At 40.2% G+C, this 71,062-nt stretch overlaps 5 protein-coding genes across 10 annotated transcripts in view; 1 reads left to right on the forward strand and 4 right to left on the reverse strand.

The window, feature by feature from the left end:
* Positions 1-11,995: 11,995 nt before the first annotated feature.
* On the reverse strand, positions 11,996-40,973 carry pnpla7a (patatin-like phospholipase domain containing 7a). 3 transcript variants are annotated; one of them, XM_074617569.1, is made up of 36 exons: positions 40,830-40,973; positions 39,227-39,284; positions 39,003-39,077; positions 38,611-38,698; positions 38,351-38,433; positions 37,827-37,927; positions 37,590-37,730; positions 37,335-37,494; positions 34,696-34,776; positions 33,873-34,001; positions 33,608-33,688; positions 32,730-32,868; positions 32,555-32,626; positions 32,341-32,417; positions 31,374-31,529; positions 31,036-31,113; positions 29,887-30,092; positions 29,308-29,439; positions 29,011-29,134; positions 27,043-27,156; positions 26,587-26,653; positions 26,328-26,477; positions 25,267-25,330; positions 24,862-25,030; positions 23,503-23,685; positions 22,742-22,860; positions 22,308-22,464; positions 20,943-21,059; positions 20,203-20,272; positions 19,812-19,928; positions 19,501-19,649; positions 19,214-19,366; positions 18,976-19,092; positions 17,537-17,621; positions 16,258-16,373; positions 11,996-14,495 (listed from the first exon to the last, which is right to left on the reverse strand). In XM_074617569.1, the coding sequence occupies exons 2-36, from the start codon at positions 39,281-39,283 to the stop codon at positions 14,370-14,372; spliced, it is 4,053 nt and encodes a 1,350-aa protein (XP_074473670.1). In that variant the 5' UTR covers position 39,284; positions 40,830-40,973; the 3' UTR covers positions 11,996-14,369. The 3 variants fall into 3 exon arrangements, with proteins under 3 accessions (XP_074473670.1, XP_074473671.1, XP_074473672.1); XM_074617570.1 differs by having other exon boundaries at positions 16,206-16,373; XM_074617571.1 differs by lacking the exon at positions 16,258-16,373 and having other exon boundaries at positions 14,359-14,495.
* Positions 40,974-42,158: 1,185 nt separating this feature from the next.
* clic3 (chloride intracellular channel 3) lies at positions 42,159-47,316 on the reverse strand. 2 transcript variants are annotated; one of them, XM_074618065.1, is made up of 7 exons: positions 47,164-47,316; positions 46,890-46,979; positions 46,039-46,148; positions 44,570-44,695; positions 44,332-44,438; positions 43,214-43,389; positions 42,159-43,061 (listed from the first exon to the last, which is right to left on the reverse strand). In XM_074618065.1, the coding sequence occupies exons 2-7, from the start codon at positions 46,971-46,973 to the stop codon at positions 42,861-42,863; spliced, it is 804 nt and encodes a 267-aa protein (XP_074474166.1). In that variant the 5' UTR covers positions 46,974-46,979; positions 47,164-47,316; the 3' UTR covers positions 42,159-42,860. The 2 variants fall into 2 exon arrangements, with proteins under 2 accessions (XP_074474166.1, XP_074474165.1); XM_074618064.1 differs by having other exon boundaries at positions 42,724-43,061; positions 46,890-47,011; positions 47,164-47,298.
* Positions 47,317-52,549: 5,233 nt separating this feature from the next.
* On the forward strand, positions 52,550-58,340 carry fut7 (fucosyltransferase 7 (alpha (1,3) fucosyltransferase)). 3 transcript variants are annotated; one of them, XM_074617595.1, is made up of 3 exons: positions 52,550-52,847; positions 54,579-54,689; positions 56,197-58,340. In XM_074617595.1, exons 2-3 carry the CDS (start codon positions 54,687-54,689, stop codon positions 57,274-57,276), a joined length of 1,083 nt encoding a protein of 360 aa, XP_074473696.1. In that variant the 5' UTR covers positions 52,550-52,847; positions 54,579-54,686; the 3' UTR covers positions 57,277-58,340. The 3 variants fall into 3 exon arrangements, with proteins under 3 accessions (XP_074473696.1, XP_074473697.1, XP_074473698.1); XM_074617596.1 differs by having other exon boundaries at positions 54,627-54,689; XM_074617597.1 differs by lacking the exon at positions 54,579-54,689.
* A 251-nt stretch (positions 58,341-58,591) lies between these two features.
* pou5f3 (POU domain, class 5, transcription factor 3) lies at positions 58,592-63,407 on the reverse strand. The gene is given in 9 exon segments (XM_074617593.1): positions 58,592-60,341; positions 60,435-60,599; positions 61,327-61,457; positions 61,845-61,934; positions 61,937-61,956; positions 62,269-62,346; positions 62,348-63,036; positions 63,128-63,199; positions 63,357-63,407. Coding segments are annotated over 7 exon segments (1,428 nt in total). The 5' UTR covers positions 63,028-63,036; positions 63,128-63,199; positions 63,357-63,407; the 3' UTR covers positions 58,592-60,077.
* A 5,934-nt stretch (positions 63,408-69,341) lies between these two features.
* npdc1a (neural proliferation, differentiation and control, 1a) overlaps positions 69,342-71,062 on the reverse strand; it is a 26,529-nt gene continuing 24,808 nt past the window's right edge. The window contains exons 6-9 of the mRNA XM_074617192.1: positions 71,028-71,062; positions 70,823-70,902; positions 70,570-70,669; positions 69,342-70,435 (exon numbers count right to left, since the gene is read on the reverse strand). The exon at positions 71,028-71,062 is cut by the window's right edge and continues 56 nt beyond it. Coding sequence (XP_074473293.1) covers positions 70,364-70,435; positions 70,570-70,669; positions 70,823-70,902; positions 71,028-71,062 — 287 coding nt within the window. The 3' untranslated portion in view covers positions 69,342-70,363. The remainder of the gene's footprint in view (positions 70,436-70,569; positions 70,670-70,822; positions 70,903-71,027) is intronic.

Consider the following 71,062-nt stretch of genomic DNA (forward strand, 5'->3'; position numbering starts at 1 on the left):
TCATTCAGATAAATTGTCTGGGTGCCACAAATGTCAATGTGCAAAACATTGTGCCAATCCACATAGTAGATGTTGAAATATTTCACTGGATAAGTGAAAACTTTGACCTGCAGGTGCTGCTAGGTGAAAAGCCCAAGTACTACCAAAGTCATTAGGATTCATCCTCTGGGGACCATGAATATTTGTACAAAATGTCATGCCAATCCATTCTATAGTTGTTGAGATATTTCAGTCTGGACAAAAGTGGTGGACCAACCGACCAACACTGCCATTCCTAGAGCTAAAATCATGCATTGTTGCTGACCATTTTTCAGAGCGTAAGTTTTGAATAAGGCTGCCACTTATTAATATTTTCATGATTGATATTGTCAAATTGTCCTCAAATTGCTATTTATTTGTTTCTTGTTTGTTTCTTCACCAACAGTCCAAACCCCCCAAACTATTCAATTTACCATGATATAAAAGAAAGAAAAGCCGCAATTCCTCACATTCAAGAGGCTAAAATCAACATGTTTGGCATTTTGCTTTTATTGCAAATATTGTTGCAGATTAATTTTCTTTTAATTGGTTAAACAACTAATCATTCAGCTGTAGTTTTAGATTTGTCCCACCCTTCACGCACATTTTAGTCACATTTATTTTTTTAAAGAGGAGCTGTTATGCTCATTTTCAGGTATGATAAGCCCAGTCTGCTCTAATTGGTCAGCTGGCCCACACTGTTGTGATTGATCAACAGAACCATACTCTTCGGACTCTGCTCCAGCTCAGCTTTGTAACTAGCTTTGTTTGAGGGTGTGCCAAACTAGCCGCTAAGCAGGTATTATGCAAATGTGTTCCTTGGTGACATCACCACGTTATGGAAGAAAAGATGGGACTCCAAGCAAGGCGTTTCAGGCAGTTCAGGAGCAGTGTTTCTGTGGGGGAGAGTAACTTCCTTTGGCCTGGACTTTGGGCTCTGCAACTTTGCAGACCTTTTATATGCACAAAATAACTGTATAACACATTAAAGGAAAGGTAAAAAAAACACAAAAGCATAATAGGTCCTCTTTAACGAAGTAAGTTTTTAAAGTTTTGTTAATTAAGCAGGGACCATTTTGAAAACTATATAATTTAAGGACCCTTCAACGTCTGACATTTCAGAGTGAGCTGCCGAAAAGCATTGCCTTAATGAGCTAATGAGTTTTTTGGAAAATCAAACTCCAAAAACATGAACAAACACAGAGGCTGTGAAAAGGGTGATGCGAATTTTCGTTCAGTAAAAAAGGTTACTGCTTGGCAGCCAAATCTAAAATCTCTGATTTTGTCCTTGAATACACTGACAGGAACATTTTAAAAAATGGTCTCCGCGCTAGGGCATTACCTCAAGACAATAAAAGCACTTGAAGGGTACTTACAACTTCCATAAGCTGTAAAAAAAAAAAAAAAAAAAAAGGGGATAGGTAAACCTCTGCCAAGCTGTGATTATGATGATCTGGGTATGTTTGCATCATATAAAACTGCAAAACAATCTAAGACACTGTAAAAAGGCTCATTATTTTTTTCAATATTTATGACTACAACAGCATGAATGCGTTATTTGCAGATCCAGTGGGACTTTATCTCCTGCAGCGTTAGCAGGTATTAGAATGTAAACAAATTTGAGTGGTTCTTTGGGAAGTGTCCACTGGGTATATTTAAGCTTTGCCCGGAGTGAACGGAGCTCCACTAGCGGTGTTACGCTGTAGATGAATGAGAGGCTGAGGCAAGGACTGGCTGTCCTCCCAGAGGCTGAATGATGAATTATGGAAGCCTGTTTGTCTCTGTTTACTCAGACAAATGTACCCGTGCTTGCTTCATTCACTTCTAGTGTGCATGTGAAAAAGAAAAAGAGAAGGAAACGCTAAGGGTGTACAAATGAAAGCTCATTGATATCACCAGACATCAGCTGACAATAGATTTCCCTTCTCACTCTCACAGACGCACCACCCATATTTGGAGAACTCTGTTTGCGCATAACCAAAAACCATCTGGAACAATGTGTCCTTCGCAGGGAGGCTGGTGATTTACTGTAGCTCCAGGGACATCATGATGAATCTGAATGTGATGCAGCTCTCTATACACTGCACAACCACGGCAGACAGAGGGCGAGACAGCTGGAGGTACAGGCAGGTATACAGGAATGTGTAGTGACAAAGAAGAGCTGACAGACAAAAAGAAAGAAAAGCAGAAACTGGGTGGAAACAAACAGGCACACATACAGACTGTGATGTGTGAAGGGACACATAGATGGAAAAACAGATAAAACACAAAAAAAAGCATGTAGCATGCATGTATAGTGGGACATCAAGAGCTCCCAGCAAGCATGCTGATGCTGCAGGAACCAATGCACGGGCATCGATCGCAGGGACGTCCCACACCAATACACATGGACGTACTGAGGAGAGATGCTGGACAGTGCTGGCTTTCCGATAGTTGTATTATCACTCTTTCCATCCACCACTATTGGTTTTGTGTTATCAGCCCTACTTGTATTAGTTATTACAGCTGCTAGACTGCTATTGTGGCTGCTTCTATATCTCTCTCTCTCTATCTCTCTCTCTCTCTCTCTCACTCTATCTATCTATCCCCCCAGCCGGTCTCGGCAGATGGCCGCCCGCCCTGCGCCCGGTTCTGCTCCAGATTTCTTCCCAGTAATCGGGGAGTTTTTCCTGGCCTCAGTGCGCTTGGTGGATCCTGTTGGGTCTCAAAACTATGGTGTACGGTCATAGACCTGCTCTACATATAAAGCGTCTTGAGATAACTTCTGTTGTGATTTGACGCTATACAAAAATAAATTGATTTGATTTGATTTGATTTGATGACACTGTATGCAGCAGCCCCTTAAAATCACTTCTTGCATAACTGGATACATTTGTCATACATCAAGTGTGAGACGAGCATTTGCACTAAGCCAAGAGAAAGTGTATATACAAAAATAATAGCTGCTCGATGCTTAAAGAAAAACTCTGAACGACAGTTTACCTCAATAAATGGATATTGCGCAACATGTTTCACCTTGCATAAAACAAAACTCAGAAAACTTTGAGTTTTTAAGCCATGCTAGCAGAATGGCTCTAGGGATGGTAATGTCAGTCCGTCGCTTGGTCAACGGTGATCCAGATCATCTGCGTATCCTCGTACAGTGGTTCGTATGATACCTTACGAAAAGTTATTCATCGTTTTTTAGTGCATTTTCTTACGAATGTCCAGCACGTGTCAATTTCTGCTTGTTACATGCATACAGTCTTTTCAAAATAATCATCCGTCTTCACAGGAAAACAACTTGGTTAGGTTTAGGCAACAAGACGACTTTATTGGGTTTAGGAAAAGACTGACTCGGTTATGTTTAGGCAACAAAACTGTTTAACTCCGGAAGTGCTGTAAATAAAGTATGGAAGTTACGTGACTGCAACAGAACAACTTGGTTAGGTTTAGGCAACAAAACTACTTAGCTACTTAGGAAATGTTTAGGAAATTTAGATTTAAAATAACTCCGAAAGTGTAAGTAATTACGGAAATTACGTGACAAACAAATAAATGTTCTCTTCTGGTTTCACATGGGGTACGACCACCGGTCTACTGGGTGTATGTCCAGTGTTTTTTGACCCACCCATCCATCCCGACCTCCTCCCTATGCGGTGTTTGTTGCTCTTTATACTTCCTGGTTCACGATTACGTAGATTACACACAAATTCGATTTTTTCCGGATAGACACAAATTATAGTGCACTACTTTTCGTAGGTATAGCTACAAATGGTGTATGAAAGCAGCCTGATCTAATAGTTATTTTTCAAATATTCATCACAGTCTCAGCGGATGAATCCTACTGACTTTGGTGATCCCCTGAGTTTTCCTCAAGCGCCACCAGCAGCAGATCAGTTTTCACTTATCGTGAAATATCTCAACGTCTACTAGATGTATTGGTACAACATTTGGTACAGACATTCATGGTTCACAGATGATGTATCCTGAATACTTTGGCGATCCCCTGACTTATTTTCTAGCGCCACCACGAGGTTGACATTTTTGCTTTTAAGTGAACGCATTCATGTCCCCCCTCAGGATTAATTGTAATAACTTTTGTGATTCCTTAACTCATCTAGCGCCATCATCAGGTCAAAAATATTCATTTGTTTATACTTTGCGTTTTACTAATACGCAAATGTTAGCATGCTAGCACCCTAAAATATAATGTTGCACCTACTCTACATCAGCATGCTGGCATTGTTATTTTGAGCATGTCAGCATACTAATGTTTGCATTTAGCTCAAAGCATCAGTCTACCTAAGTACAGCCTTGCAGACCTGCTAGTGTTGACTCTTAAAATCCTTAATTTGGACAATAGAATAAAGATTTTTGAGATAACAAAATATTTTTAAGTTAATATATAAATAGTAATGTAAAAAAAAAAAAGGAAATATAAGAATATCAGCCAATTTATTGTTATATTGATATCGGGCACTTTTATGTAAACTTGCTCAGACAGGCAAAACAGATTGAAATACAGGCAGAAAGATAGCCAGACAGATAGACAGACAAATGACACACAGAAAATAGATACTGGCGAACAAACAGACAACAAATGGGCAGATAGATACACAGACTGACAGGGCCGACAGCGAGATGACAAAGGGCACATTGATCTGATTTCAACCCCTTTGCTTCCCAGCTCTCTGCTCTGTCTCGCTGCTCAGCTGGGGAAAGGTCATTTCTCTCTGACTTGGGTTTCTCACTCACTGTGGCCTAATGCCTCTGAGGGCAGCCCTGCCAAAATGCCTCAGATCTCTGTGGGTTGGCAAACAATGAGAGGGAGAGACAATTTCTACTGTAGGAAGCCGGGTTTTCCTGCAACGTAAACAGAAATCGGAGAAAGCCGGGGGCAGTGAGAGTATAATGGAAAAGGGGAGAGAGGAAAATGTTAAAGGACAGGATTAGTAAGCTATGAATGAACCCCATGAATGAGATGGTGGCTGAATGTGGAGTTGTTGGACAGCAGAGAGGGGACAAAAAAAAAAAGGAGAGGGAGAGTGAATACATACAGCGATGAAACATGGAGGGAAGGAAGCAGGCGCTGACAGCCCATCCAGCACACAGTCGAATGAACAGGCAGGCGGATCGTGAAAGGAGAGAGTGATAAACGAGCGGTCTCCGGGATGCTGGGTGGGTGAGCTATGGGAGACCCTGGTGCTGACAGACTGTCCACTCCCTTAGACCTTAACACTGGTACACACACTTAACACACACACACCAGTTTCAAGGGGAAGGACAATGCTACAGTCCATGTTGATGACAGCGCTAATAAAAAATGGAACAGTATTTACAGTATTGCTCTGACTAACAGGGTGTGAAGCACACATGTGAACCTGTGGTCATTCATAGACATTGAAACATATTTAAAGGTCCCATATTATAAAAAAAAAAGTGAGATTTTCATGTTTTTTTATTATAAAGCAGGCTTAAGTCCTATATAAATACTGTGAAAGTATCGAAACACTCAATCCACAGGGAAATACACGAAGCCCGTATTCAGAAACTCAGCATTTGAAACAAGCTGTCAGGATTTCTGTCCATTCGTGACGTCACGAATATACTAGTATAATAATATTTAGACCCTTGACACAATTTTAAATGTAAACATTCTGAATGTGTCCCAGTTTATTTCCTGGTTGCAGTGTATGTGAATGTCATCAGCTGACAGGAAGTACACATGGACCCAAGCTGTTGCCTAGCAACGTAATTCTATTGCAATTCCGTCAAAATGCGTTAAAACGGAGCGTTTCAGACAGAGGGTAAATTCAGGCATATTCAGGCTGACAGCATGAGGAAAATAAAGTTTTTTTTAACATTACAGCATGTAAACATGTTCTAGTAGAAACACAAAATACAAGTATGAACCTGAAAATGAGCACAATATGGGACCTTTAAAGGAACAGTGTGTAACATCTATTAGCAGAAATTAAATATAATATTCATAACTATATGTTTTCTTTAGTGTATAATCACCTGAGACTAAGAATCATTGTGTTTTTATTAGCTTAGAATGAACTCTTCAAATCTACATTAGGGAGCAGGTCCTCTTCACTGAGTCTGCCATGTTGCTCCGCCATGTTTCTACAGTATAGCCCAGAACGGACAAACCAAACACTGGCTCTAGAGAGAGCCTTGCACGCTTTTACATTATACCTGAAGGCCACTGTAGTTCTCCGACACGCTTGTGAAAACTGTGGTAACGTGAGCCGCAGAGTGCAAAACCGTGGTCCCGCCAGCCTCCGTCTGATATAGTCTTGGAAAGGGAGGAGTGAGCGGAGTTGGCTGCAATCTGCAACCACACCACTAGATGCCGCTCAAATCCAACGCACTGTACCTTTAACATAATTTGTAATAAACATGGATCTAATATTGGTGACATTTTGAATATTAGAGTAGTTATTTTTGCCTTTTATATTTGACCATAATACCCATTAGAAGAAGTGAGACTACAGCCTCTAATGGAGAAAAAAATCTTTGGTTGCTTTTCTTACCGACTTTAATAAAGCCAGAATGCTTCTATACTGAACTGCATCTCAAGGTATTTTTACATTACGAGTTCCTGCTTCTTTTCCAATATCCTCTTTTTTCAATCAGTAACTTTTCTCCTCCCTTCCACCGCGGTACATCTTTCCGTCGTGAGTGAAGATTTTCTTGTCGAAATCAGAGCTCTCATCTAGTTTTATGAGGTCTGGCTGCAGAAATGGATTCTGATGTTTCATATCCTGAAAATATCATGTCCCATGTTTCTGAGGGTTTCTTCTCAAATAGTAGCACGCCAGGTTTAATAGAGACTCTAAATTGATCTAAATTGGAGATGTTTGTTTGTCAAGTGATAGACATCTGTTGAAGGTTTTTATTTGCCTTCAGTGAGAGAATTCAGCTTCACATGGCCCAAAATATGTGGGAAAAGTAACTGAACTATCAGAAAACAAGAGACTTACTTTAACATCATTGCCAAATTGGCAATGATGTTAAAGTGTGTTTCCATAAACAGCATTTCCACCTCTTCATCTGTGTGCTGCTAAAATAAAAGTACCAACCCCAGAATACACAGGTCTGTGTGATCAAACCTGAAGAAGCGTGGTGTAAAAATACATTATTCACGTCATTGCAGTCATTATTTTCTCTTTTTGTGGCTCTATCAAGTACGTGGGAGTATTCCTGTTGTGCATATTCAAAAACCTGTGACCCTGTTTCTATCTGGGGAAAAGTTATTCGCTTTTAGCAGCTGCAAACCCCAGTGACGTACTTGGGCAGCGAGGTGCTCTCACCTCGTGTTCCCAATCTTCAGCGTTAGCAGGATATTATTAGCCTGGCAGGAAGCTGAAAGCCGCTCTGCCCAGACCTTATGCTGGATCAACCAGCAGCTGTGACTCCATCTTTGTTTTCATCCTGACCCCCGATGCTGTGCGTCTGTGAACGTATTACACAGTACACGAACCCGCACTCCCACACACAAATCTGTAGCCAGATTGTTTCTGGGTTTCTGCAGACTCATATCCCACACAGTACTTTTCTGTTGTACATCTCCAAACTTGTTTTAGCGAGGCTTTATAGCTCAAAAGAAAGGGGGCAGTTTGAGATGTGATGTGGAATGAAACAATATCAAATCAACTTAAAGTGCGCTGATGAGAGATTTTGAGTGTTTTTATCAGCTCACCATCCTGCTAATTATAAAGTTTGTTCTCTTCTGTGGATTGTAGTTGACCTTTACAACAGTAGAGATGACAGTTTTTTCCAGCTAGAAAAATGCGTGAATGTGTGTTTTTTTATTCTTGGATACCGGTGGTACAGGTTGTTGCTGCCGACATTATAGACATTATAGATAAAGTGACATTTCTGCGTTAAAATGTGGGCTGCATATTGTTTACTACTTAATTTGTTGACAGGCATTTGCACAAACACAACAGGCATAGTGATGAATTTATCTTAACACCCTCCTGCACAAATAAGTAAGGAGATTATACCTGACTTTATTAGATAGTACCTCCCACGACTGCAATGGAATTAGTTTCTACAGAAGAGGGAAAAAGCGAGGACTCATAGAATACGTTTTTCCATGACATAAACAGACAATAACTAAAATATGCATTTTGAGAAATGTTCTTGTATTTCAGTAAGGAGACCCAGAAAAGTGAAGAAACCCATAGAATACATCAGACAGAACAGAATTCACCTCGACAAAATATAAATGTGTTTTAGAGAAATTCTGTATTCCAAATAAGTGTTATATTGCAGAAACCTGTGTGGTGGGCGAACGCTTTTTCTTGTTATTCCTACGTCCTCGTGTCCTGTTTCCGTGGTTGCATATTAACTCATTTCCAGTCAGACAGTAGCACTCTAGAAAATATTCCCTCACTCACAACAATGAGGTGCTTACAGCTGGGCTGCAAATTCCACACCTCTTTCAGCATGTTGTCGTTGGAAATCAGGTAATCAGGTGGTAGTTGACTATATGAGTGTTTCAGTGATGTGAAGGTGTTTAAGTGGTGTATGAGAGTAGTTCAGTCGTGCACAGATTGAATTCTGTAATAGCGCTTCAGTCGTGTACACAGGGGGGTGTTACATTTATTGTAAATGTTTAAGCACCTCATTTACTGTTTGTCTGAGAGGTGTGTTATGTAACGTAAAAATATGAATCATCACCTCGGTGTCCTCACATACTATAAAAAAAACAACCTGGAGGCAACAGCTGCATGTTGATAGTGTCTCTACTGGAACAACAGACAATCTCATTTTTTTTCTTATCGCTCCATCTCGTACAGGCCCGAGGCGGCAGTGATCAACTGACTCACGCTGAGACAGATTGAAGCCGAGACGAAAAAAAGGGAAAAAATCTAGAGATAACGGACAACCTTAAATTACTGGACCCTACGGAGCCAGGAGCTGATGGAGCAAGCTGTTGGAAAGGTTTCTGTGAAAAATGACTACTGTCCTCTAGTGGATCTTGTATCTCTGACACAAATCAGATCTACTTGGCATTTAGTTTCTATGCATGACACAACAAAGTTAACAATGTGTGGTTATTTAAAATTCTGCTCTCTTGATATGCCACTCACAGTAAGATTCAAATTTCATTTGTTTTTTTCAACATGTACTGTATAAGAAGTTGATGTAGTCACCGTGACATCTCCCGTTAGTTTGTGGACCGCCGTTTTGAAGCCTCGATTTCGGCATTTTGGCCATCGCCATCTTGGTATTTTTGCAACCAGAAGGGACACGAGAGGGTGGAGCTAAGTACAACTGAATGATGAATACATATTAACGAAGACATATTATATATATATATACAAATTCTGAAGGTCTTCAATTTTTAGTGCTCTTTTCAATGTTCCCATTTGTTATTGCAGCAACTTTATTCAAGTGAATAGATATATCTTTTTTTCATGGAATGCAAATTCTTCTCTACTGTTCTACGCAGCACTAAAATGAACAGATTTACCTTAAATGACCCCCGGTGCCGTAGTTTGGAAAATCACATCTATCGAGAGCTTTTTCACTTAGAAGGGAGCATGTTGGGATGGGCTGCTGCTGCTGCTGCTGCCGCTGCCGCTGCCGCCGCTGCCGCTGCTGCTGCCGCTGTCCTGGAACAAAGTGTCACATGTTATGGATGTCAGAGGCATACTGAGAGGGAAAGGTTTACACAAGTGGTAGCTGCGGGCTGATGGAGCTCTGAACTCGAGGGTAGTGAAGAGAAGTGACTGCGGCAGAATGATTTCAGCTGCAAGGCCTAACAAATCAGTCCGAAATGGTTCCCGTGCTTCTGTGGAGAATCCCAAATCCAACCTAAACCCACATCCAAGTTATATTTTGTCAGGACTGCATCTGTAAATACTCTGACACAGCCTTCTCCCTCTGAATTCTTCTTTAATTTTCTTAGGTTAATTCCATTTTCAGTCAAAATGTTGGAATAAAAGAAGAATCGTAGCAGTGGGACACAGAAAATCAAGTGAATAGTTGATGGAGATAAATGATGTTTCGTGTTTTTCTGTATAGCTTTGGAGGATGACAAGTAATTACTATTTTTATTACTGAACAATTAGATTAGTTTGTAAAATGTGACAGGCTCCTTTGTTACATATTGTATCATATATTATATATATTACCTTCATGTAATGATTTTAAGTTCAGTAAGTGGTGCTAATACATTTTCATAAGGGGACCTTTCTGTGTGTTGACACTCTATTTTTGTGTTCACGCATCACACAGGTACTTTCACTACAGCAACAAAAAGTGTGACCCACTTACCTGTTTAAGTCCTTTTGTCCCCATTTTCCAAAAGCCTGTAGGCAGGGAAAGAAGAATGAGAGGCGATGAAACGAGAAGGAGGGAGGGAAAAGAGTGGCGCTGTATGGATGGAAAGATGGAAAGAGAGACGTAGACTGTATAGTTCCTGGACCGTTACATGACCTTCTATAAATCAAACTGTCCGTCTGTTTGAGGGCAGAAACTTCCCCTTGTCGCCCCTCTTCCCCTGCCTCATTTTCCCATAAATGGCTCTCCAAATCTCTTGCTGCCTGTCGTAGTAATTCAGTCCAGAGTGGGGTCATTGTTCGCCAACACACCAGCACTGTGGCACTTCTTGTTCACTGTCAACCTTGCCTTTCTGTCCAAAAGAGTCTAATATCCTGGGAGCCTGTACTCATTCATCCCGTTTTTTGGCTCTTTGCTTTCTTCCTTGTGATGTATTGATCGAGGCTGGTGCCACTTATTCCCCTCTCGTTCTCTTCTCGTGACCTAAATTCCCCCCTGCATGTTCATTAATTAGCTGATGCAAGTCTGCGTTCCCCAGGGAGGGTGGGGGATTGGAAAAGCTCATTATAGGACACATCAATAAGATGGGATTAATCATCCATTGGTATGTGTGCGTGCGTGCATACGTGCGTGCTTGCGTGCGTGTGTCAAACAGTCCCACAGGTGTGATGGCTCTTTTTTTTTATTCATGATTATCTGTTTTTTTTAACAGTCTTCGTTGAGCTCGATATAAAACAAATGAAATGTCTTCTTCAGTCTGTATCTCTGATTCTGAAAATCCTACATTTACTCATCTTACTGAACTGGTGGCATCCATCCATGGTGGTCTTTACCAGCTGCGACACTGTGTGGCTGATATTGTGAGTCTGTGTGTGTGTGTGTCATCATGGCAAAATGTGTCCCTGGAGACACCTAGCGGAAGCTACCACAGAGATGTTTTTGAGTACTTTGCCAGGTGTTTATTTATTTCTGTCTGTGGACAGATTTTGTCGATACGATAGAGTGCAAGATGCAGTCACCAAATTTCACGTTTGAAAGTTGACATCAAAATGAAGGTTAATTGGGCGTGGTCTAACCATGACATACTATTATACATACTATAGGCCTACTATGACTTATTTTTATGTCATACTATACTAATATGTCCTATGACTTTTGCCTTACATACCATACTATAACTTTTTTTCAACATAGTATACTGACTTTTTTTTCATAAAATTATAGACATACTATAATATGAAATTTTTTCATGAAAGTATCAACATACTATACTATGACGTTTTTTTCATAAAATTATCGACATACTATACAATGACATTTTTTTCATGAAGTTATCGACATAATATACTATGACTATTTTTTTTGACATACTATAATATGGCTTTTTTTCTCGACATACTATACTATGACTATTTTTTCGATATACTATACCATGACTTTTTTATGACAGTTTCCAACATACTATAGCTTTTCTATGACTTTTTTCGAAATACCGGTACTACATTATGACTTTTTATGACATAGGGTTCTCTGAGGCATTTTGATGTGTTTTCTTACTATTTTCCATCATTGTATAGACCAAACAATTCATTGAAAAAATGATCCGCACATTAATGAAAGATGGAAATAATCGTTCTTTTCTACCGCAAAATACAAAGCCAGATGTCAAATTGAAAATTGAAAGACACATAGAATACAACACAGTGGTTTATTAGTAACAATTGATTATCAAAAATGATATTTATCAAACAACATAAATATAAACAAGTAACTGATGTCATAGAGTACGGGCTTACTGGTAAACATTCATCATTGCACACTAATGCTAAATGAGGGCACGCATGGTTGTTTTTCCGTAAGGGTCATCTAAGGCTTTGTAACATTAACTTTATGGCACAGTTCCACACATTACATCAGCACTTCATCCATTACCATGTCCCATTTAATAAAGTAGTGAAACATTCATTCTGCCAGACAACATCAATTCATTGTGCTCGGTTTTTGGAAACCACCCAAAAGTACAAAAAAAACCCCACCAGTACAAACACCATTACCTCATAAGTAAACAACATTTTCCTATCTCCGCCTTACTCTAACATTCTGTGTAGAGACTCCATTTAACCAACACCATATAGGATTCCCATATTGTTTATCACAGGGTTTCTCCTACTGTCTATATGTGTAAGGCTGCAGGCACTGTAGCACCAGCATTAGCTGAGATCACAGCTTCATACGGTGAGGCTTACAGGGTGCTGTGGAAAATGAAATCATGAAAAGTTTCATTGATATTCTAATGATGAGAGCCTAACTGATAAATTGCGCGGCTGATGTTAGCTCAGTGCAGCTATATTTGAATTTTAACACGTGTAGGTAACATTAACAGAAAAAGTAACAATCACAAAATTTGTCGACCAGAGAACACAGACAAGTTTGTTTTTCAATTAAAAAATGTCCCACTTAGTATATATATTTTGATTTAATTATTTCAGAAACAAATCGAAGGAATCATCTTTAAAAATGTTTGTTATGTAGTATTGTTAGGGCTCTGGTAATAAGGCGATTAGGGCTGAAACTATTAGTCAATCAACACAAAACTACTAACTATGATAATCAATTAATTGTTTAAGTCATTCATCAAGCAAAAATGCCAAACATTTAATGATTTAATGAATGATCAGAAGCAAAATTTTGTTGCTTTTCCTGGAATTTCTTTATAGTAAACTAAATATCTTTGGGTTTTTGGACGGTTGGTCAGACAAAAACAATTTAACCTTGGGCTATAAGAAATTTTGAAACCCATTTTTGTTACTTTTCTGACATAAAGACTAAACGATCAATCTATTATTGAAAAAAATAAATATCACACCAATCAATCAATAATAATAATCGTTAGTTGCAGCCCCTAGGTGTGACTGAGGTTAAGTTAACTCTATAAAAATGGTAAAGTGTCATACAGATGCATGTTAAACAAGGCTATATAACAACTCATTAGTGTATTTGTTCATTTTGTGCATTGCATTTTCTGGAGTGATTGTCCAGCTGGTGTGGCTTGTGCATAAAAAAAATCATCTAGGGCTTAGGTTGTACACCTTATTGGCTTAAATATGAAAATATTTAGTTATTCAATTTTTTTTAATATATTATGTATGCAACAAACATCTGATCATCTTAATGGCAGTTTCAAAAGATCCAAATCACAAAAACAAAAAAAAAGCTAAAACATACAGTATCTTGTCAAGCCAAATAACTTGTGTTACACCATGTTCCTGTGAAGAACTGTCCTGCTGCTGCAAATAGCCCCTGTGCATAAACTGTACTGAGCTTCGGAGTTCACCCAACAGATCCAAACTGTCTGCTGCTCAGTCTGTGTCTGATATATTCAAGCCAGAAAACAGATGGTTGGGGGGGCTCTCTCACCAAGCTGAGAGGGAAACTAGTGCTTTGAAGTGGATTGCAATCATTACTTCCCTCCATGTCCCTGGCACACTGGGTTTGACAAAGCTGTGCTGACATCCATGGCCGCGGAGTGTGCTGCTTGTTTGACTCTCTTTTTTGCAAACTATATGTGTTTCTAAATAACGGAGAAGTGAGGAAAAAAGGTTATTTTGTAATTCAGGAGACCTGACTCCTTAACGCAAATCTCAAATCTAGTTGAAACTCCTTAAATCTAAGTGTAATCAACCGCGAGTGATGTAGGTGTGATAGGTGTTTTCACCTATGTTCATATAATAAATATTCCGTCCTTCTATCTTCTACTGGAGTGTTGTGATTCATGTAAAGTTACAGAAAGTACTTCTTGACTGTCTCAATATGAGAAATGATTAGACTTGCAGCTGCTGGAGTATAATAGGAATGCATAGAATCTGCAGCTGAGTGTATGTGATATTTGCTGCCTGTATTGCCATTTGTTATGTCAGCCACGCAGCTAACGAGGCCAGGGTTACAGAGGGCAAAATGGTAATCACAGTCATGCTGTCAGTCCCAAGGGCAGGGGACAGACTGGAGGGTAAAAGACAGGCAGGTTAAATTGTGACGACCTGATCAGGCAGCGCTCGTTAGACCGGTCTTCACTTAATGGACTGTTTGGAAAGGACTTCCCGGTTTGACGGACTGTCAGAGACGGCGGGAGTCTGGGCGTGGCTGCCGGTGAGTGAGGTAATGCGGCGTGCACCTCTCCCTTCCAGCTCTTCATCCTGAGAATCAGAAGTAAGGTTATGTATCAGTGAAGAGACGGGCTCAAATTACATTTCATCTGAATAATATTCTACAATTCTAATCAAATTCTCAAGAAAAAGTGGCTAGAAATGCATAATTAATTCTACTGAATGGGTCATTATCAAATAACATGGCTACTATGATACGTGGCCCTTGTCCAATGCAACTGCTTTCTATTGGTAATAGTATTTTGTTCTCTTTCGGGGTTTTTTAAAAACAATCAACGGGATCTCTGCTTGAAATTTAAAATTCAAGGTATCTTTGTTTGTTTGTGACCAGAAGGAATAATTAAGGTGACCAATAATGATATTGTATAAAGATAGATTTCAAGAAATGTAAATCTATCTTTTAACAATCTCCAATGTGATCTGATCACCTGATCATAGCAGTAACATACTCTAAAATGTCCAGTTAAAGGGACTGTTTGTAACTTTTTAAGCGTATAAATGTAACTGGTCGGGACACATGCGCGTTCGCGTGTGGCCGCTGCCACGTCTCCTCTGCTGCTTGCCTTCACTCAGACAGAGCGCGCGTTCTCGCTCCACCTATACACGTGAACGCGCGCTCACTACACACTGTAGAAGACTTCGTAGCTCTGAGAATATCTAGTGAATGTACAGTGGACGTTTGTGCAGAAATAAATGCTGCAGCTCCTCCAGACCAACAGAGGTTTCCCGTGTCTTGTGAAGTATCGGGGCTCCGCAGAGAGAAACTATATCGTCTCGTTACCGACCGGGTGCCGGCGGAGACGATAAGTTACTCGCTGCAGAGCCCCGCTCTGACCTTCGTCTGGTCAGCTAACATTACTGCCAAGCAGGTGAAATATAGATGATATTGTGGTTTATCTGACGTGTGTCGCCTCACTGTTCTGAGCGATGCTCGTTCATGTCTATTTAGAGCGAGCAAGCTGCGAGCTCGACGCTGACTTTCGTTGATTTCACGGCCACAGGTGTCGCTGTTAACAAGCATTTCTGAAAGTTACAAATAGTCCCTTTTAAAGGCATTTCTCTAGAGTCTAGACATTTCCACTCCATTCTCACTAATTATGTCTTTACTACACCATTGACATTTTTCTCCGTTGTTTTGTGTAATAATCCTTACACCTCAATTGGTTCCCCTTCTCTTTGGCGAAGTTTAGTTTTGTAGGTTTTATCCTGTTTTAGACGTAACACTTCTTTGTTAGACACACAATACAGCTGTACTTGCCAGTCAAACCCAGTGATTCTAGCAGACCTGAATCTTTTATGGAATGGAATACGCAATCATTTCTTTTTTTTGTCTGATTTGAAAAAACATTATTCAAGGCTTAACCGAGTCTTGGCCCTAATCCTCTTATTTTCAACTCAAAGTCATAGCCTTCCAAATTTCTCAGGCCCTGGCACTTAACAAGAACTAAAGCATATAATTTTAGTTTAATTAGGTGGCCCTGCAGTGTCTTCCAATTCATTTTAGGATATGTTTTATGGTATTATTGATCACCTTTTAAAGCATGAATTGGCCTGGCTCCAGGATGAACTATAATCTCTTTCTGTGCAATGGCCAACAGGACACTTTTGACTTTCCCAAAGTGTAGATTTCACAAAAAGTTATTGTGCCCAATAAAAGTGAAAGTGTGTGATGTAGGGAAAAAGAAAAAAGTATCAAATTCATTACAATGTGCAAATGCTATGGTTACTTAAGTGCTGTACTTGGTAGAATAGGAACCCCATAGTGTCTGCCCTTATGAGCTGTGGTTCACACCGTGTCAGCAGTCTCCTCCCCTTCAGTGTGCTCTCCGTAGCGATTGTATAGCTCCATGTCAGACAGAGCGCTCTCCATCGCCTCCTCTTCATAGTCAGTGTGGTAGTCTGACTCCTCTGATGAAGGGAAGGAGCGAAGGACAGGAAGCAAAAGAAGCACATTGTGGGTGAATAAGTGATGTGTAGAAAAGGTGACAATGAATGTGGGTGTGCAGGTGAATGAGTCAGAAAAGCAAAACTGTGAAACATTGTGATAGGTCAAATGGAGCAGTGTGACGAGTGATGGATGACAAATAGGTTATACATAGAAAGAAGAGCAAGAATGAGAAGGATGGAGGTATCTGAGAAAACACCATTGATTGCTTTATTACTTAAAGATGTTTTCTAAAAAAGATTTAAATATGTGAATTGTTTCTATTTGATTGCAAATGCTTATTTTGAACTATTAAGTTTGCACAGGTCCTACTTTCCATCGGCATGTTACAACAGGGTATATGCATGAATCCGGAGGTTCAATTTAAAACCATTTAAGACCCTTTCCAAACATTTTAAGACCTCATTAGAACTTCGGGTTCTAACAGGTTACATAAGAAATAGGAATGACCTAATGACAACTTGTAGACAGTGACTCATTGCATAGTATAGTATGTCGAAAAATAAAAAAGTCATAGTATGTCAAAACAAATTCGAAAGTCATAGTATAGTATGTAAAAAATAAAAGTCATAGTACGGTATGTCGGAAAATAAAAAACTCTCAAAAAAAGTCATTGTATAATTTGTCGAAAAAATAAGTCCTAGTATAGTATGTTGAAAAATAAAAAAATATCTTGAAAAAAAAGTCATTGTATAATATGTTGAAAAAAATTATAGTATAATATGTCGTTAAAATTAAAAAAGTAATTGTATAGTATGTTGAAAAAAATTATAAAATAGTATGTAATAAAAATAAAAAAGTCCTAGTATAGTATGTTGAAAAAATTAAGTCATAGTACAGTATGTAATAAAAGGTAAGAAAATGTCAAAAGAAAGTCATGAATAAGCCATAGTATGTCTAAAAAAGTAATTAAAAAAAACATTGTAAAGTACGTCAAATAAATCTAAAAAAAAAGTTAAATGTCTAAATAAAAAATCTAAAATAAAAGGTCAGAGTGTAGTACTGTATGTTGAAAAAAAGTTACAGTATAGTGAATGTACAATAACCTTTTTTGGACATACTATACTCTGAACAAAAAGTATGATCATAGGTGTGGCTGAAAGTAAGAGTGTGTCAGTAATTTTACCATCCACCAGAGCAGGTTTGACGGGCTCGATGCGGGACACGATTTCTGCCAGGTCAGTAAAGGAAGCATTGGGACACGTCACCACCTAAAAGACACAAATACACACATTAAAGAAATACTCAAAATAGACTGAGCCAACAAAGAGAGAGACTCTGATGTCATACATTAGGTCTATTTTAATAGACCTAGATAACTAACCAATTGTGCTCTAACGACACCAGGCGTCAACACCTTGTCTGTTAGAACGCTTGAATGTATTCCTCCTTACGTACACTGGTGATGAAAACATAAATAGCAGCCAGCAGTTTCACTGAGAAGGGAGCTGATTTGGATTTAGTCTTTTTGTCTTCCTTTTTTTCAGCTGATTAAGATGCCAAAAGGGAAAAATCTGTCCACACAACATTAAATGATCACTGCTTATTCTGGATGTTAACTACTGTATTTCTTTTAGCTTTAGCCGCAAACTTTTGTTTTAAAATCTTTTTTTTTTTTTCATCAGCATTTTTTGCAACATCACTGAACACGCTATGTAGAATCAATCACAGTAAGAGACGCATTATTTCCCCTGAGAGTTGCACCTGAAATAGAAAGGCACTCATTAACTGCCTATGTGGGATAGCTATTGTTTCAAAGAATGACAATTGGATTCATTTAGAAGACAGTTTTAAGCATTACAGTTTCAAATCAGCAACCATGACTGTAGCTCCATCCTTATCTTCACAATCATCCAGGTTAGTTTGTTGCTGTGGCGTTATTGTCGAAAAACTCCTTTCGATATCAACCCTGCTATTTTTCTCTTCATCCTCCTCATGTTGTTGTTCAGATTGGGGGTAAATATATCATCTTTCTTCATCATTCTGTCTCTTTCCTTGTTTAGTTGGTCCTTTATCTTTCTTTGCCATTGCTGGGGGACAAATCTGGTGCACGGAAAATCTGTTTCTCTGTACTTAAAGTGCAGACTGCTGCATAGTTTTAATGTCATTTCTTTAACAGCAGTGTAGCCCAAGGCCTAAAACATGAGGCTGTTGACGACAGAATGCGTCCGACAATGAGAGAAAACGGAACCAATGTAGTATACCCCATATGGTTGATTAAACATACATGGACTGCAAAATGAGATTACGGATACCAACCAAACTCGAGAGGATGTGAATTTTGCTTTGTTTTTGCACAGGTGGGTACTAATGCAGAGCAGCTACAGAGATAAGGTGCTGGTGAGCTAATCCGTTTGATTGCATTTAACGCTCACTATTTCATAACTCTGTAGTTGCTTGTTTTTAAATGGCTTTGATTAAACCATGAATGCAAGATATTTGGAGTTAGAAATGTCCCCTGCCAGCTATTTCACTGTAGACCAACTGAGAGGCTTCAGAGTTCTGATGAGAATCTATATTTATACTTCATACCACACGTAAAATTAGGTCCATTACATTACTTACATTGTTCTTGCTTTGGGTGTGGAACTCCTCCTGGTGTCGGTCTTTCATCATTTTCTCCACCACTCCACTGCGAATCCACACGTCAAACACAGTCTTCCCGTGCTGGTATCCCACCTCCTACATAACACAAATGTTCACATATAAAAATATTATTTTCTCTGCTGATCGGGCAAAATCATTAAAAAGATACGACTTTTTGGGAATCTATTTAGTTCTGTTATTCTTTAGTCAAACTTACAGCAATCTCGTCAAACTTGCCGAACTCCAGTGTTCGGTATCTGTCAATTGGAGGTCTGATGTACTCGCAGTAGTCGCTGCTCTTCACAGACTCCAGCTGCCTAACGCAGCACACGTAGGCCAGCCGAGTCTGAATCTCTGCCATGTTTAACACCTAAGACCGCCAAAGTGTAGAAGAACATATGCATCAAAGAATACCCTCATTATTATTCATAGGACTCATTTACTTTTAAAACATATCCTCGCACAGTCTGTTGTCTGTGCCTTTATTTTTAATCAATCCATTACCTTTACTTTCTCAGCAAGGGGGTTGAGGCGTTTCCATAGCAGCCACCAGCCGGAGAGCGAGTCGCCGTAATTAGTGAGGTTGGTTTCATCCCGGCTGCCCACGTCAATAGCTATCACCACTTTGGCCCCCATGGAGCGTGCCACATCAGCTGGGAGAAGAGGAGGATAACGGAAACATAAAAGGTGGACAGGAGAAGAAGAGGGAGAGAAATAATCAATCATACATGGGTGTTAAAATAGTTGTAATGACATGATCAAGGCACTGAGCGACAGAATGCCAAGGGAAGTAAGAAAGGCTGAGTGTAACACACCTGGCAGGTTGTTGATGTAGCCTCCATCCATCAGCAGGTGTCCATCTTTAGGGTCGCAGAGAGGAGGTAGATACCCAGACAGAGACATGCTGGCACGAATGTAACGCCACAGAGAACCTAAAACAGCAAATTACATTTTATGCCTATTAAACAATATGTATTTAATTGAAAGCAACCAACCTGAACTAACAGAAAGTTAGACTCATCAGTGAGACTGATTAAAGGGTCAGTTCACCAATGGACAGTGGTGGCAGATAAAAGAGAAACTATCTACCGCCATGGCCAGATACCACTTTAGGTAAAAAAAAAAAAGAAAAATAAAGAAAAAAAACCTCTTGTCAGCAAACAAGAACAAAGGATTCTTTGAAATTAAAAAAGAAACGGTACCTACCGTCAGTGTGTACTCTCATGGCAGAAGCAGTGATGTCAGTTGTGATGTTGAAATACGGGAGCCGAAGGTCCTACATGCACAAAAGGGTTATATCCAGGGCTGTCAATCGATTCAAACATTTAATCATGATTAACTGCAAATGTATCGCGCAATTTTTATCTGTTCAAAATGTACCTTAAAAGGGAGGTTTGTCAAGTATTTAATACTCTTATCGACATGGGAGTGGGCAAATATGCTTGCTTTATGCAAATGTATGTATATATTTATTATTAGAAATCAATTAAAAACACAAAACAATGACAAATATTGTCCAGAAACCCTTGCATAACATGGCAAACTCAAGCCCAACAGGCAAGAGTTAGCAGTCAGTGTGCTGACTTGACTATGACTTGCCCCAAACTGCATGTGATTATCATAGAGTGGGCATGTCTGTAAAGGGGAGACTCGTGGGAACCCATAAAACCCATTTCCATTCACATATCTTGAGGTCAGAGGTCAAAGGACCCCTTTGAAAATGGCCATGACAGTTTTTCCTCGCCAAAATGTAGCGATGATCGCAATACTCAGCATATCGCAAAATGTTTAAAATCGCAATAAGATCGTATCGTGACAATATTGTGTCGTGGGGCCTCTGGTGATTCTCACCCCTACATGATGCATTTGCTTATCCTGCACCACCACGATCTTAACTAATTCATTGTCTCTTCTGTGCCTTCTTCTATAGTTCCTTGGAAACTCACCTCGATCTGTTTGCTCTTGAAGACATTGCTGATGCTGGAGTTGAAGGCCGCGCCGGAGAACATGGAGGTAATTGGGTACGTCAAATCCAGAATCTTCTTATACACTGATGTCATTTCCTGCGGGAAAAGCCGGAGAAAATAAAGGTCAAATGGCTTCTATCCTCCACACAACGAGATGTTTTCTCCAGTACGAAGCAGAATTAATCCCTGAAAATTAAAGTTAAATTTGATGCAAGGAAAATCTACTGGATTCATTGTTTTTGTCGGTGCTGTATGTGAAGGTTCTTCTTCTGTATGTGAAGGTTCTTCTTTGAGCACTATGCTATTCTTTGTGATTAGAAAAATCTCAGAAGGGTAAATTCACACCTCGTAAAAAGGTATCAACGTTTCAACAGAGCAAACTGTCCTGACTTTGGTAAGGACAAACTTTTTATTACAACAATGGTTCTTTTAGTGCGACACTAAGGAGCAGCAACACGGCCAGCTGCTTCCAGAGGGGAAGATTCAGAACCAAGGACAGAGCCAGAAGAGGAGGGGCTGGATTCACTGTGGGAGGACGAAGCATGCCAGCCTACAGATCTAGAGACTGAGCGGGGTGTCTCAAACCAGCCATCATGGATGGTCACAGGGTTAAAGACACAAGGATGAACCTCATATTAGGACTAAAAAGATTCTATTCATGAGCCAAATGTGCAAACCATCCAAGGCTGTGTGTGCAACACCAACTCATTACTTTTGATTGTTAATCAGCACAGCGTGGTTAATTATATAAAAGGTCAAATAGAGGTCTTAACTGTATAACAGAGTAACCTTCACAAGGACGGGCTCACAAGCAGAAAATTGAAAACTGCTTGAAAATATTCTTCTCCAAATTGGAGCAAGTGGAGGCAGAGCTGTTGAACTCAGCTTCTCTTCCACAAAAGAGAATAATGTCTACTAAACGATCCTACTTAAACCATTTGTTCGTCAGTTATTTGGCATAATTACAAATACGGCATCAAGGGAGAAAACACGTGTAGGTCGTCTCTCCAAGCTTTGCAGTCAGCAGATGTTCAAGGTTCAAGTAAATTCAATACAGGTTAAAACTGTGGGAAGGGGGTGTCCTGGTGGCGTAAGACGCAGAACGTCCCTGGTTCAAATCCATCTGGGAAGATTTGTCATCCTCCTTTCTACATTCATTGACTCTAAAGTGTCCCCTGTCTAATAAAGGAAAAAATAACAGTATGGAAAACGGACTTGAATTGGTCTTTTGATGACAAATGGGATAAAATATAAAAATGCCTACTTCATATAAAGCAGATATCATTGGCTTTTTAACATTTGGGTTTATTTATAGACTAGTATCGTTGTTGCTTTGAATCTCACCATTGCCCATTCTTTGGCCCTCATCCTCATGCGGCTGTGGCTACGGTCCTCAGCATACAGTGCCCCCATCAGGGAGCCGATAGAGGTGCCACCAATGAGGTCCACTGGGATGCCGGACTCGCAGAGAGCTCGCATTATCCCCACCTGGGAACAGCCCCTGAACAGGAGAATCGAGAAATAAACATGGTAAGACGGAGGGAACTTGAATTATTTAACCAAAAAGACAGAAATACCCAGCCAGCACACAGATGAAACCAGAAAGCTTTGTAATTAGGGTCTGAGGCTCTGACAATTATAAAATCCATTAAGCCCAGAAGATGAGTCATATTTCAAATGTTACATATAAAAGTTCCTGTCCTAGATTACAGTATATTATGACGTGAGCTTTTAGAATAACTGTTTGGGGGAAAAACAGACGGTAGGGGTGGCGTTACCTGGCCCCTCCTCCACCAAGGATAAGAGCAATAGCGTTGCCCGTAAGGACTCGAGCCAGGCGGGAGAAGTCTGAGTGACGGTCTGCTGGCTTCTCGAGCACACGTTGATACAGCTCCAACTGAAAAACAGGGAAATTACTGTAATAAAAGTCGGGAGGAGGGGAGTGAGATGGTGAGAGGATAGAGAAGAATTGAATGGAGAAAATTATGTAGATGTTAAATTAAAAAAAACAAGATTATGAGAAAGCAGTAAATGAGAGGCTAAGAGAGGGGACAAATGAAAGTATTTTGAAAGTAAGTGTTTTGCGATCGTTTATATTTTCGTCCAATCGCGGTTACTCGAGATCACCGATCCGATCGCCACAATATCACAGCATCATGTTACGTTTAACATTACTATCTTCTCTTTAATATCACAATCAAAATCATATCCATAACTACTGTGATGAAGCACAGAGCAACGTTTTGGTGAGCAGGCATATGAGTAACGGAAAAAAAGAGACTGTAAATTGGTTTGTAATTAAAGATCTAGGCTCAGCGGACGGACATGCCGCTTCACCAGAAACATCTCTAAATGCACACTAGGGTGCAGACTCTAGAGATCATTTTATAACATCTTAGTTCTGATAGTAAGTTGCGTAGGAAAAACTAACCGTCGATCATTCCTTCAATCCACGATAAACAATCTCATCGCCAATTGTCTTAAACCTAGAGAAATTCAACAAAACAAAACAAGCAACAAATCTCTATTCTGTTCCTACCAGTTTGGGCAGGCTCCTCTTAGAGAAGACCCTTCGGGGACAAGAGAGGTGGAGGTGTCTGGAGATCCAGCTCCGCATGTTGAGCCAGTCTACAGTTCCTTTGGGTGGGGGGCCATCTTCTCTGTGCAACAGCACCAGCTGCTTCTGGGCACGCACTGCACTTGCTTCCAACATACGCTCCAGCTAGAGGGAAGACATCAAGCACAGATGTTTTACAACATGTTTATTCTCCTCACTTTTCTTCAGAGTGGTTCCTGTGTAGCGCTTGTTCAGAATTTTGAGTGCCAACTCAAGAAAAATGCTGCAAACTGGTGACTGCTAGAGACTACACTGGGTTTAAGTGAGCACAACATCAGCACGAGTACAGGTTATGTGATTGATGAAATATACTATTATATGTGAAGAGCTACACTGTACTTTTGGGTAGCAGGCTGGGCGATAAGATTATTTGAGAGATGAAATGTTAATTACATTTTAATGTATTTCATTCACGTTTTTCAAGTGCACAACTGAGGCCATTCTTTAATGTCTTAAAAAAGGCTAAATAGTCTGAGAGGAAGGTCAGATCTGTTACTCAGTCAACAGGCCCACTGCTAAAAGTGTATGTGCAAGGTGAGAGGGTGTCTGTGTGTGTGCCCTGAAAGATAAAATCAACGCAGAGCTATGACTCATTCCGAGCAAATATTGATCCATCTTTCCATTTCTCCCACAATCTCCTGTTAAATGAGGATACATCCCTTACTTTTCTCTGTGCCCATTTTTCCTTTGGAAGGCAATTACCTCCCCCTTCATCAGCTGGATGGGACTTTCTTTCTCTCGCACCCCACCTCTCTTTCACAACATCCATCCACCCTTTTGCTCATTTCACCAATATGCCCAAGGGTCAGATACAAACCTTTCACAGCCGGTGTGATCATTAAGTCGGTTACCCCCCCGGGTTTAACCATGACTCAAGAGCATAATGATCAGCACTCCCCCAAATATCAAATCAGAAAGATACCGGTTAATAGTAATTGGTGTGATGATTTCTCTGGAGAGAAAAATCCTAACGAGGGGTTAGACAACGTATAGTCAGCTGTAACACAGACCATTAACCCATTAATGCTTTTCATTCACCTACAGCTTTACAAGAGGTTCAGATTTTCTGAGTTTTGTACTGTTGGTTGGACTCGGCAAGCAATCTGAAGATGCCACCTTGGACTTTGGAAGCTTGTGATTGTCATTTTTCACTATTTTTTTTTTAATGTTTTATAGAACAAACAAACACCCATCAAATAACTGAATTCCTGAACTCAGCTACCTTTGCCACTGATTCTCCTCTCACCTTCCTCCACCTGTAACCCACCCCTAACACCTCACCTCCCCGACGGCAGGGTCCTGCTCTCCTAGTCCCACGATGATGATGCAGTCGGCCTGACGGATGCACCGCTGTGTCCACGGGGTCAGAGTGTAGTCTGTCTGGTAAAGAACTATGCGATGGAGGTCTTCCTGTTGGCCCAGCCAGCTGGACAGACGGTACTCATGGACGCTGAAGAGGGAAGGAGTCCATTAATGACAGTCGGCACCTCCCAGCTGGCAGCACATGGTAGATACATTTTCCCGGTTGTGCCAATAAAGCATACTTAAACTCAATTTAATGAGGGAGTCAGAAAGATGAGGAGCCCAAGGAAGAAATTAAATAGGTCAAGAAATAGTACGAGTAATTGGTGGGTGCTGAAGAAAACCCAACAGTTCTGCAAATTTTCCGTCAGCCACAAAACACACCTGTCTAGTGCTGCAGCTCCAAGTCGCTGTTTGATAATATCACTGGTCAGCAGAAGAGTGGGACCTGTATGTGAAAGATCACAGCAGTTACAGTCAATATGTCTGGTTGAAGCACTGGACTAAATCCCCCTGACTTAAGACCGGTGGCATGAGTAGGGGAAGAGCTTCTAATCAAAATATTACAATAAAACAAACAAGGGACCTCTACTGAGAGTTCATGTAACATACTGAACTCTTTCAGCTGTTCAGTATATTCAAAGCCTAAAACACACACACACACACACAACAGGTCTGTCACCACTCTCACAGTCACGCCCTAAAGCCTTACAGTGAAAGCTCTTGTTGTAATTAAACCTAATTCCTTAATTCAATATGAACAGACCCTGGTTATCTTAGGGCGCTTTCACAAGTCAACATTTAGTCCGCTTTAATCGAACTCTGGTGCAGTTCAACATCTGATGCGATTTGTTTGGGGCGGTTGTGAACACAGTAATCATGCTCTGGAGCGGACCAAAACAACTGGACTGAGATTGTTTGCGAGAGTTGGTCCCAGACTGTTTCCAAGCAAACCAAGACGCAGGCTGCCTGTACAAGCATTTGTTGAGATGGATACTGGTAAATGACCGGTTAACATGAGTTGGAGAGGACTGACCTGGACTTCTGCAGAAGTCTGATGTTTGCTTTACATCTGGACCGAAGAGAACCTACAGAATATGCTACATAAAGTACACAAAAAGCCAAATGGACTACTGCTTGTGGGAAGGAGCTGTCTTGAGGGCACAGTCCCAGTTCATATTAAGAACTGGAGTAAACAGGACCTCTAAAACTCATCTACAGAGGAAGAGCCAGAGCAGTTACATCGTACACCTAAGAGGACCATACACATCGCACCTAAGTTGCAAGTTGGTCTAAAATAGTAGCAGTAGGGTGGCCAGATGTTAACAAAGCCCATCCAGGACCTTAAAGTGTACTCGACCCTGAGCTCTGACCTCTCTGTGGAAGATGGCAGTGAAACATACAAATTAGGAAAATTTTGAGCTCCTGTATTTTTTTTTTCTTACCTATTGCCATGAGTGCATGCTGCAGCTCCAGGGTGAAGGTAGTGAGAGGTACTTCTTCTGATACAGGCAGGACTGTCACAGTGGAGAGATTGGAGGCCTGGTTCCCTGCATCCCACTTACTGCCGGGAGTGTGGAGGGCCAAACTGCGAGCTGGACACATGCATGAATACTGTATTAGTTGACCTTCCCTTCAACAGCGAGCGGAGATAAACACCAAGAACAATGAGGTAAAATTAAGCGCACATGTAGATGCACACACCTGTCAGAGGACCGTTGACCTGCTGGAGGATCTTCTGTCCCAGTAAGTGGATCAACCTGGTGACAACCTGAGAGGCGCAAACATTTTAGAAGCGACTCTGTGTTACTCAGACAGACAGCTGCAGTTTCCTCACCATGTGTATAGTCATGCGTCCTTTAAAATGTAATTCATGTGCAGTAAATTAATCTCGATTTTACATTCAAAATGTTAAGAAAAGAACATTTTGGGAACCTTTTACCCACGTTATTGTTCAGTTGATGATGAATTATTCAAATGCTCATTATCAGGGGTTAAGGTTTAATCAACTCCGTTTTAAAAGCAATCAACTACATTCATTTTCAAAGATGACCTTTTGTAAATCACTACAATCAAATCACAATACACCCTATCCATAAAAAAATTTATTGTGTTTTCACGTCAGTTGAAATTTATTTTAACAGTTGAGGTTCACCCTACCTGCGGGAACTTCCTCTTGATGGAGCTGAGAGCTCCTTCTGGTAACTTGGCCAGCTCAGAGTCTCGTACAGCGTGCACTGTGGTGGCTCTGTTCTGATGGGTCAGGGCCTCCACCTGCAGAGAATCGAAGGACACATCACATTGTTTACTTGGTCAGAAAACAAAAAGGTCCCATCACAAGTAAAAAAAATAAACCCCAATCATTCATAAACCTTACAACACAATGTACTACCAAATAAATCTTGGTCATGCCTAGAAGGTAACCCCAAAATTGCAAAAACATGCAAAAACTCTCGCAAGACTCAACGACCTATCCTGACCTTAACCATTCAAGGTCAATGCCTAACCATCTCGTGAGAGTTACGCAAATTGTGGGTTACCTTCTAGACACGACCATAAAACTTAACTTCAAGAAACCAATACTTTGGGGAATACAGGATCAAGAAGAATGATTTTCTTTGGAGTAAATCACACAATGCTCCATGGGCTACAGAACTTCATACCGTTTTTGAGGAAGTTAAATTGCAATATATGTATAGTCATATTTTATCATGCAGCATGAATGCAATTTGAAGGAAGTTACTTGCTAAAAAGCTGAAAGATATATTGCTACAACCCAAATTACGAACATATATTCAAATCAAGTGCAATTATTGAACTGGAATCCTTCCTCTGGCCCTTGAAGTTGGCAGATTTAAAAAACATCTAGGAGGACAACAGGTCGTGTGAATTATTCAATTAGGAGAAGTTGAAAATGATTCACATTTTCTTTTGTATTGTTCATACTATGATGAGTTAAGAATATCTATTTTAAATGAAATGTCTACTTTTGTTTCTCAAGCTTGTAAAAAATGTCAGGATGGCTTATTTGTTCAGTATTATTTGTAATTTATGTTGCTACTAAGTTTTATGTTTGGATTTTAGTCCATGTTCCAAGAGTTTCAGAGTTATCTTTAGGTAAAAAAAAAGAGCTATAAATAAGATCTCTCCATCTCATCATCCAGAGTTGACGTCAACACTTAATATATCTCAGATGTTAGCCCCCATCGCAGGAGCTGCAACGACAGCTTCACCCCTCCAGGTAACAGTAACCATAGCATCCATCAACCCAGGTATTATTAGAAGCATCGTGGCAGAGATCAGCCACGCCAGCCAATGGGAAAGTGGGTGAAGCGTAACAAAGTGACTTTGCTTTACGTAGTTTATCAAAATGAAAACGCAGTCTTGGCATCAGTATCCACTTTTAGAAGCTAAGAAAAATGAAGGACAATACTGGGAAACATATGTTCACGTTTCACATTCCTGGTAAATGCATCGATATGCTGGATAGTTGAACAGGTACTGAAGATACATTTCAAAAAGGAAGGTGAGAAACGACTGCAGTGTGCACACCCACACGTCATGCGTCAGACTGCCAGGTATGCTGGTGTAAACTCTGGTCTAAATGTGTTTGGAGTCCCGCAAAGAGCCTGAGACAAAATGTTTATTTCAGGATATATGCTGAATAAAAGAATAGAAGTATATGTAAACTATAACATACAGTACAGTGTGGTATATAAGGATAATAAACATTCAGCATTATCTTGATGTGCGTTTGTTTTTTTTGTTTAAATTCAATTTCAGCTGGCTTGCATGCAGCATAAGATGTACTTGGATGAGTTTTTATTTACTGGCAGTGAGAGTGGTCTTATGGTCATGTTTTTTGAAGAGCCTACTGGCAGCCTGTTTTTTCAACTGTGCATACTGACAGTGAATATGTTGTGATGATTAAATACTGTTGATGGCATACACAATTTTCCTCATGCATATTTAAATCTGCATGTTTGGATGGGCTTGAAGAAAAAAATCGGAACTTCATGTTGATGTACCGTCATTAATATTTATGAAGATACTAGAAGTGAAAAACATAGATATTTATAAACTGCTATCCACCGTCTGTCTCCCCCCCCTCACCATCATGGCCCTTACCACTCCAATCAGGTCGCCGCGTCCGTACTCTCCGATGAGCTCCTTCTTGCCATCTTCTTTCATGATCACAGAGCGCAGTCGACCACTCAGCACGATGAAAGTGCTGTCTGATTTCTCTCCCTGCCTGAACAAAATATACAGATAACTTCAATTCACTGCAAATATGCAAAAACAAGCGTGTGAACCAAAACCTCCCATTCTTAACTTGTTTGGAATGGATCTAAAAAATGTATTGACTGCTCTCACATGAATGTATTAATGTCAACAAAGATATATACAAGGTTATCAGTAGAATACCTGTAGACCGCCCTGCCAGCTTCCACAGCCATCCAGTCAAGAGCGAAGTCTATCTGTCTGACAAAAGAGGACATCCTCCTCACCACGGTGTGAGCAACGTTCAGCACTACCTTTGGCTCCACACGCATGATCCTGAGGAACAGATGAAAATTCAACAAAAGAAAGGAGGTAAAAGAAAACAGACTTTTCTCATTGTTCTTTTCATGTTGGAAACTACCTTTAAAAATCACATATTTGAATGTATTTAATGCCTGATTAATGTATTGATCTAGCTTCTGATTACAATGAAGAACAAAGCTGGAGAAGAACACATTTTGTTTGTAGAAACTGCGTTTTCCCAGCACCCATAACATGGTCCAAACAGACTGCGCTTTATCTGAATGTTTAGATTTTAAATAAGGACTGGGACCATTATCAATTATCATTATAAAAAGGTTTTACACCTTATATATCTTTTATACAGTCAAACTTTACTGTATCTATAGTTGCTGCTCTCTGCCTTTGCACAGCAATATGACTACATCTCGAGTACACATTTCTGTATGGAGGAGTGTGTATAGATGTATCAATGTGACTCACTCGTAGAAGTGGGTTTTGGAAATGGAGAGGAAGCTGCAGTCTCGCTGGGCCCGAACAGTGAATATGAGGGGCTCTCCGGTCAGGACGGCAAGTTGACCGACAAGCTCTCCGGGGTGCGTCACAAACAGACGCGTCTCTTCTTCGCGGTCGATCATCCGCTGGTAAACGTGGAGGAGGCCGGAGATCACAAACTGGATGCTCACCTCCTAAAGCACCGAGAGGAGAGGAGTGCACAAGTTTGACAGTTTGAAGTTGAAGGTGTGCTAATTGGACACGTTGATTTGTTGTCAAGAATTTCACAGTAATTATTAGAGTATTAGTTCATTATTTATTTGTTTTTAATATTACCCACATATCTAAAAACATATGCTAAGTTAAACTTCTGTTTATCTTGATGAGTCAATTTGCTGTTTTTGTGTGTATTGCTTTTAGAACAAAATCTGATTTTTACGAAACATTTCCTTAGGTATTTAATGTTTCACACTGATATAATTTGGTAAAATGTTACTTTTGTCATACATCATTTAGATATGAGAACTGTGAACAACAATATCTTGATATTGAGAATTGAATCACAGTAAATATAACAGATCATTTGAGCATGTTAATTAGTTATAATTATTTTTTGAAGAAACAATTGCATTTAAAACTTCAATGGTTTGCAAATGTCACAAAGTCGTACATGACATTACAAGTTTTTAGAAAACTGCAGCAGCTGAACAGACCAAACTGTCTTATGCTTGAACAGAAAATAATAATAATATTCAATATTCAAATCTTATTTCATTTATTTGTGAGGCTGAGGGTCGCTGTGTTCAAACTTTGTTTAACAACACAGTTGTGGAAAATACTGCCAAATTAAGTGCAACAGAGAAGGTGGAGTATAGGCGCTGCACTCAAACAAAACTTGAATACTGTGCTGGAATACAATAAATTAATTCAATTAAAGTTGGGGTTTTTTTGTTGATGGAACCACAGAGAAAGTTTAACACATTAAAAGACACAAGGCTCTACCAGTGAACCTGGTCCTGCAATGCCTCTACACCCTCCAGGGGTGAAAAAAGTGACAAGAAAATGGAAAAACCCTTATATTAAAGTGTCATGAAACAGAGAGGAAGTTGTAACTGCTTTGTACGTTGTTGTTCTTACCTGGTCGCCCTGACGAGCCACCACAGAACCAGCTTTGACTTGATGGAGGGTCACTCTGCCCTCAAGTAGACTGGGGTCCTGCAACAAAAAAGACAAACAAAGTTTGACAAAAATATTCAGAGTTTATACAGTATATATCATCACAAAAGACACTCATAATGTATTAGACCTGCCAGCCTAATCGATCCAAAGACAGTGTATCAGAATTTTCCCATAAAAAGGTGTCACATTGCACGATATGCATTCAAAATGAGTATTACCTTTATTTTGAATAACTGATGTAACCCCTAAAGTCTTTATACAAGTTGATGTTCATTTTCTGGGATCAACCCTCTCACCTGCAGCTGGATGATTCTCAGCAGGTCCTTCTTAGCAGCCTGGAGGATTGTGCAGCTCTTACTGAGGTGGATGGCATCAGAGTGCCCCCCGCTGTCTGTGTAGTGAAACACTTCAGAGGGTGTAGGCTGCATCGTCACACTCTTCTTCAGACTGGACTACAAAGACAGACATGAGAGAGTGACTGATGGGGAGGAACAAGATGAGCAGCGGCATAGCAGTGGATACTGGGATATGGTGTTAAATCTGCACAGCCAAAGTTAACGCGATAAAGCGTTATTGCAAATTTGTTTTCAACGCCACTATTGTAAACTTGCAATTTTTAGATTGTAGCGGGATCAGTTTTAGAGCTAAAGTGAAGATACCGTCATTCTAGCTTGTCACAAAGGAGGCTAAAGAACGCTCCAAACTTGCGCTTAATTTGGGCAAGGAAAAACTGGCAAGGCCATTTTCAGCGGGGTCCCTTGACTTCTGACTGAATGAAAATGGGTTCTATGGGTACCCATGAGTCTCCCCACGAGTCTCCCCTTTACAGACATGCCCACTTAATGATAACCACATGCAGTTTGGGGCAAGTCATAGTCAAGTCAGCACACTGACACACTGAAAGCTGTTGTTGCCTGTTGGGCTGCAGTTTGCCATGTTACGATTTGAGCATATTTTTAAATGCAGTACCTGTGAGGGTTTCTGGACAATATTTGTCATTGTTTTGTGTTGCTAATAGATTTCCAATAATACATATATACATACATTTGCATAAAGCAAGCATATTTGCCCACTGTCCATGTTGAGAAGAGTATTAAATACTTGACAAATCTCCTTTTAAGGTTCATTTTGAACAGAAAAAAAATGGGCGATTCATTTGCTATTAATCACAATTAACTATGGACAATCATTTGATTAATCGTGATTAAATATTTAATTGATTGACAGCCCTAGTAAAGAGGTGATGTGGTAGGAGAGTCTTACTTTGGGCGTGAGGGGACTGGATGGAGGCTCATCTATAGTGACCCGAGCTCGTTCACAAGCCATGTTCAGGTCATTACCTGCAAATCAGGACAAAGGTGGAGGATTATTTGTTTATGTATGTTGGTATCTGTGTGTGTCCTTGCTTTCACATCACTGACTGCAGGAAATTAGTACAGACATGTGACATTTGGTGACGTCCAAGTCAGTGACTCACCTGCGCAGTCGGTGGGCATCGAGGTGGATCGCGGCTTCCTGGAGCTGTTTGAAGGACTGTCCTTTACACCATCTGCTTATTGTAAAGTGCCAGCAATGGATCAGTCTCAACACAACATGAAGCACAATTTCAAATGTGCGTGTGCAGTGTATGTTTAGAATGATGAGGGTGTGACCTGTCTCTGTGGGGCTCTCCGCGGTCCCAGCGGTCCCAGCGGGTAACTCGTCCTGGAAGTACAAACGACGAGTCGTCTTCCCAGTAGTCGCCTCTCCCATCACACTGTTTATATTGGACAAGGGCACCGCCTGACTCTCCTGTCCATTCGGCAACAAACCAAATAAGTTAAAAGTCCACATTTCAGTTAGTCAGAACTACGGTTAACATTCTGAGAAACCACTAAATATTTTATGCATAATAGATTTGAAGCACATGAAAATTAACACATTAAAAGGCAGGGTCGTGATCTTGAGGGTTTTACATTTACATTACATTCGGGCCGAATGACTTGATTGGACGGGTTAATTACAGTCCTGTGACCCTAACTGCAAAGACGTTTTATTTCAGTTGGGCCATTTGGTGATGACTTTCTTATTGATACTCAATCATATTTAATTTCTTAGTTATTTGAGGATGTCTGAAGACTTATGACTACAAAAAAAAAAAAAAAATCTTTTTTAAAGCTTTCAGGAATTGGAAAAGTGAACGCCATCCCACATATTTCCTCCCAAGAAGATATTAACGAGTATTTTGGATTCATCATCATAAAGTGTGAGGCAAGCCAGGTTTAAAGGTTACTGCCCTCCCTGTTTTCTGTGGAGGGGTTGCAATCATTTTTACCCATTTTCACCGAGCTTTATGAAGGACCGAGTTACGATCCTGTGCTTAATGTTGTGTGAAATTAGCTTGCATGTGTGTGAGCGTGTGTGTGTGTCTCTCTGTGCTTCTTTATGTACAAATTCATACACACTGGTGTTTAGGTATTCAATATGAGCTTCTGCGTGACTGTGTGTGTACACACACAAATATGTATGCACTAATTCATTTCCCTCCTACCGGATTGAAGAGCTCAGTGGTTAGGCCCAGATAGTTATGCAGTGCCAAGAAGGTGACTCTTTGGAGGCGCACCATGATTATCTGCAACACACACAAAATCAAACACTGAGGTAAACAGAGCAAAACATATTATACATCAGATTGTAATTACATCCAAATCAGATCACATTATATTTTATAATGATGTGTTCCAGAGGGAGGGAAACTTGTCTCGAGGAAAAACAAACACTACATACTGTATATTTATTGTTGAACAATCCGTTACCTGAATGACGCGAACAAGTGTCTCTGGGTATTTCTTAAACACAGACTCAAAGGCTGATGCAGGTAAACGCAAGATAGTGGAGCGAGTTGCAGCCCGTGCACACACAGTCTTGTATGGAGCTGGATAACCCTGGCAAAGGCAGGACAAAACAAGTTAGAAAAGAAAAGAATTAAGGAAAGACAGAGGGGGCAGTCATTGAAACCTCATATGCATGACTGCAGCAATGATAGACAAAATGATTATCAATTATTTGATTAATATTGAGATCATGAACACGATTATTGACTGATTTTAGGGACAACACATTTTTATTACACTTTAACATTTAAATAAACAGGGCACTCCCTTCACTTCTATGTTGTGCTGCATTCCTGCTAATAACCAAATCTTTGCATCCAAATAAAACCTAACATACGGTTCCAAAAAGAGTAATATACAGTATATTACCCTTCTACTCTGGACTGCAGCTGCAACACTCACAGGCTGCCACTGTAGGGTATATGCGCACAGTGCAGTAGCGTGTCAGCTCCCCAAAAGTGAAGCCAAAACACCTTTATCGCCACCTTGTGGCTGGCTGTTAGTTAAGGAAGCGCTTGATTTTTATATGCAGTGGAGTTTATTACTAGTGAAGCACGCATTTTTGGACGATCATTTTTGTTTAATTGTGGGAAACCACAAGCATGATTGCGATTCATTTTTGATAACTTACACTAACTGATTAATTTAATCTGCTCTAAAAAAAAAAAGCCAGATCAGAGGGCAATAAAGAGGACAGAAGCAGAGAAGTTAGTCTGATGTACAGATTGAGAAATAAGCGGCTCACAGTGATGATGTCCAGAATACTGAGCAGGCTGTGGACGCTGTCTCCAGGGAGCACGTCCTTCACCACTGGTTCTGTACCATCCTAAAAATCAGAAAAACACAAATACATGAAATGACATTAAAAGGGACTGTATGTAAGTTTTTACATGTATAAACCTTTTTTTAATTGTTTTTTTATTGCCAATGTGTGAACAACAGGTTGTAACCTAACCTAAAAAATGAGACCTTCTGCTACTTTCTGGGTTTCCTTTATCAGTCTCACTGCTTTTAATGTGAAGAATGCGGGTGATCAACCGGCCGGGCCTTTGATTCATGGACGGATCTTCGTTTGGTAAGCTAACATTACTGCCAAGCATGTGAAATATATAGTCATATTGTGGTTTTAGCTGGCTAATGTTGCCAACATTAATCAACATGATGCCTGTCAACCACGTTCAGTCTCGTGTGGCGCCTAACTGTTCTGACCGATGGTCGCTCGCGTCTACGTAGTGCAAGTGTGAGCAGCAGGAAGCTGTGTCGTTGACTTAAAGTGTCACTGTTAACAAGCAATTTCTGATTCTTACATCTAGCCCCTTTAACAACAAAGTCTTTCTTCAAACTTTACTGTGAAGCCACAAACATATATATACATATATTGCATCTTTCAAAGAAATCTGCAGGATTGGAGGACGACTTATGTGTGGAAAGCTATAGTTTTTCTTCTACCTCTTGATCCTTAAACAGCAAACTGTATCTAGATATACAGCGGGTAAAATAAGTATTGAACACGTCACCATTTTTCTCAGTAAATATATTTCCAAAGGCGCTATTGACATGAAATTTTCACCAGATGTTGGTAACAACCCGAGTGATCTATACATACAAAGAAACCAAAACAAATAAGTTCAGAAATGAAGTTATGTGTAATAATGTGAAATGACACAGGGAAAAAGTATCGAACACGATATATATACACGATGATATTTATTTAATACTTTGTACAAAAGCCTTTGTTGGTAATGACAGCTTCAAGACGCCTCCTGTATGGAGAAACTAGTCGTATGCATTGCTCAGGTGTGATTTTGGCCCATTCTTCCACACAAACAGTCTTCAGATCTTGAAGGTTCTGTGGGCCTCTTCTATGAACTCTGATCTTCAGTTCTTTCCATAGATTTTCAATTGGATTCAAGTCAGGTGATTGGCTGGGCCATTCTAGCAGCTTTATTTTCTTTCTCTGAAACCAATTGAGAGCTTCCTTGGCTGTGCGTTTGGGATCATTGTCTTGCTGAAATGTCCACCCTCGTTTCATCTTCATCATCCTGGTAGATGGCAGCAGATTTTTTTCAAGAATGTCTCGGTACATTTTTCCATTCATCCTTCCTTCAATTATGTGAAGTTTGCCAGTACCGTATGCTGAAAAGCAGCCCCACACCATGATGTTCCCACCTCCAAACTTCACTGTTGGTATGGTGTTTTTAGGGTGATGTGCAGTGCCATTTGTCCTCCAAACATGGTGTGTATTATGGCATCCAAAGAGTTAAACTTTGCTCTCATCTGACCAGACTATATTCTCCCAGTATTTCACAGGCTTGTCCAAATGTTGTGCAGCAAACTTTAAACGAGCTTCATCATGCTTTTCCTTCAGCAATGGAGTCTTGCGTGGTGAGCGTGCATACAGGCCATGGCGGTTGAGTGCATTACTTATTGATTTCTTTGAAACAATTGTACCTGCTAATTCCAGGTCTTTCTGAAGCTCTCCACAAGCGGTCCTTGGCTCTTGGACAACTCTTCTGATAATTCTTTCACTCCTCTGTCAGAAATCTTGCGAGGAGAACCTGGTCATGGCCAGTTAATGATGAAATGATGTTCTTTCCACTTCAGGATTATGGCCCCAACAGTGCTCACTGGAACATTCAGAAGTTTAGAAATGCGTCTGTAACCAATGCCATCAGTATGTTTTGCAACAATAAGGTTGCGAAGGTCTTGCGAGAGCTCTTTGCTTTTACCCATCATGAGATGTTTCTTGTGTGACACCTTGGTAATAAGACACCTTTTTATAGGCCATCAGTTGGGACTGAAACAGTTGATATCAATTTGCACTGACAAGAAGTCGGATTGCTTTCTAATTACTGATAGATTTCAGCTGTTGTCTTGGCTTTCCTTGCCTTTTTGCACCTCCCTTTCCTCATGTGTTCAATACTTTTTCCCTGTGTCATTTCACATTATTACACATAACTTAATTTCTGAACTTATTTGTTTTGGTTTCTTTGTATGTATAGATTACTTGGGTTGTTACCAACATCTGGTGAAAATTTCATGTCAATAGCGCCTTTGGAAATATATTTACTGAGAAAAATGGTGACGTGTTCAATACTTATTTTACCCGCTGTATGTTGCAATACTGCCCTCTCCTGTTTTCCATGAGCTATGCACATGGGTATTGGAAGGTTGATGACATTGAAACAGTCATAAAACAGAGTAAAGCGTGCATGTGCCTATCTATCTATCTATCTAGCATTTCAGTCAGTTTAGCACTCTGTGTAATATGATAGGTAAGTTAGTCATAAAATGTGAAAGTGCACAAGAACCACTATACAACAAAACCAAATGAAGTTTTTCTGAAAATAAAATGAACTGAACATCAACATGCTATCCACATACGTTCTCCTGGATACAGAGCTCGAGTCGTCCATCCTGGACCACGTAGATGCTGTCGTCATCGTCTCCTGGCCTGAATAGACCTTCGCCCTCCTGCAGCTCGATAAACACCATGTGGCGACACAGCTCTAGGAACAGGGGCTTCTCAAAATGACCCAAAACCCTACAGCAAGTTGCAGAACACACACATTATGAAAACATAGGGGGAGAAACAATGGGAGAGGCTAAATCTGCAGGAAAAGTTGTTTGTTTTTTTACCTGACATTCTTCAACATGTAGAGGACCTCAGAGGGCAGGTTTGAACTCTGCACATCAAACTCTGTTAGGTCAGCCTCCAGCAGGGAGGGAGGAGGTTCCTTGGGCTGCAGGGTGGGAGGATCTTTGCGGATCCTCAGGATTCTGTTGAAGCACAAAAAATGTATTTAACAAATTCCGCTCAGCAAGGCTTGAAACAAAACTTGCACACACAGAATTAAAAAAGGTAATGGCGCATACTTGCGAGCTATGCTTAGAACTTTTGTTCTTTTACGTATGCGCTGCGGTTGTTTTGTTACTGAGGTAGAGGGGGGAGGAGGAATGGAGGACAACGTCTGGACCTGAGAAAAACAAACATATTTACAATTTAAAAGTTTGCTGTTGTTTACTGCAGACAGAAAAATATATGTTGTGTGCAAACACAGGTGTAGTAGACATTATCAATACAGACAGGTGGATAAAAAATTATGTAGGAAGTTAATACTATCATGAAGACCTGCATTCATTACTAAGCTAAATGCATGCACGTGATTTTCAGTCTTACTGCATCAGTGTGCATTACAGTGATAAGTTACTGGAACTTTAGTGGTTAGATTGCCAGTGGAGTATGTTTCATGCAGTGGTGCAACAAAATACAAACACTCAGAATCTTTGGGGAAAAGGATTACATTTAGTTTGATGAAGAGAAAATGTGGAAATTAAAAATTGCCCAACTGTAAATATTTGTGTGAGAGTGCGAGACGGAAATGGAAATAGACAAAAACCTTTCGCATTATCTTTCGTCCATAGAAGAGCACTTTGTCTCGTTTTCTGAAGCGATACTGAGGTACACCAGGCTGTTGTTGACCTTGTCACAGAATCCCAAAACAAAATGCAGATAAAGCCATGTTAAGACCACATTCTGAAGAACACTGGAAAAAAATATAAACTTTCCTGAAGAGCCTTATCATTAGAGGCAGACAAAAAAATATGTACTATAACTTTACAATAAGTATGAAGTTCAGGAGGAGGTTGGACGACTCACGAGCAAGCTTGAATCTCCTGTAAAGGAAGAGCACCACAATCCCAATCAGTGAGACTGCGACTGCAGCTCCAATCAGCACACCTGTGAGCTAGAAGACAGACAAGAGCATTGTAACAATAGTGTGGACACATGAGAAGACAATGTACTGTAGTTGCCCACAGAATTTGAGTTTTGAGTATTTAGTGCATTCACACTGGAAAAAAAACTAAATAGAGTATGCAGTACTGCAGTAGTGTCCTGTTGATGTACAATATTGTCCCACAATGGAATTCACAAAAGAAATAGAAGGAGCTGCTAACTGCTGAAAATCCGGCAACACTGTATGCAGGGACGGCAGGGCTCTACTTGCTTGTTGAAAGCATAGGCTATCACAATGAATTATTAATTCATACCATGGTGGTCTGCATCCTTTCCTCCACAAACTGTTGCACTCGTGCTCTGATCTCATTTTTGCTGTTCACCAGCACCTAAGAACATAAATTAAGTTAGCACAATTTCTTAAATAAAATTAGCAGTAAAGTATTGTAAAAAATAAAGTCACCACTGAAGGTTGAAAAAGACAACAAAGTAGGATGTTATGCTAGTTGTTTTGCATAAAAGAAATAATGGTGCTTACTAAACTCGCCCTCGCCCATCTGCAGACTTCTCCATCATCCCCTCCTTGGCACTCCATCCTATAATCAGAAACAGGTTTATTAATAAGTTTTCACCTCTCACATACTAGGAAATTGCCTCGGGTGTTTGGTACATAACAATAAACATAAGTAGAGGAAATGAGAGATAAAAGCAAGTACTGCAACAACCAAGAAGCAATGCTAATAATTTGCGCATATATGAAAAGATAACAAATGATTAAGATTAATATGTAAGTAATGAATTGGTATTGTGATTAAGTTATATTATAAGCAATGAATTGGTATTCTGGATTGATAACAAATTTATATTTTGATAAGGATAATTATATTAGTAATTAATTTATATTTCTGTATGACACAGATTAAAAGGTAATAATTATAGTTAAAATAATAATTATTATAGTTAGACAAATTTAATTAATAAGGAAGCTGGTTAATAATTAATAATTGACTTGTGGAGAAGGCTGGGATTAAATAAGTGTATACTTCTTACAAAGCACTAAATGGTTTAGGGCCAAAATACATTTCTGATCTTCTGCTGTGTTATGAACCATCCAGACCTCTCAGGTCATCTGGATCAGGTCTGCTTAGTGTCCCCAGAGTCACAACTAAACATGCAGAAGAAGCATTCAGTTTTTATGCACCAAATATCTGGAACAAGCTCCCAGAAACCTGCAGGACCGCTCCAACTCTCACTTCTCTTAAAACTTTCCTGTTTGCGGCTGCCTTTTATTCTGACACTGCACTATAACTTTTACTCTTTTGAGTTTTATGCAATTTTAGCTTCTATCCTAGCTTTTATTTTTAGCTTGTTTTTATTTTCTAATCTTTAATGTCTTTGTTTTTATAACTGTTTTAATTATGTCTTAATGTTCTTTTGCATTTTGTCGCAATGTTCTTGAATGTTTCTGTAAAGCACTTTGAATTGCCCTGTTGTTGAAATGTGCTCTACAGATAAAGCTGCCTTGCCTTGCCTTCTTCTCAATCCTTTTCGAATATCAAGTCATCCAAGTGTTTGACAATTTATTTTTCTTATGTTTTTCATTGTATGTAAATACTACTTGTTTCTGACTGTCCACTTGTTATTATCTTTCTCTTTATTTTTTATTTGATTTCTTTTATATTCTACATGTCCGAAATAAATTTTGAAATGAAATGAAATGAAAATAAGAAACGTACGTCTGCAAACCAAACATACAGGGTGACATGTGTGTAGAATAGCCCAGACAGTGAGGGTGTAAAGATGATGTGAGGTTATGTGACGTCAGGTTTCAGGGGATGGAAACTATGGAAACAGGAACATGAATTTGTGAATTAGCAGCACTTTACGCCATCCACCCTCATCATGTGACTTCGTGTCTTCATTTGACTTCATGATATAACAAGTAAACCACAAGTTAGTATGATCAATTAGCCCAAAACAAAGAAGCTGGCAGCTGTTGTTGATTTCAAGTGATTACCGTCATAGCTTAAGGCTAGCTAAAACAACACTAGCTAGCAGCTGGCTCACTACCCGTCACCATAAACAACCAAAGTCAACTTCACAACCAGCATTGTGAAGTTCCCAGTGGATAGAAATCTTACTTTTCGAGGGTTTCTGGTGGTCTGCGTCAAGCTGGTAACATCTCCAAACAGAGAAACGATGGAGCAAAGTTAGCAGGCAGCTAACAAAGTTTGTGTATGCTGCATGTCACTTGTTTAAGCCCCGCCCACCGTCTGTACCTCCACCAATAGCGTTGCTGATGTCCGCTGTTGCCTTGGTAGCGTCCAGAGCGTCTTGTCCAATCAGGGACGGACTAGGCACATTTACATTAAATGCAGGCAACTCCTATTATATCAAAGGTCAGCTGCACTTCTGTATCTTTACAAAACACACAATTTGAACAAAAGGACTTGGCTTTTTTAAAGTTTTATTTATTTATTTATTATCTTTTTTTTTTTTTATCTATTTATTTTTCATTAATTATTATTTTTATTTTTTTTAAATATATTTATTTTTCTCTCCATTTCGTTTTATCCATACATCATTTTATTTTATTTTGTTATGAGAAAAAAAAGAAAAAGAAGAAAAAAATATATATATATATTTAACAAACTTGTTTTTATATATACATACATATGTATAAACAGGTTTGTTAAATGTTATATATACTGTAGCTGTCCAAACCCCAACATAATTGCTCATTTAAAGTTTTAAAGTTTTTGTAATTTCTTTATTTTTTTTATTTTTTTCTCTCCATTTTGTTTTATCCATATTTCATTTCATTTTATTTTGTTATGAGGAAAAGAAAGAAAAAAAAATGCCCTGGCCGGCATATATATATATATATACCTGAAAAAAAAACCTCCTCAACTGGCCAGGCATGGGCCATGCTGCTTCAACACCAACTGGGCTCCTCTCTCCTCCCTCTAATGATTGCCTATGGATAGAAAAGGGCAGCAGCCCTGAGCTATCAACCAGGGTCACGAATTTATGAACAAAGGGAGCCAATCAAATGGTTAAACATACATTTACTAAAGTACTGTCCTTTAGTACAATGCCACTTTATACTTCTACTCTATAGGCCTACATTTAAGAGGCAAATATTGTACTTTATACTCCACTACAATTATCTGGCAGCTGTAGTTACTTGTTTCTTTGAAGATGAATGTGCATAAGAAATATGATGCATTGTTGTACAGTAAAATAAGATACCCAACAGTATGTAAAGTAGCCTATTTCAAATGAACACCACCTTCACCATTTACAACATTGAAATGCTTCTTGCATGTTAAATAATGCATCAGTGCATCAGTGATAATAATCCAATGACCATATCATATAGGTTATATGTAAGAATAAAAACCTTTTATTATTATTATTTTTATTATTATTATTATATATAATTGTATTAATTAACTTCCAGGCAACATACTGTACAACTTAATATATTTTATTTTCCTGACATTTACATGTACATTGTTTTCACTTAATTTCACACATAATTGCCCAATATTCACACAACCAACACCAAACGTTTTCACATAGTCTTTAATATTTACCATATCAAAATATGTTTTCTCTTTTTCTTCACCCTGTCTTTATTCAGTTAGATTAAATTTATGTTAAAGTTAAACATAACTGAGTCACTACTGAGATACTTTAAATTACTAGTGTAAACATACTAGTAGTTTTCTGAACATATAATATTTGATTTAAAGTAGCATCTGATTTCATGTCAAAATGTCATTAATAAATTGCAATCAACATTACGTAAATGCTTACATGCAATAAATGCATGCATAATGAAACATAACATAAACATTCTCTGGGATTTACAGTGATTTCTCACTCTTACTGGGGCTGAATAAGACATTTATATCAGTACAACCAGAGAATGCAAAAGTATAAACATATACAAATTGTATGCAACTTTGAAGTAGCAGTTGGCAAATATATTAAATCTCAATTGATGAAAACAGCAATACTTTTGATAGAAAGCTAATTATTGCCACTGCAAACAATTATTCATCATCCAGACTCTTATTTTGACACAAATAAAACATAAATCAAGCACAGTTTTAAGGCATTTTATCACCTTTTCTCTGCACTTCTCATTCCATTCTTCTTTGTTCTCACTTACACTGCTTCGTCTTCCCCCCCTTGGTTTGTTGTTTGTTCAGGTACTTTGCCACACATGTGTAGGCAAGGAGGATCTCTGAGTCATTTGGGCAGGTGTGACGAAACTCATCTTGATTGTAGGCCTTATCCAGGTAACGCTTCAGACTTTTCAGCTCTGCAGGGATTTCAAAGTTGCGGTACACCTTACACACCACCTGGGGGAAGAGGGGGTTTTAGGATTGTATTATTTGCAAAAGGAAGTTGCAAAAGAACAGCTCATTACCACTGTTAACACCTCTTTGAGATAAAAATGAGTAGATCACTGTCTCAATGAATGGAAGTTTACATACTGCTGAACTCTGCCTACCCTGACAATGTTGAGTTTGGGAAGCAAGTTGCAGTCTGCCAAGGTGAGGGTGTCACCTTCCAGGTAGTGGCGAGACGACTCAGTGGCATTCGGGTTCTGGTCCAGCTCATGAGGGAGAGGCGTCTCTAGGTACATGTTCAGCTTCACCAGAGTTGACAGAAATTTCTTCTCTAGCCCTGAAAGACAGAAAAGTGTAACAGGCTTTTGTTATCCTCCAGGTCTCCATCATGTGGTTATATTTAAAGAGGACCTATTATGCTTATTTTCAGTTGAATACTTGTATTTTGGGTTTGTATTAGAGCCTGTTTACATGCTTTATGTTTCTCATACCGGCTGTGCTGCAGCACGTCTTTTCACCCTCTGGCTGAAACACTCCACCCCCCACACCCTCCGTCCCGAAAAAAACCCAATCTGCTCTGATTGGTCAGCTGGCCCACTGTTGTGATTGGTCAACTGAACCAAACTCTTTGGACTCCGCTGACTGTGTGTTCCAGTACCCATACTACCATACTATTTAGTATGCCAAATAAAGATTTAGCATGTCCTAATACATAGTTTGTCAAATACAGTATGCCAAAAATACCAGGATGTCCTACTACATCCGGTCACATTTTGCAGCATGCAAGCCAGCATGCTTTTCTGGCTAATCCGACCCACAATCCTCTGCACAGTGGATATATGAGCAAGAGGGTCAAAGTTGTAGGCGCAATGTTATGACGAAGTAGTATGTCCCAATTGTATGCATACTGCATGCAACAGTGCGTACTTTGTTACTAAAAGTAAAAAGAAAATGTATGCCATTTGGAACGTAGCCTAGCTTTGTTTTAGGGTGTGCCGAACTAGCTGTTATGCAAATGTGTTACTTGGTGACATCACCACGTTACAGAAGAAAAGGCAGGACTTCAATCAAGGCGTTTCAGGCTGTTCAGGAGCAGTGTTTCTGTGGGGGAGAGTAATTCTCTTTGGCGTGGACTTTGGGCTTTGTAACTTTGCAGACGTTTTACAGGCACAAAAAACTATATAACACACTAAAGGAAAGGGAAAAAGCACAAAACCATAATAGGTCCCCTTTTAATTAATGTAAATTAATTTTTAAAATATCCAATTAATGCCCTTACTGTCATTGCATCCAACATCGGAATTCTTTATATATCCTGAGAAATTTCGGAAGATGTCTTCTCCGGCATTGTTGGACTCTTTGTAGCGACAGCACAATTTTGGATACCTGCCATTGGTAGAATAAAAAATGTTGTGAGCGTGTGTCTGTGCAATAAAGAATGAGCTATTCAATGTGTTTCAAGAAGTGAAAAATACTTGACAGAAAACTACTATAGGCCTAGTCTATAGTCTACTCACTCTGGTGGGGCTAAGTTTTCCTCCAGGAACTCCTCGATCTTGTTAGTGTCATTTTTGACCTCATCATTGTAGACGAGGAAGGGAGGCTGAGAGCCTGGAGCCAAAGCTTTCAGCACATAAGGTGCTCTGCAGCAGAACAACAAACAATAAACAAGGATTAGCTCATCAAAGTTGGTCAAATGATAAAAAATTTGTAAGAAAGGGATAATAAGATTGCTTTTACATGTTCACTTCCTTTATTTTCCTTTACAGAGGACCTATTATGCTTTTCTGCTTTTTCCCTTTCCTTTAGCCCAAAGTCCACGCCAAAGGGAATTACTTTCCCCCACAGAAACACTGCTCCTGAACGGCCTTAAACGGCGTGCTTGGAGTTCCGCCTTTTCTTCCGTAACGTGGTGATGTCACCAAGTAACACATTTTGCCTTACAGCTATATGGCATGCCCGAAAACAAAGCTAGAGTGGAGCTGGAGCAGAGTCCAAAAAATTAAGTTCGGTTGACCAATCACAATAGAGTGGTCAAGCTGACCAATCAGAGCAGACTGGGCTTTGTGGGAGTACGGGGGCAGGGGCTCAAACAGAGTGTTTCAGACAGAGGGTGAAAAGAGGTGCTGCACAGCCGCAATGAGAGAGAAAAAAAGAAGTGTTATTTGAACATTAAAGCATGTAAACATGTTCTAGTAGAAAACCAAAATACAAATACACACATGAAAGTAAGCATGATAGGTCTTCTTTAAGGTTTGAGGACAACGTGCTCTCCGTAGGACACCCTCCCTGGCCATCCGACAGCAGACAGACAGATTTATGTGTGGGTGTTCCCAAGGTGTGTCCATTTCCTCATAAAACTCAAAATCTCCCCCAAAAAAAGAATACCGTATACATCTGTCTATATGTCTTATCAGCCTATAGTACTACTATTATACCTATTGTAACCTGTTCGCCCATATGTGTGGCATACACTGCAGTCCCTCTGCAAATCCTGCACTCTGGATGGATGGATGGATGAAATATTGAAGTGCAGTATAACGCTGAACACCTAAACATTTTTTTTCCTTCCAACCTTAACACTTTTTAATAGGAGCATTGTCTTGGGAATTTTATTAATAATAATAATAATAATAATAATAATAATAATAATAATATTAATAATAATAATAATAATATATAATTTAAATATTTATTATAATAATTGTATTATTATATGAGTGTGTATGCCTCACATCAACATTTATTTTGCAATCACCTTAATTATAGTGAGTGTGAAAAAGATGATCAACACCTATAAAAAATATAATACAATGCAATTGGCATAAATATAACCTTTGAAAATATTTATTTATTTATTTTTTTGAGACCGCATCACCAAAGAAGTTGCTGCATGTTGGTGTATTTCATCACATTATACTGTAAGCTGTATGTGTTAATGTGTTTAATACCTCAAAACCTTATAGAAAAAAAGACGTGTCCTCACCTCTTCATGTCCACAGTGGTGAGGGTGAAGTTGACCCCTTTCAACCAAAGAATCATGAAGAGTCTCTGAGAGAAAGGACAGTTCCCCACGCTCTCAGCATCAACACTGGCCTGACAGACAAACAAACATTACATTATTAACGCATGCACTTCTCATTGCTTGCAAACAGTGACATTAAAACAATAAAAGTAAACATGTTGTTGAAATGGGACACTGCCATTATGTATCTGACCAGATCATAGATAACTGCACAGGCATTCTTGTCAAGCCTGCTCTGCTCTGACAGGTTAAAGTACAACTGCTGAGGAATTTCCGATGGAGAATTGAGGTCACTTTTCACCCAGATTCAACAACCCAGTATCTAGATAGTGTCTCTGCTAGATATCATACATTTTCCTCTACAGCCTGATATCATTAAGTCACAGGCGTGCGTGCAGCCAAATGCATTTTTGAAAGGGCAGGACACAAGTTTACAAACTGGACAGGCCTCTTTTCAGTTGTTTGAAAGTCCCAGACAGTGTGAGGTAATAGATAAAAGAAAATCAAGTAAACAAAGTAGCTTGACAATACTCAAACATACACTTTGACACCTAGAAATTATCTTTTTTCATCTGTTTTTGTCAGCTTTTCTGAGATTTATGGCGACTGGAGCCGCAGTGGGCGAAGATTACAAAAACTACAGATTAAGTTATATATTAGATTTATTATAATAACTGCAAGTGTACCAAATGTTTGCTGTCAAGAAATATATAATACATATAATAACAAATGTATTTATGCTGTTTTATCCACATGAATTGAAGCAGGATTTTCTTTTAAACACAACACATCACAATTATTGTAGGTCTTACCTTAACGAAGAGTTCAATCTTCGGGGCCCCGGCCATCTTTCTTTCTCTGTCTCTGTCTTTTTCTCTCTGTTTTGTTAAGTCCATCTGTCTCTGTTGGATCCACAAAATGGTTTGTTCAGTCACTGTCAACCCAAAGACAAGTCAGAGATTCTTTAAAAATCTAATTCCTGTGTAATTATATCTATCTTGCAATCTCATTCTTTCACACACACGTCACTCTTTCACGGTTTCGATGAAACTGGTAGTAAGATGTGTGACAGAAGCCTATACTCACAGTCAGCACTGGATGCAAGAACACCACTTTATCTTCCTTTCACCTGTAGTTGGTTTTTAATTCCAGTATTTCACCTGTCGCTCTCTTCCCTCTCGTCTCTTCTGTGTGCCTGTTTCTGTTTTTTGTTCGTCTCTCACCACACCTGTCACTCTCTGAGAGGCAGCCTACACCCCCTCCGGCCTTTCCAGTCCAACCAGCAAATCTGGATCTCTTCCGTCTCACCTGTCAGCCTTCCAGCATATTCTCTGTAGGAAACCTGCCATTCTCAATCTGCAACTGTCTCAGTCTGTCCACGTTGGTTTTTATGTCTCCCCCTGTTTGCTCTCTGTCACTTTCTCTCTACTTAAATAAGTAAGTGCATTATTAGCAGGTCACAGAGGCCATATCACAAGATGGTGAAGTGCTTTCCATGAATGATTTAAGGCTCTGTGCAGCTGGAGTAATGTACAATAAAAGTGTTGAGAATGATTATACAACAAGTTTATTTCCTTCAAGTGCCTTATTTAATCAATTTGTACCCTGTAAGGCCAATAATATGTGTGAACTTCACAAAAATATGTGATTGTTGAACATCTCATTTTAAAAGCATTAAAGGGGAACTAAGCCCACTTTCAAAATTCATACATGTTATTCCTATATGGTCTAAGACAATCCAAAAAATATTAGTAAACATGAACAACTCTCTCCCAAATCCAAAAAGTAGAGTGCTAAAACTCAAACTTGTGATGTCATTGCGAATAAAGTCTGGAGCTGCTCCATAGACATCATCTCACAATCAGTCAAAGGGTACAGATGACCCCGGCCCAAGGTCATCTGTACCCCGGCCCAAGGCCATGCAAAGGTCTGTGGTTGATCCTTAAATGGGATCAAGTACCACAATTTACTTTTTAACTTATATCACTTACAATACAAGTTGTATATATTTACCTGATAAATACATTAATTGTTAACATAGAAAACAACTGATACCCCACCCCCTTTCTTGTTGTGAAAATGATGCAGTCGAAACTGGACCCGGGAAGCAGCAAGGTTCGAGCGACGGTTGCGCACCACACGGAGCCAGCCAGTGTCGGGGGCCAGACAGCATCGGGGGCAAGAAAGCATCGGGGGCCAGCCAGCAAATGAGCTTTATTCTATTGTAGTGTTCTCCGTTGTGAAACAGAAAATGTTCCCATATACTCAGATCATTCCCCTGGGTGCTCTCAGTGTCATCTAGAACATCTCTCCCCATTCATTGTCTATGGAGCCGTTCAACCTTTATACCCTATGACATCACTAATTAGAGTTTTAGCACTCTAGTTTTGGGATTTGGGAGAGAGTTGTTCACGTTTGGACTGTCTTAGACCATAGGAATAACATGTATGAATTTTAAAAATGGGCGTAGTTCCCCTTTAATATGCTGCTACAAATGCCTCCGTTCTTCTGATTTCAGGCTTTCCGCAAGATTTTTGGAAGCTGACAGCAGGGATTTGGTCACGTTCAGCCTCAGGAGCGTTAATGAGGTCGGGGCGATGATGTTGGGCGATAGAGGCTCGCAGGCGGCACTCCAGTTCATCCCCAGAGGTGTTAGATGGGATTGAGGTCAGAGCTCAGTGCAGGCCAGTCAGGTTCATACACACCAAACTCTGGCTTTGTGCACGGGGGGATTGTCATGTTGAAACAGGAATAGGCCTTCCACAAACTGTTGGAATCACACGGTTATCTAAAATATCACTAATTAAAGTATTAAGATTGTCCTTAACATTAATCAATGGAAAACAGTCCCAGTACTAAAGTGCACAAAAGTGTGTGTCCACATACATTTGGCCATATAGTGCATTTTCTTATCATGTCAGAAGATATTGAGAATTGGGAGTTTGTGGATGTATCATTACAGTTTAACAAGAAAATAGATTCACCTTCATCTTACCTGAAATAAAATACCTGCCCTCTGTTTCTCTAAGTTATCAATAGTGTTTTTGTAGTTTGATGTCTCTTGCTTGTTCCATGTCTTCCTCTCAGTTTGACGTGTTTGTTTTGCATTCATATCACAGCTTACTTTCAGTTGTTGATCAGCATTCATGACTGGCAGAAAATGCTCTCATGTAGCAGGTATTTGGCGAGGTTTCTGTGATCGGAGAGAGAAGGCAGAACATCCCCCCCACTCCCCGGAGCTAGTTGACATAAAGAGAAACAGTGTTGCAAGCTGAGAGGAGTGAGATAAAGATCCCAAAATAGAAAGAGACAGGTGGAGATATGGCTTTAAGCAGAGTCATTTCATAGGCCAGGATGCACAAGAGAAGAAATCATGAGGGCGTGATTGACAGTTACCTATGACTCTGTGCTGTGGCATCCACAAATTGCAGTCATAGATTGTACAAGGTTAATTAAAGTCTTTTGCTATTTAGTATTGTTATGTTAGAGATCTCACTGAAAGGATTTCTCTTTCGAACTCAGTTGTCCCTGGTAACACTGGCAGGAACAAAACAAAATGTCCTGGGTTTTTTGTTGTCTATGTTGCTGTCGTTGTGGTTGAATAACACCAACAGATAATCATAAAATGTGTAAATGTCCCACTCACAGACTATAAACCCCTGCTATCAGTTTCTTTGCAATCGTGATGAACTGAAAGGCATTTGTTGTATATCTTCACCTCACTGAAATTTGTGATGTCATTGGGTATAAAGTATGGAACTGCTCCATAGACATGAATGGGCAGAGATGTTCTAGATGACACTGAGAGCACCCAGAGGAATGTTATGAGTATATGGGAACATTTTCTGTTTCACAACGGAGAACAATACAATAGCATGAAGCTCATTTGGGTTGGTACAGCTGATAATGTCCAACAGGGTAGGAGGAGCAAATGGGGCTTGCATCCAGGATGGGCATAATGACTTCCTCTCCTTCCTTCTCGCCTTCCTTCTTGTCCAATCCAAACTTGGTGATGTCCACAGCTGGTGGATCAGGGTGGTCTGCTGCTTTCCAAAGCAGCACCTGTAGATGGACACGCTGTCCGTGGAGGTGATGTCATATCTGGCGACGTTCAGAGATGTTGACTTCCTCTGGTTGAGCTGCAGTACTCCCAAGTTCCTGTAGAGCTGCAGCACTCCCAAGTTCCTGTGGAGCTGCAGCACTCCCCTGTAGCTGTGCGGTGGCAGTCTCCTGTTTCCCTAGTTCCACCGACTGCCTTTCCTGACCTCAAGCCCTCAGGCCATCCTTGAGAGGGGTCCCGTCTCTCTGTCCCTGTTCCTCGGGGGTCCCGTCACCGTGTTCCAGTGGGATCTCGTCTTCATGGCCGTGTTCCAGTGAGGTCCGGCCTACGTCGCTGGCCTCCAGAGCGATCCCGCCTTTATTGCAGACCTCCATAGTGGTCCTGCCTACGCCGTCGACCTCCAGGTCGCTGTCTGCCTGCCCCGCTGCCTGTCCTCCAGAACGGCTCTGCATGCCTGGCTGTCTTCTATATTGGCTCCGCCCTTTTGGTCCTGGGTCCTGGTCGTCCTCCAGATCTGCTCCCAGGCCACTTGCCCCCCGAGGCCCTCCTCTAGACCCCTTCCAACCACTCTGCTTGGTGTACTGGATCACCGTGGCAGGATGTCTTGAAGCCGTCCCTTGAGGGCCTCAGTTTTAGTACTGTCACAGGTGCGGCCTTACTCACACAGCCTTACAACTTATTTCCCAGTGTCTTGCGTCACCATCTCCACCGTGTTTCCAATTCTCCTCTGTGTGACTCTCTGTGTATTTGTGTGTAGGCGCGGGCGTGGCTTCTCCGCTCACTCTCACAGCTCCTGGCTCCCTGATTGCTGCCAAGCTGTTTCACCTACTCCAAGCCACATACCTGCAGTACATCAACCCATTAGCCCTGCAGTATATCAACCTTGGCTTTCCTCCAAGTCCTCGTCAGACTGTTCCATCAGCTACAGTGGAAGTGTAATGTTTCTAGCTGCTCCTTGTTTTCCTGCTTTAGTGTTTTATCTCCTTGTGTGTTTGTGCCTAATCCTGTTTTTTTCCCTTGTGCCTCAGTCTCATCCACCTTCCTGCTTACTTCCATGTACAGCCTCGCCCTCATCCACCTTGCTCAGACGGACCAGCCTTTCCTCTTCGCTCTGCTGCCCTCTGCTGTCAGCAGCCATCACTGTCGCCTGAGTACTTTTTAATAAATCACTTAAACTTCATCTGTCTCTTTGTTATGTTCTGCGCTTGGGTACACCTTTTGAACTCAGTCTTAAACTAAGTCTTAACAACAAATGTATGATCTTAAAAGAATAAAATAAGCACAACCCACAATAGAAACTAATCCAAGGAGTATAAAACATGAACCACACACGCACACAGTCATTACAAAAAGAAACATGAGACAATTTTCCCATTTAGTGCTTTTGCCACAATTGAATTTTTACACTGCACATTAATACAGTTTCTGGTCATTTATTTGTATCAAGGACGGATAATTCAGTCCGTCCAAACCATTATACATCTAGTAGAGGAGAGCACACATTACGCCTATTTTAAAGTCTTTACACTGGTTACTTGTTAGTTTTCGTATTGATTTTAATATTCTTGTATTAGTTTATAAGGCACTACATGGCCTTGCACCAGACTACCTTGCAGAAATGCGTTTGGTTTATGAACCAGGGAGGCCCCTCAGTTCCTCCGGTACTTCTCTTTTAGTTGTTTCGCAAAGCAGAACAAAAACACTTGGTGATGCTGCTTTCAGCCGCTGGAACAACCTTCCAGAGGAACTGGGAGGATGTTAACTAAAAACCCATCTATTTAGTCTGGCTTTTATGTAGTGTTCTATAATTTTATAATTGTATGGTTTTATTGTTTATACTTATTTTATCTATCATCATCATTATAGTGTTTATTTTACTATATTTTGTTTAATCAACATTTTCATTATCTCTTTTATTCTATTTTATTAAAATTTCATTATTTTAATACAATCTGCTTATTCTGAGTAGTTTCATCATTTTTATTTATTTATTTGTATTGTTATTTTTATTTCCTTGTATTTTATTTATCTTTTATCAGTTTAAATACCCATCTTTTATTGCTTTCTTATTCAATGAACTTTTATATTGGTTGTTTTGGTGTGCATTAGTCTCTAAATCCATTTTTAACATTCTACATTTTTGTCAATCGTCTGTACAGCACTTTGATTTGCATTTGACTTGTTTGAAAGGTGCTATATAAATAAAGCTTGATTGATAGTACTAACTTAAACTCTCAGATTGGTGTGGTCAATATTGTGATCACATACTACATTTTAAGCTCCATAACAGAGCTACACTGATAACTCACTGGGGTGTGCTCACCCCTGTGTAACCCCTCCACGTTAATTCTGTTCACACACGCTTCCTCTTTTGCCATCAGTGCACAAATGCGGAAAACACGTTCTCATATGATCAGTTGTCCTTGCAGAGTATTGCCAAAGAGACAAAAGAGCAGAATAGAATCTTGAAAAATTACTTGAAAGCAGGAACTGAAGAGGACGTGGAAGGGTAGAGAGGGGTGGGAGAATGTAGCATGATGCTGAGCTCAAATCATATTCAACAATCTCTCAGAAAGCCACACCTCAGCTTCCTTAAAAGGGGCTGCGTTTTAAGCACTTCAAGCTCACCATCACGTTCCTACCAGCAGCAACCGAAAATGGTATCAGTGGTGACTGAGGACGGAGGACAGACCGCTCATGACGTGATCAGGTTAGTGGAGGAAGCTTGGGGTTTTCTTTGTCATTCACTCGGGTTATTGTGGTCTGACTTCTGAAATATGTTGTTCTCACATATTCTTTTGTAATCTCTATATGTCACAAAGTACAAAATCATCAGCTGTGCGTCAAAGCTGATTGTACTGATTGAGTGTAAGTGTCGGTGAATAAATACATTCAGCATTGGAAGTAAATTGGTGTGCCCTTTGCAGCCTCCAGCGCTCTACAACTGCCAGTGAGGTGAACGGTGCCACTGTTTTACAACATTAATCGTTCACCACATCCTGTTCACAGTTGGTCTCGAAGTCTCAACTATAGAAGCTCACTTAAAAAATTAATGACTGTAGTAATATTCAATTATATCTGGAGGCCTTCGTGTCTTAATCTCTCACCTCTGCTGGCAAATATGTGCTATTCTACAGAGACATTGTGTACATATAGCTGTCTATGTACACTAATTTGTTCCAGGAACTACGCTTTCTCATTATATGATAAATCAACAAATTATGTTCTTTTAAAGGGGAACTATGCCCTTTTTAAAAATTCATACGTTATTCCTATGGACCAAGACAATTCAAACATATTACTAAACATGAACAAGTCTCTCCAAAATCCCAAACCTAGAGTGCTAAAACTCAAAGTAGTGATGGCATAGGGTACAAAGCTTGAACTGCTCCATAGAAAATTAATGGGTAAAGATGTTCTAGATGACACTGAGAGCACTCATGGGAATGTATCCGTGTTTTTATGTTAAAGGGACTGTTTGTAAGAATCAGAAATGCTTGTTAACACCAGTGGCCGTTAAGTCAACAAAAGTCAGGGTCGGGCTCGAGCTTGTGCTCGCTCTACATAGACATGAACGAGCATCGATCAAAACAGTGAGGCGACACACGTCAGCTAAAAAGAACAATATCACTCTATATTTCAGCTGCTTGGCAATAATGTTAGCTGACCAGACCAAGGTCTCTCCATGAATCAATGCTGATCCTAGTGTTGGCTATTCCTGCTTCAGCATCCCGACCGTGGCCGGAGAAAACAGGGAAGACACCGGCGCCCGGTCGTAGACGATAACGTTTCTCGCTGCGGAGCCCCGTCACTTCACAAGACACGGGAAACCTCTGTTGGTCTGGAGGAGCTGCAGCAGTTATTTCTGCACAAACGTCCACTGTACATTCACTGGATATTCTCAGAGCTACGAAGTCTTCTGCAGTGTGTAGCGTGTGCACATGAGTGAAGGCAAGCAGGCAGGCAGAGGAGTAGAGTACATCAGAGACTCCGGCCCTGGAGACCAAAGCTACGGTCTCCCCCGTGTCCTCCGACCGCGGCCAACACTGTTTTGCAAGACGGGCTTCACTAGATAGAACTTTGCGGTTTTGGTGCTTCCGTGTAGTTTATGTTGGAGTCTTGGGACACCGACCCGGGTGACTTAATCGTGTAAGAAGTTACAAACAGTCCCTTTAATAATTTATTCATTTAACATGTAAATACATAAAACTTGTATTGTCGGTGATATAAGTCAGGAGGCAAATTATGGTACTTGATCCCAATTAAGGGTCAACCATAGGCCTTTGCATGGGCCCCCCTTGGGCCTTGGACCAGGGTCTTCTGTACCCTTTGACCCCTGCCTGACTGATTGTGAGATGATGTCAATGGATGGCTGTTTTCCAGCTTGGGCTACAGCACTTAGGGCTTCCTCCTAATGTATTTCTCTTTTTTGTACATATAGAAAAACTGAAGCTAATACACACCTTTCTCTTGAGGCGTGGTTGAGCAGAAAACTGTCTATGATGGTGAGTCTTCGTCATACTGGCTGACTGCTGAGTTGGAAAATCTGATGGTGAGTCATCATTACACCACAGACACTAGAACAAAACCCGCACAGCTTGTACAAAAAGGTGTTATCAACCTTCGGTAACGCTGAGGACATTAATGTTTTTGGCTTTCACTGTTTTTTACTTCACATAGTCATGACTGCCGCACCCAAAACCTCCCTTTGAGATGGTGGCTTATTTTTTCCTGTTTACTGATGTCAGTGTAAGGTCATGCTCTCTGCACGTTACTCTCTGTGGGCCTCCAATCATAACCCTAAGTAGATTTTGAATGAAAACTTGATGTAGAACTGAATAAAATGAAATGCTGTCCCTGAATATGTACTTTTCATGTATTCATTAAAGGGGACCTATTATGCTTTTGTGCTTTTCCCCTGTCTTTTAGTGTGTTATATAGTTTTTTGTGCCTGTAAAAGGTCTGCAAAGTCACAAAGCCAAAGTCCACGGCAAAGGGAGTTAAGCCTGGTTTATGGTGCAAGCAGGTTGTACAGACATCTCTACAACTGTTCTATGAGAGACCACAGGGACAGTCACATGTCAGTAAATTCTTGGAAAGAAATAATCAACACACTGGGGAAAGAATAGGCTTTTTGCCGCAGGCTGTGAAAGAATATGAGAGATCGTTTAGTAAAAGCTAAAAAAAAAGGTCTCATGGAAAGAGCGGCAACCCTAGGGGAAGCACAGAGAGCCAGGAAGTCATTTTGACTTCGACGTAAGCGACGGTAATAATTACAGTACACAAATGCAATGTTTGGCGGTACGTACGTCAATGTTTAGTGTTTGTTGCTAGGCAGCCTACTTTCCTTTCCGGTAACACTCGTTGACTTCTAGCTTCTCCACAGAATATTTTGTTTGTACACCTCCTGCCGTTTCAGAGCATATTGCAATGAATAATGCGTTGAGCATAAACGCCTCTGTGAATGCTCGTAGTCTACGAAGGCTCGCACCAAAGTGTCTCACGCAAGTATAAACAAAGCTTTACTCTCAAACACAGAAACACTGCTCCGGAACTGCCTGAAACGCCTTGCTTGAAGTCCCGCCTTTTCTTCCGTAACATGGTGATGTCACCAAGTAACACGTTGGCATAATACCTGCCTAGCGGCTAGTTTGTCACGCCCTCAAACAAAGCTAGTTAGAGCGGAGCTGGAGCAGAGTCCGAAGAGTTTTGTTCGGTTGATCTATCACAACAGTTGGCCAGCTGACCAATCAGAGCAGACTGGGCTTTTGGGGGCGGGGCAGGAGCGCAAACAGAATGTTTCAGACAGAGGGTGAAAAAAGATGCTGCAGTAGAGCTATCATAAGGAAAGTAAAGAGTTTTTTGAACATCAAAGCATGTAAACATGTCGTACTAGAAACCCAAAATACTAGTATGTACCTGAAAATAAGCATAATAGGTCCTCTTTAAATGGGTAAAATCACTGATATGTTCATTTAACATCTGCTTAAGACAAAAGGTGAAGCCAGAAACCCTCATTGCTCCTTTATAACCCTACTTCTTAATTCCTTTTGTGACAGGGGTGTGATAACATTAAAAGAACTGTACTCAGCCCAACGAAGACACGCCGCCTCCTCCTCTCCTTTCTCTGTATTTTACCGCTGTGTCTTCTCAATGGATGGCCAAGAGGATTCATGGCCTGGACAGCCATAAATCCCTCCGCCTTCCGTGACTGGAGCAGCAGTAGAAACGTCACCATCCTGCTGTGGTACTGGCCCTATGGAAGGTCATTCAGCCTGAAGGGTGATGTGTGCTGGGACCTCTACCGCATCCCTCGTTGTAGACTGGTGGACCAGCGCTCCTTGTTCCCCTCAGCTGATGTGGTGGTGTTCCACAACACAGAGCTAGTGCTGGGCCGCCAAAAGTTGCCCGTTGACCTTCCACGGCCGCAGGGCCAGAGGTGGGCCTGGATGTCCCTGGAAGCCCCTGTTAACAATGGAAACTTGTGTAAGTATGCAAATATCTTCAACATGACCATCACCTTCAGGAGAGATGCTGATATCACTGTACCTTACGGCGAGCTGCTACCAAAGGAGGCTGAAGGACATTTGGTGGAAGACATCCCTGCGAATAAGAGCTTTCTGGCCTGTTGGGTGGTCAGCAACTACAGGAGCCACCAGAAGAGAAGCAAAGTGTACAAAGAGCTTATTGCCACAGTTCCTGTGAAGGTTTACGGTCGTTACACAAAGAAACGCCTCCCCTCTAGTGCCCTCTTACCTACAATATCTCGCTGCTACTTCTATTTGGCTTTTGAGAACACAGTCGCCAAAGATTACATCACTGAAAAGCTGTGGAGGAATGCTTACCAAAGCGACGCGGTGCCCGTCGTTCTGGGACCGCCATTAGGCGACTACAAAGCTGTGGCTCCACCTAATTCTTTCATCCACGTTAATGAGTTTGCATCCGTTAAAGACTTAGGAAAATATCTACAAGAGCTTGCAGGAGACAAGGAACGCTACAGTAAATATTTTACCTGGAAACATGAGTGGAAAGTGAAGTTGTACACAGACTGGAGGGAGAGACTGTGTAAGATCTGCTCACAGTACAACAGTTTACCTCAGGAGAAAGTTTACTCCGACCTAGAGGCCTGGGTCAATTAGGAAACCTTGTTCAAGGACACTATGGAAACATGTATACATACAGTATATGCAACTAACATAACATGCTTGACCCAGTGAATTAAAGCCCACTGATATCCCTAGCACTTTATACCAAACACCTGACCTCTCTAGGGTTAAAAGAATAGTTTGACATTTTGGGTAATACGCTTATTCGCTGTTTTGCCAAGAGTTAGATGAAAAGATTTGTTAGCACTCAAAAGTAACTCTTCGCAAAAAAGGGAATAAGCACATTCCCAAAAATGTTAAACTATTCCTTTAAATAAACACAGGCCCATACTGTGCAATGACTCCCAGCCTTAAACACATGTACTGTACAGACGCTTAACAAGCACCAAGGTTACTGTAAATGGCACCGACAGTCTCTGATCTATTTTTTATTAAAGTGCTTCCATTAAAGACTACCGAGTGACCTTTGGTGGACACACGGTGGTCGAAGTCTTTAAAGTACAAAACTTTTAAAGGGGTTAGGTGTAAGAATCACAAATTGCTTGTTTACAACGAAGGTCCCTCCATTAAATCGAAGGCCTAGGATGTTGATCCTAGCTTCCCCCCTGACGCCGGTCAGTTTTGCAAGATGGGCTTCACTTTACTTTTTTGTGCTTCTGTAGAGTTTGTTTTGGAGTCTGAGTTGTGGTGGGTGCTAATCGTTTGTTGCCGTTAGCGGACTCCATTTCCAACCAAACATTAGCTATGGTTGCACACTGTTAGCCCTGTAGTGGAGCTAAAAATAAAAGGCATTCACGACGTACATGACGCATAAAATAAAATTTGACCAATAAAAGTAACATTTGTTTATATTTCCTCTCTCCAAGGGGAGAAAGCTTGAAATTGCAGTGTCAGCATATCATTTAAATGTAAAATGCTTAATATTTTCATAATGTACCATTCAAAAAGGCAGGCACTATGTTGGATGATTTGATATCAAAAAGCTTATTTTTTTTCTATTTGATATTTGTCATTTTACTTTTGCACTGTTTGTAAGAATATGTTTCATGTCCATCTTCCCTTGTTAATAAAAACAATGGTTTACTTAAAAAAATAAATTGTCACTCATTGCACCATGAACTACTTGTGATACAAAAAAAAAAACTCCACTTCCTCAAACCAATGTAAAACAGGAGGTATTTCCAGTTACTGTAGATAATGATACAGATTGTAGAGATGCATTAAGACCAAAGAAACCATCATCACTATTCAGTTTCTCAGACTCTGCTTCCATATATGGTTGTAAATTAAAATGTTGGACTCTATAAGAGTTAGGCTGGTTATTATACTGTACAATAAAAGGCTGGGACATGAGTAAAATTTTACTGGAGTATATATATATATATAAGAAACAATATTTCAGCAGTTTACACATATCTTTCAACACATTGACATTTTCAACATAAAGATTATATGCATTTAAGGCTAAAGGTGTTTTGATTGAAAACTCTGTAGCTAACATTTCAATAAATTATAATTTAATGCATTTACAATCTGTTGAGAAAATGTCACAGTAAAAACTACTGGTTACAGTCCAACAGTTATGATTGCACATTGGTATTATACGTCTGTAAAATTATTCATGAGGCAATACTATGTTACCATTAATGCTGATTTAAAAGGATTGTTTCAATGTTTTCTTCTGACAACTCTTAAAGGTTTGGTCTTGCTAATAAATTCATCATCTGAAGGAACTTAAGTCATGTGAGGTATAGTCAAGAAGAGCGACTACATTAATGCACAGAAAAAAAAAAATTACATCCGAGTAAAACATAACTTTTTGTACAAGACCAGACAAATACTCCAATAGGCACCCAAATTAGATTTTTTTAGTATTTAGTGTTATTCAACATTTCATAAGTGTAAAAACCCTTTAAAATAAAAACAAAAGAGGTATTTGAAATACAATTTGACAACATAATCCAAGTCATCTCATTGCCATTCACCCAAGACATTGAGATAAAGTTGACAGTGTGCAATTGGTAGATTTACAGCAAAGACACTTGTGGGTAACAAATCATTAATCCCTCAATAATACTTAGAATCTCACCATCCCCCCCATTGACGCTAAAATATTGGCTAAAGACGTCGATGATAATCAACAACCATAAGGCCAAAATCTGGTATACAAACAGGACATTTTTTTTTTCTTAAAAAAAGATATAATATTCAACATTACAAAAGCAACTTTGTGCAAAAACAATGGAAAAATTTGTGAAGAGTTGCATTTTTTTCCACTTGAATGAGGCAGTTCAGACAAATACTGTTGCTGCTCTATTCATATGGGAAACGGAAGTATTGCACAGACATTGACCAAACTGTTGAGGATAAATTTGGTTTAAATTCCCCCCACCCGGATCTCTCATCATCTACACCACAGAAAACCTGCCCAGGATTTAGCCAAAGTGAAAGCTGGCTCTTTAACCATCCTCACTCCACAACTGGACCACGTACTGTAGCACCAAACCTCACATGATTAAAGCCTATGGAATAACTTACTATGCATAATCGAAGAACACAAAACAGAAAGGCACATTCAGTTTAAATTTCAAAGCAGTTGCAGGTCACAGTTAGAGGAAGGTCATTAAGTTTCGCCATCAAAGCAGGAACAAGAAACCACTTTTATCCATCTCACTGCTGTGGTCAGAGGACACTTGGAATGTTTCTATCCCGCAATCCGCCGATATGATCGATCTGGTTACCGGATTTAGAGGCTCATCTTCCATCTTGAGTTGAGGTTGGGACAGAGGGGCTTGTGGGAAGGCAATCTGTGGTTCTGGCCTACCTGAGCATGCTTATCCAGTCAGGTGGCTAATCAGTCCGGGGTGTAGGGCTTGTTTCAGGACGTCGGGTCGATGCATCGGGGGCATGTATAGTGTGGGAGGAGGGCCGCCGTGGTAGACGGAACCAGGGTAGCCCTGACCGGGCATGGGGGAGGGGGCCATGTTCAGTGGGGACGGACTCTGCTGCTCATAGTACTGGCCGTCGCACTCCTCGTCTAGCGGCAAGGCCAGGCGCTTTCCTTTCTGTCTCCGGTTGCAGAACCAAACGCGTACGACCTGCCGGGAACAGCATGAGACTTTTAAAAATGTGAACAATTGGACCTTTAAAAAAAAGGCACAATTTCATCACTTTTTAGAATTTGTACTTACATCTCTCTCCAGACCCAGGTCATCTGAGATGTGTGTGATCTCCAGGGTGTTGGGCTTGGGACACTTGATGAAGTAAGACTCCAGAGCGGAGCGCACGGCTCCCTCCAGACTGGTCCTCCTCTTCCTCTTTCTGGTGTCGACAAATACTCGCTCGATCTTGTACATCTGAGGAATAAGAACAATGTTCGTCACGCAGTGTTGACTACAGCATTAATTATTAATATCTGTATACTGGATAGATTGTTGTCCCATTTTGGTGCTTGTCATATATGGAGGTCATGGTTTAAAGGACATATTATGCATTTGTGCTTTAAGATTTTCCACTTTCCTTTAGTGTGTAATGTAGTTCTTTGTGCATGTAAAAAGGTCCGCAAGTTACGTCCAAAGTCCAAGTCAAAGGGAGTTACTCTCCCCCACAGAAACACAGCTCCTGAACTGCCTGAAATGCCTTGCTTGAAGTCCTACCTCTTCTTCTGTAACATGCTGATGTCAGCAAGTAACACATTAGCATAGCGGCTAGTTTGGCAGGCCCTTAAACAAAGATAGAGCTTGAGCAGAGTTTGGTTCGGTTGATCAAATCACAACAGTGGGCCATCTAACCAATTAGAGCCGACTGGACTTGTTCGGACATGTTCTATTAGAAACCCAAAATACAAGCATGCACCTGAAAATGAACATTATAGTTCCTCTTTAAATGAGATTTCACCAGATGGCTCAATTATGGCCAGTAGGTGGCATGGTACACTTCACAAGAGTATAGAGGGCCTTGATTCAGGCTTGCCCAGCAGGAAGTTAGCCAGGCCTGAAAAGACCCAATGATCCCATGAAGCTTCTTGGTGATCACTCTGTTGTCTTGTAAACTAGTCAGCAGATGTCAGTATAGCAGACTTACATCCTGGGGATTGTCCGAGGTCTCGGCCTCATTCAGCCATCTCTGAAGAAGGGGCTTCAGCTTGCACATATTCTTGAAGCTCAGCTGCAGGGCCTCGAAGCGGCAAATGGTTGTCTGGCTGAACATCTTACCTATGTGCACACACAAAAACATCAAATATGACATATCACAATAAAATAAAGACTTAAAGCCTAAACTATGATTAACACACACCAAGAGTCCCAATCAGTTTCAGGGTTTTGTTTTCCTATAAACCCTCATGCACCAGTTCAGTTGCTCCTTTTAGTAGTGTAAAGCGCCTAATTAAAGTTCTGATCTAAGCCAACACAAACTAAGACTATACAGTGTTTTTAGAGTAGATCCCAGATTGACCATGAAGACTGGGGACTCAGTTATGACATGACAATTTTTCTCAGATTTGCATTGCCTGTTGCTGACTCTTAAATTATTAACAACTCAGAACTAAAAAAAAGTGTGTAGAATATAAACCAGTATCTCCATATGGGAACCAAACTTACCATAAAGGTTACCCAGGGCAAGGCCAACATCAGCTTGAGTAAAACCCAAGGTGATGCGTTTGTGTTTCAGCTCCTTGGCGAACTGCTCCAATTCTTCTGTGGAAAGATTCTCCTGAACAAGAAAAAATGGAAAAAACACTGAAAATGGGAAAAGTTGTGCACATTTTCTAGGTGGTATTACAGTTATTTCTACTAAGTTGCATTGAACTGGAGAATTGCTCCAGTTCTTCTGTGAAAAGATTCTCCCGAACAAGAAATAAATTAAAAAACATTGCAGATGGATAAGTTGTGCACATTTGTAGAAAATGAAACACATTGAAGATGGGAAAGGTTGTGCACATTTTCTAGTTGGTATTAAAGTTATTACTAAAATTGCATTGATTCTCAGAGAAAAAAAAAGAAAATTGGAGCCCTGGTTCTTTACCTCCTCAGAGTCGCTGCAGCCGCCGCTGGAGGAGCCGCTGCTCCGCGTGGAGGAGGCCGGGTTCTGCGTCGGAGGCCCGGCAGCAGACTGGGTTGGGTTCACGCTGAAAAACGCGTTCCCTGGAAGCCCGTTGCTCGGCGGCGAAGGGGACATCGATGGCGAGGATGCAGAGGATGTTGAGGGGTTTTGATTGCTGCTGCCGGGCGGTGTCATGTGGGTGATCCCCGGCCAGAAAGACGGGTTCCAGGCCGGAGAGTAGAAGACCCCGTGGGACATGGAGGCAGCTGGGTACTGTTGCACCTTTATCTCCGTGGAGTAGTCTTCACCGGTGTCCTTCTCAGTCTTTATCTCGGGTAGTTTGATTTCCCCCCGGGTCTCTGCTATGGGGGGACTCAGGTTTAGAGGCTGTGCAGCTGCCGTCACACCGGGTACCTGGCCGGTGTACTCGGGCGCTGCAAAGGGATACCAGTGTTTGGGTTGCGCAAACTCTCCAGCCTGCAAGTCGGATCCTCTGTAGTCGCTGGAGACGGATGGGAAAGCGAAAAAGGTCTGCGCGGCTGCCGGTGGGATGCCACCATAAGCGGCGGCTTTGTTGTAGAAGAGGCCCGGGTCTGGCAGGACGCCGCCGTGGTGGTGGTGGTGAGGAAGCTGGAAGGACGCAGCGCTGCTCTCATGACCCAGAAATTGGGTGCCAGGGTTGGTGCGGCTGAAGTCAAATGGCCGGACTTGGCACTCCGGACTCTGGGATCTTTCAGACATCTTCCAAACCTATTAACAAGCGTGGGGAAATTTAAAAGTTAAAAGAAAAGTTAGCTGAATCTAAACCTGCTCATCTGTTTTCACTTCTACGCACACACACACAAAGTGGGATTATAGAATCAGAATCAGAATGCAGAATCTGAATTCTGATTCTGAGGAAGATGCCCAGCACCTGTGCGAGAAAAGTCCGTTTTAGAGGAGAAATTGTGCTAAAAAAAGTTGAAGTAGGCCTGAGCAGCTGCCGTTTCTTTTGGTGAGACATAACCACCAATACGCCTTCAGGCCTATACTCCATAAAGTTGTGTCTTTTAACACTTCATCCAACTCACCTCACCTTCAAGCTCAATGCTCCTTCTCTTGTCCACGGCGGCTCCACAGCTTTTCCTAATCACAGCTGCTGGGTGTTTGGTGATGAGTGCCTCATCTCTACGCCCATTGGCTGACGCAGACAATTACGCACAGCTGATTAGGTGAATTTGTGAATGACCTTGATTCTTCCCCAAAGTAGTGGGCGTGGTTTCAGCCATTTCTGCTGCAGACCTACTGTTTTGTGAATTTAAAAGTCATTAATTGTAAAAAAAAACCCAAAACTGTTATACAGTAACATATTAATAATTCAACAGTTTTAAATCACCTTCAAAAATATTTACATTGCTAAATAGGCACATGTCACTGCTCCTGTACATACATACATACTATAACTATACTAACTTGCTCACCTCATACATGAATTATAATGCTTTGGTTTGTTTAAGTTATTCCCTCTTTAAGGAGACGGCTTTGATATTAAAATCCCTGTCATTCAGACCTGAATTCGTTTGAATCACTAACATTTCAGCCTAAGTTAAATAAATTGACATCCTGAATAGCTGTGATAAAACAAATTAACTTAATGAACTGGGGCGTATTTAATTAGAAACAAACAGATAAGGGCCTAATTTATGTTTTGGCAGCTCATAAGCAACATTAACAGAAAGAAAACAAATATGGCTACTGGAAATTAGTGTTATGTCTAGAAATAATGAGATAAGCAGGGTGATTGTTTACACCCATGGAAGTGTTGAGTTTGTTGTGAAAGCTTGTTTGTGCTGGAGAATTAGTAGTTTTTCATTTGTATGTTTACCAATAGAATATTGGGTATCTTTGTCTGAGGTCTGTTAAATCGTCTTGATTTGTATTTGACTTTGTGCTGGGGATTACATTATTTTACATCAGATAAAGCAGGGGTTTTATTTTTATTTTGCATTAATAAAAAAACAAGATTAATGTCACAATACTGTTTTGTCATTAAGATGAGTATTTGTACAGTAGCAGTAGTAGGATTTCTGCTACTTTTCATTCTGAATTGCTTGCCAAACTCTAAACAAATGGAAGAAAACTAACTCATAAAACCACCAGCAGCAGCATTCATTCAGGTGAACTTCTCCCATTCAGCCTTGATCGATGGTCGTTCAATGGGCTGGCTGGATGGTGCAGATGCGCTCCCCCAGCGAGAGTCGTTGGCCGCAGATTGCGGCAGGAAGACACACTGCGGGATGGAGTGGGGGTGCCATTGTACGAACTGGCCCCGGGGCACCCCGTGGATTTCAGATCCCGACTTGCGATGGTCGACCATTAGCTCCTTTTCAGATTGGAACAATAAGTCTCAACCCTTTGATTCCGCCCCACACCCACCTCCTCCAGTCTCACCCCCCTCCTCCCATCCTCTCCTCTCCCAACAAACATCAGGCTGCAGTTTCACCCTGGTCTGGTTTGCAGGTCTTAGGGCCAATACCTGGCCTGCATGGCATCCAGTCTGATTATGGCCTGGAGGTCCAAAACTGGTCTGAGGACCAAGGTGCTGTCTGCAGTTGCAATAAACAAGTGTTGGGATATCTACAGCCTAAAACGAATGAGCACCAGATTAATTATAATTATTGGGGTTTTTATTTTATTTTATTATTTTATGTCTTATTTTTAATTGTAATTTATTTTATTATTTTTTTAAGATGTTGGGATCATGGGGTGGGCTGGGTTGGGATACAGTATCTATAATAAAGTTGTTTGATTATTTGATACTTTTCTGAGAACTACTGTAAAGCATCGTAATTCAACAAATAAAGAGAATTACACATTATTTTAAGTAATACAAATAAATTAAATAATTTTAGGCTTCACAATTCAACAAATAAAGAGTTTTACAAATTATTTTAATTAATAAAATTAATTAAATCATTTTAGGCATCACAATTCAACAAATAAAGAGTATTCTAATTTATTTTAATTCATCAAATACATTAAATAATTTAAAATAAAGTAATAACTTGAATAATTATTTTTGAAGCCTCTAGAGCAACGTTTACTCTCTTTGTTTTTGCACTATGGCCCCTTAAAATGAAGTGAAACCTGACTGGGGAACAATTTGATTAAGCAATGATGTTACTTTCGCAGATTGTTCTATTTTATTTTTAAACAGGGGAAGTTTCGGTGCATTATTTCACAAGAAAATGTGGAAAAAACAACAGAAATATATAATAAAGTCTAGCAGAAACAGAATTTCTTCTTCTGAGTTTGGAAAGGAGGTCAGCACTCTCTCTCTGCCCTCCGAGATACAAAGTTATGTAGGTCCAGGACCAGGGAACCTTAGGGGGACCACACGAGCCTGCTCAATAGCTTAAAAGACATCAAACCCCAACCCTACAAGCATTGTCCTGGGCCATGGACTTGGGGGAATAATTGTCATGCAAAAGACAAGACAGCAAGAGAGATAGTAGACTTCAGGCAGGGTTTCAGAGAAAAGAGAGAGCAGAGCACCGAGCTCTCAGGGTGTCCAAAGAAGGGAGGGGGGGAGAAGAGAGGGGGGTCAGTGTTGAATAGCTCAGTACAGTGAGGAGGAGATGTGTGAGGGGAGTATCTGGGGATTTACTTGAAACCCCCCCTCAGATGTCTCAGATCTTGTCTTTAGTTCTTTTTAAGTGGCCTCTTCAAGACACCTCAGAGATCTGCTCGCGGGGCAAGACGGGTCAAACAGAGAGAGAAAGGGAGAAAGTTCTAGATAAAAGAAAGCAGCAGTGTGAATGTGTCGCACACCTCAACCAGTCACACCAGTGGAGGGAAACTACCTCTACCTTCAGCAATGTAACCAAACCAACCCCAAAGTATCAGACTATTGCTCAGTAAAATGATTGCTCTTCTGACCTCACTGTGTATAAGCTGTGTGAATTCAAAGGAAAGCAATACTGGGCGTATGTGTGATATCAGACTCAAAGGTTTTACCGTCACATGATTGACAATCAGTCCTACTGTAAGAAACTTGTTGATCAATCGATCTCTGATCAGGTTATATAGCCTTTTGTGTAAATGTCGCTGTGACCGTGATTTTCTTTTTTTTCTTGACATGGTCTTTCATTTGAGGATGTAACGGTTTTTACTCATGTCTGCACATGTGAAAATGACACGTTAGTCTACAGCTGCACTTGTCACCTTAAGAGGAGATAGTGTGAGTTTCATTTAGCGGTTCATGTGGTGACTAAAAAAGCACTTCTGAGAAGTTCCATTTAATAGGAATACCCTGTTATAAATAACTTCCTGAACACTGCAATCTACACAACTAAAACGGTTATTTTATTGCATTATTGTAATGTTTTTTCTTCTTCTAAAGATAGATATGGGCATAAATACAAGCCACTATCTTTAAGGAGACAGCTTTGATATTAAAATCCATGTCATTCAGACCTGAATTCGTTTTAATCACTAACATTTCAGTAAAATAAAAGAAATTGGCATCCTGAATAGCTGTGATAAAACAAATTAAATTAATTTAATTTGAAAAAAAACAACAGATAAGGGCCAAGCTAATTTATGCTTTTAATGTTTTGGCAGCTCATAAGCAACACATAAATGACAGGGAGAAAAAAGTGTGTTATGTCTTCTGGAAATGGCCTTCAATTGTTATGTTCAGATGAGCAGGGTGAAATTTACACCCATGAATGTGTTAATCTTTGTTTTTTCATTTGTATTTTGTTTTTTTACCAACTGAATATTTGTGTATCTGTTAAATTGTCTTAATTGTTGAGGAAACATTTCTTCTTTCTGAAAGGGGATTACATTATTTCATCAGATAAAGCTGATTTTTTGCACTTTTACAAATAAAGTAAACAGAAAGATTTATGTCTCAATACTGCTTTGTCAAGATGAATATTTGTACTGTTTTAAAAGTTACTGATTTGATAAATGTAGATACTGCCCATCCTGTTGAGCAGCACAAACGCCCCCGCAAACAAGTCTGATGGCTTTTTGATTTTCTTCCTAACGGCCCTGCCTTTGATAGCCACCTTCACAGACCCTCCACCCACCCAGGTTTTTATCCGAGGGCCAATGGCTGCCTTTCTTCCACCGTCCGCCGGCACAAAGGGCTTTTAATGGCCCTTGGCATGTAGCTCAATGGGGACCGGAGACTGACCCAACCCCTCCCCAACACACACACACGCACATACAACCACATACACAAAAACCCACATGGAGTTACATGGAAGCTTTCTCTCTGCCCCAACCCCCAACACACACACACACAAACACTTTCTGGGTGTAGTCATGTTGTGTCCTGACACAAGGTAAAACAAGGTCAAACAGTATCACCAAAAACCAGACAGAAAGTCAGCGACAGCTTTGATGCAGAGGCGACACCAAAATGTGTCAAACTGTGAAGTGAAAGTTGTGATGGCAGACTTCATTAGCACAGGAAATGCTCATAGAGCTGCAGTTTGACCCTGCTGATTCAGCAAGACTAAATGTATATTTAAATGCATTTGACTTCCCTTTTTTTGTCAAAAAATTTCTCAATAAAGCGGTCTAAGGGTTCATAATATTTAAAGTTGAACTGGATACACCAAAAAATACTGGTTGTTCCATTGCTTAAATATGATGATGATGATGATCTCTTTAACCTTTTAACATCAAGTTTCCTTTTATTTCCTCTTTATGGTTGGAGAAATCATCTTATCACATATGGTATATATTCTGGATCAGCTTTTTTCAGCACTTCATTGAAGCTACATGATGTTTACACTGAGTATTTTATGGCAACACTATTTCATCAAATGGAAAATTCCCCAAAAATGTCTTGTGAATAATTTTATACCCAAAATTCAGTCTGAAATATTTGGCATCTTTGGAAACTAAAAATGAAGTTTTGTGTGTTTGAACAATGTTTGGCTGTACAGAATTAGTTTGTATTGGCGGTCCTTAAAGATAACACAGATAACATCAGTTGTATGTATTTCACTCAACACCAGATGATAGGAACACGGTTGCCAACTTTCTTTGCATTGCTTTTCTGATGTGCTTCCATTGTATTTATCACAAATAAAACCTCTTTCTATATTTCTTTCTCTTTTTTTCTGTTTTATTGAACCCATTTCTGCCTGCAACTGAAGTATTTCATTTCCTTTGGTGAAAGTGTTCTTGCCTAAGCACAAATGTTAAGAAATTTTCAAAATCGGTTCAACCATTTGTCTGAAAAGTGAGTTTTTCGTATCATACTATATCTAATATTTGGGCCCATGTGACTACTCTTTTTACCATAGACTCCATTATATTTTAGGAAAAAACAGTAGTCCCATGTGCCCAAAAACTAGATATAGTACGATAAGAAAATGGCTGTATCTCAGAAACTACAAGGAGCACAATCAAGTATTTGGTAACTATGAACTCATAACAAGTGGAATATCAAAGATATGCACACATATGCGATGTGAAAAAATATTTAATGTGGAAAACATTTAATAAACACATTGTTAACGTTTTTAATAATTTTTTAAAACTTCCTGACATTGACTATTAATAAAAGTGGGATTTTTCATGTGATCTAAAAATGTAATGGCTGTACTGTTGACCAAAGCAACCGGTCGGTAACGAGACGGTAACGTTTCTCTCTGCGGAGCCCCGTTACTTCCCAAGACATGGGAAACCTCTGTTGGTCTGGAGGAGCTGCAGCATTTATTTCTGCACAAACGTCCAGAATATTCACTAGATATTCTCAGAGCTAAACTAACTCTTCTGCAGTGTGGAGTGAGCGCGCGTTCACGTCTAGAGGTGGAGCGAGTACGCGAGAACGCGTGCGCTGTCTGAGTGAAGGCGAGCAGGCAGAGGAGACGAGACAGCGGCCACACGCGAGCGCACATATGCGAGCGCGAATGTGTGCCGATCCGCTACATTTATACGCTTAGAAAGTTACAAACAGTCCCTTTAAATGTCAGAAAAAAAAAGAAAAAAGAAATTGTATTATTATTATTAATATCATGACAAGCACAAAAGGAAACAAAGTAATTGCCACATGTGGTAAAAACTTTTAATTCCAATGCTTGGTCTGCATGTACAGTACAAATATCTATAAAAAGTGAACACATTCACTCTTTGTATGTACATTTTGCAGCACGAAGTTAACTTGGGACCGACAAGAGGACAGAGAGGAAAGGGGGACAATACAAGATATAGTGATATTTACCGCCTACACATCCATCAGTATAGTCCTTCACCAATATATCATTCAAGTGCTCATAAGTCACTTTTGCTAACTGTACATTCCTCCTCCTGCAACAGGATGCATACATACAGGAGGCAGAATAATTCATCAAAGCATTGCCACGGTACAGTCAAACCATGCAAACAGACATCATCAAGTACTTCATTTTCATATATATATATATAATTATAATCTATACTCTTAAAATCTTTATGTGCAGCTTATATGACAAGGAATAAAATTAGCAACACCGACGGTAACATTTTTAATGCTAAACCTTGTGTTGTACAGGGAGTTTTTACAGAGGTATCACAGAGAGTATCTGATTTTAAAACATTTCCTGGGTATCTGTTAGGAATGTGGTTTAGCCACTAGCTATGCATGACAAAACAAGGAGAGGGAACCTGTTTCTCAGCTTATGTATATGTGTGTGTGTCTATCAACATTCTTTGGAAATAGCTGCAGAAATGACGGAAAGTAACAAAAGGGGAGGATAAAATCTTAACTCAGAGTTTGACGTTTAAAACAGGACAGAACACCTATAGGGACGGATCTGAGAAGACTCTCAAAAGCTCATGTTAAAACACAGGAATGCTCCAAATCAGTGACAGAAATAAATTAATAAGGAACCCAACATACATTTGTAGTATTAAAAGCCGTACTCGGGGCAGATATAGTAAAGGGCCAACAAGAAAACAATCATTTTTTTTAATCACCTCCTCTGCCAGGATCCTCCATTTCTATATGCATGCAATGTGAGATCAAGTGGTTTCTTCCAGAGTGTGTGTGTATATATATATGTGTGTGTGAGTGTGTGTGTAAATTGTTCAGCATTTACTTGTTATTCCCCTGATAATTTAAAGTCGAGTCGTCAAACAGAGGGTTCTTCACTTCCATCTCTCCAGTCTGTCAAGGAGGGAAGAAAATTGATTTTCAGTCATAAAACATCATCAGAAATGATTAGTTTTGTGTGTGTGTGTGTGTGTGTGTGTGTGTGTGTGTGTGTGTGTGTGTGTGTGTGTGTGTGTGTGTGTACCCACCGGTGCAAGTCCGGGGCACTCGTATACTGTGAAGTCTCCTCCCACTTCCTCCTCATCTGATGTGACCTCGGTCTCAGGGACTTTCTGTTCAGGTTTGTTACTGAAGAAGGAAGAAAAAGTTAAGGTAAAAAAAGGTGACAAGGTCAGAGGATGTGGCTGAAAATTTGAAGTCCACATTAACACATGAGAGATGGGAAATAGGGCAAAGGGAGGAAGTGGCAGAGAGAGTGTAGAAAAACTAAAAGAAACTTACTTTCCCATTGAGAGCATCTGCTGTTTCTGATGTTGGTAGTGGTACATTTGTGCACTTTGGGCCAGGTTTTTATCTCCCATCTGAGGAAATAACGGAAGCGTGGGTGACATTTGGAAACAGAAGCTTCGATAAACAACCACACCTTGTGGTTGTTGCAGAAGAAGAAGTGAGGAATGGAAATAAAGCAAGCCAGTCGTGCGCTTACCGAGGTACCGTTGGCTACGGCAGCGGGAACGCCTG

Source organism: Sebastes fasciatus, chromosome 19, assembly GCF_043250625.1.
Source record: "Sebastes fasciatus isolate fSebFas1 chromosome 19, fSebFas1.pri, whole genome shotgun sequence".
NCBI lineage: Eukaryota > Metazoa > Chordata > Actinopteri > Perciformes > Sebastidae > Sebastes > Sebastes fasciatus.

Coding starts and splice junctions, on each gene's coding strand:
- pnpla7a (XM_074617569.1), bottom strand. CDS start 39,283: ATGGAGTGCCAAGGAGGGGATGATGGAGAAGTCTGCAGATGGGCGAGG. Junction 34,002..34,695: donor GTATTCTGGACATCATCACT/GTGAGCCGCTTA, acceptor TGCCTTTGCCAG/GGTTATCCAGCTCCATACAA. Junction 29,135..29,307: donor GCTGGCAGGGCGGTCTACAG/GTATTCTACTGA, acceptor TATTTTGTTCAG/GCAGGGAGAGAAATCAGACA.
- clic3 (XM_074618065.1), bottom strand. CDS start 46,973: ATGGACTTAACAAAACAGAGAGAAAAAGACAGAGACAGAGAAAGAAAG. Junction 44,696..46,038: donor ACCACTGTGGACATGAAGAG/GTGAGGACACGT, acceptor GTTCTGCTGCAG/AGCACCTTATGTGCTGAAAG. Junction 44,439..44,569: donor GAAAACTTAGCCCCACCAGA/GTGAGTAGACTA, acceptor TACCAATGGCAG/GTATCCAAAATTGTGCTGTC.